Below are 72089 nucleotides of genomic sequence, written 5' to 3' on the forward strand. Positions count from 1 at the left end.
ATTTACTTAAATGATCTTCATTGCTATTTATTATTATTTAATGTTATCTCTTTCCTTTTGGGATCATTAAATATTGCTAGTGTTATCATCATTTATTGCTATCTAGATAATGTACGTATAATCTTAGGACAAAATCGATTAAAATATCTCTTGGATATGAATAATGGCTAAGATTAACTCTATTTTATCAAATTTAATTATTTAAATCAGATCTAAATTTTTGGTCAAACATAACCTTGCATCACTTCAATTAGCATTTTGGTGACCTTGCATCACTTCGATGTAACTAAGTTCTAACCTAACTAATTTTTCTTTATATTAATTTGTCACTTAACAATATCAAGGGAAGAAACAATTGGTAAACCGAAGAAGTTTTGTGCGAGTTTTGGAAGTTTTCCAAATTGAAAGGGCAGCGCAGGCGTACACAAATAATCTTAAAATTTTGCAGTACTTGACGTCGGTTACTGCTTTGGAGTTTCACAGAGAGAACGCAAGAAGCGTGCGGGCATAAGATTCTTCCAAATTTTACTCAGTATTTGTCCGCTATTTTCTCAGATAGGAACACACCGCGCGTGACGGCATAAGTAACTAATAAAGCGATTTCAGCCAAAAAAAAAAAAATACTCACTCACGGTCATGGACATTAACAGTGCCGGCGCAACCGCCGGCGATGCTTGCTCGTCTACTCCAACCACTGGTTTTACACAATTGACAGCATCTGCTTCCCAGTCGTTCCAGCACTTCCTGGATAAAATGACGCCGCATTTACTCTACCGTTGGATCGCGTTCGTCTTTATCGCTATCTTGTATGTAGTGCGTGTGTACCTATTGCAAGGATTCTATGTTGTCTCCTACGGCCTAGGCATCTACATCCTTAACCTCCTCATCGGCTTCCTTTCGCCGCAGGTTGACCCGGAGGTCCAAGATTTATCCGATGGCCCAACTTTGCCGACCCGAGAAACTGACGAATTCCGCCCTTTTGTTCGTCGCCTCCCTGAGTTAAAATTCTGGTGTGTTTTCTGTCAATTCCTATGCTTCATATATTTCGCAACTTTTATATCTTGATTAATAAGTTTTATGGGGGTGATCGGAGATTAACACTTGAGTTATGTTTATGCACTTTGTTACCTTCTGTTTGTTTTTGCAAAAATATACCATTTTTTGCAGAGGGATGGGGAAATTGAAAGTAGTCAATTAGGATTTGGGCTCCTATTTAACTAGATTATAATAAATAAGTAAATAAAAACTACTAGTAGATGATGATAAAAATTGTAGACAATCTGTTAATCTTTCTCTTAATTGCATCCTTATTATTTTTAAGTTCGAGTTAAAAATCCTAATTACTTATTCTTTAGCTATTCAGGGGCAAGTGCTACAGTTTCCCATTGTTTTTTTGCACTGCACTTAACTTAAATCTGCAATGGCTTAGCTAGATTAGTGAGGATTTGAGATTTTTAGGGTTAACATGTGATGTTTAAGCAAATGCATGCTTTGATTACTGCATTAAAAGCTGTCAGAGGAAATGGTATAAATAACTACTTATTGCATTATAAACTTTACCCCAAAAAGAACTGATCTTGATCAATACACTTCATTGATGTTGATATTAGTGTTGAAGGTGGCGGGCTGTTGTTTGTGTTTTTGTTAGTGAAAGATTTGATGTTGTATGTGATATTGCCGATTTCCTGTTACTTACCTTTCAGTTTTATAATTTCATCATCTTTTCTTATCATTAGTTATATATCTGGTGATTTTGAAGTGAGCATTGTGATATGGTTATATTCTGGACTAGTGTATCTTTATCGCCGTCAGTGTTGCTTAATACCTGGGAGTTGATACTTGTTATAGAATGAATCTAGACACTTATTATAGGATGAATTTAGACACTTATTATAGAATGAATGTAGACTCTTTCTTGTACATAAATAGCAGATTTGTAGGAATCTCTTTTATTTCTTTCTTTAGTTAGCATCTGATGTACATGTATTTATATTGCTCACCTCTTGGAATGATAACACAAGTTATTCTTTCTATTTTGTTCACATGGTATCAGAGCGGGTTCTCCGGCTTTACCGGAGTTAGATAGAGAACTTACCGGAACTGTCAGTTAGGGTCAGAATACTTTTGAAGGGTTTGGAATTTGAAGTTTAACCATCTCTCCGACATCGACTTTACATTTTCGTCCAGCTTATGGTGTTTGTTTGTTCAAGAAACCTCGGCTGGGAAAATCTCTGACTGTCCCAGGTTTGGTTCATAGTGTCAAGGTTTTGTCACCTTTTCTCTATTGTGTTCAAATTTTGTTTCCTTCTGTGATTGCCTGATCCTTAGTAGTGAACCAACTTTGTGTGCAGAACTTTGGCCCTTTTTTTTATAGCTTTGAGATTAATCTGTTGGTTAGTGATTCTTGGTTACTGATTCTTGCACTATTAGCCGGACTTTTGATTGGTTATTGCCCATTATATTGGCTCTATTGGAGTTCTGTTTCTTTGTTTCATTGGGTGTCTTTCCTTCGCTATTTCGTTGGATAGTGTTATTCTGGTGGAGAACTTTTGAGCTTTATTGGCTTTTCTGACATTTATATTGATACTTTGGGGATTTTTGGAAAGATGACCATAAATGGTAAGCAAGGAGGAAATAGTGATACAACTTCTAGTCCAACAATCCTAGTTTCGGATGAGTTTCTTGAGTTCCTTCAATATCATAAATCAATTAAGGAATCTTCTTCAATTACTTCTTTTGCCGGGCCAGATAAGACATGTCTTATCACCTCTTCAAATAAATGGGTGATTGACTCAGGTGCCACAAATCACATGACAGATAATCCAAATATTTTTTCTAGCTTTCGATCACACAAAGCACCCTCTTCACTTACTGTAGCTGATGGAACAACATGTAGCAGTGTTGGATCTGGAACTGTTAAACCGACTTCCTCTATTACCCTGTTATCTGTATTAAGTCTACCAAACTTGGCCTTTAATTTGATTTCTGTTAGTAAAATCACCAGAGACCTTAATTACTGTGTAGCGTTCTTTCCCAATCATTGTTTGTTTCTTCATCTTACGACGAAACAAATTATTGGTAAAGGGTATTTATGTGGTGATCTCTATATCCTTGATGAATGGGAGCCACAGTCTATTGCTCTAGTATTGTGTCTCCTTTTGAAGCACATTGTCGATTGGGGCATCCCTCTTTGCCTTTGTTGAAGAAGCTCTGTCCTTAGTTTCAGAATATTTCTTCATTGGATTGTGAGTCATGTCGATTTGCAAAACATCATCGCATCTCGTTAGGTCCAAGGGTTAACAAGCGAGCTGAGTCATCTTTTGAGTTAGTTCATTCTGATGTTTGGGGACCATGTCCTGTTGTTTCTAAAACTGGACATAAGTATTTTGTCACTTTTGTAGATGATTTTTCCCGAATGACTTGGATTTGCTTTATGAAGAGTCGCTCTGAAGTGTTTACTCACTTTTCTGCCTTTTGTGCTGAAGTCAAAACTCAATTCAATGCTTCGGTGCGTATTCTAAGGAGTGATAATGCTAAAGAATACATGTCAGAGTTATTTCAGTCATACATGAGACAACATGGTGTACTACATCAGTCTTCATGTGTTGATACACCCTCTCAAAACAGAGTTGCTGAAAGGAAGAATAGGCATCTACTTGAGACAGTTCGGGCACTTCTGTTCCAAATAAAAGTTCCTAAACAGTTCTGGGCTGATGCGGTCTCCATGACTTGTTTTTTGATTAATCGCATGCCATCTATTGTGCTTGGAGGTAATATGCCTTACAGTATTCTTTTTCCAAATAAGTCATTATTTCCTGTGGAACCTAAGGTGTTTGGAAGCACATGTTATGTTCGAGATGTTTGACCATCTGTTACCAAGTTGGATCCCAAGGCATTGAAGTGTGTTTTTCTTGGTTATTCTCGCCTTCAGAAGGGGTATCGGTGTTATTCTACTGAACTTGGCAAATATCTGGTGTCAATTGATGTGGTGTTTTCAGAGACTATACCATTCTTCTATGCACCTCCCATCTCTACAAGTCAGGGGGAGGAAGATGAGTGGCTAGTATATCAGGTTACCCGTACTTTGACAGGGCAATCAGATGATGTTCCTTCATCTCCTAGCTCTTCTATAGAGCACGAATCGACTATTGTGCCTTCAACACATGCTCCAACTATGTTAGCAAGACCACCAATTGTTCAAGTTTACTCGCGCAGGCGAGAGACAAATGATACGTCTCCTGCACCAGTTCCTTTGTCATCTGTTCCTCTTCTGCCTGATCCTCCAGAATACCTTGACCTTCCCATTGCTTTACGCAAAGGTACACGTACTTGCAAATCCACATATTCTATTGCTAATTTTGTTTCCTACGACCACTTATCCCCCGCGTCTAGATCTTTGATTGCATCTCTAGACTCCATATCTATACCCAAAACGGTGAAAGAGGCTTTGAATCATCCTGGATGGTCTGAAGCAATGCTTGAGGAAATACATGCCTTAGATGAAAACCATACTTGGGATTTAATGAATTTACCTAGTGGAAAGAAAACAGTGGGATGCAAATGGGCCTTCACGGTCAAAGTTAATCCAGATGACTCTGTGGCAAGACTTAAGGTCAGACTTGTGGCCAAAGGGTATGCTCAGACTTATGGATTGGATTATTCAGACACATTCTCTCCGGTTGCCAAACTTACTTCTGTCCGCTTGTTCATTTCTCTAGCAGCTTCTGAGAGTTGGCCTTTTCATCAATTGGATATTAAGAATGCATTTCTTCATGATGATCTTTATGAAGAGGTGTATATGGAGCAACCACCTGGCTTTGTTGCTCAGGGGGAGTATGGAAAGGTCTGTCATTTAAAGAAGTCCTTATATGGCTTGAAGCAGAGTCCCCGGGCTTGGTTTGGTAAATTTAGTGAGGTAGTTCAAGAATTTGGGCTAAAAAGAGCAAATGTGATCATTCAGTCTTCTACGAGCAATCAACAACTAGATCTATTTTCCTTGTTATATATGTTGATGACATTGTGATTACAGGAAGTGACTATGCAGGAATCTCTTCTCTCAAGTCTTTCTTGCACACTAAGTTTCATACAAAAGACTTGGGACAATTGAAATATTTCTTGGGAGTAGAAGTAACTAGAAGCAAGAAGGGAATTTTTCTATCTCAGCGAAAGTATCCGGCAGAAACTGGTAAGTTGGCTGCCAAGCCTTGCAGTACTCCAGTGGTTCCTAATTTGCATCTTATGAAAGATGATGGCGAGTCATTTAATGATCCGGATAGATACAGGAGGTTAGTTGGGAGATTAAACTATCTCACTATGACTCGTCCAGATATTGCTTTTGCAGTAAGTATGGTTGGCCAATTCATGTCCGCGCCCACAATCAAACATTGGGAGGCTTTGGAGCAGATCCTATGTTACTTAAAAGGAGCTCCTGGACTTGGCATATTATATAGCAACCACGGGCATTCCTGCATTGATTGTTTTGCAGATGCAGATTGGGCTGGATCCAAGATTGACAGAAGATCTACTACTGGTTACTGTGTATTTGTTGGTGGAAACTTGATATCATGGAGAAGTAAGTAACAGAATGTTGTATCTCGGTCCAGTGCAGAATCAGAGTATAGAGCTATGGCACAATCAACATGTGAGATAATGTGGATATACCATCTTTTAACTGAAATGGGGTTGAAGCATCCTACTCCATCAAAGCTCTGGTGTGACAATCAAGCTGCGCTCCATATTGCCTCAAATCCAGTGTATCATGAAAGAATCAAGCATATTGAAGTTGACTGTCATTTTATTCGTGAGAAAATTCAAGAGAACTTGATTTCCACTGCCTACGTGAAGACAAGAGAGCAACTAGCTGATTTGTTCACTAAAGCATTGAATGGTACTCGAATTAGTTACCTTCGTAACAAGCTGGGCATGATCAACATATATGCTCCAGCTTGAGGGGGAGTATTATAGAATGAATCTAGACACTTATTATAGGATGAATCTAGACACTTATTATAGAATGAATGTAGACTCTTTCTTGTACATAAATAGCAGATTTGTAGGAATCTCTTTTATTTCTTTCCTTGGTTAGCATCTGATGTACATGAATTTATATTGCTCACCTCTTGGAATGATAACACAAGTTATTCTTTCTATTTTGTTCACAATACTCATATGGCGGTGCAGTACTTTTATGACGTGGACCTTTTAAGTAGGAAATGCTCCTTGATAGTAAGTTTCAGTTGCAAAAATTGTTCTTTCCAACTGTAGATGGTTATGTCTCTTGAGCTAGATATAGGCAGCAAAAATTGTGTAGGAAATGCTCCTCGATAGTAAGTTTCAGTTGCAAAAATTGTTCTTTCCAACTGTAGATGGTTGTCTCTTGAACTAGATATAGGCTGCAAGATTAGTATGGTTATGAATAACAGTTTGCAAAAAATTGCGAGACATATGATGTGAAATTTTTTGTCTCAGGTCATGAAAATAGTTAAAACCTTATTTTGAGATTCTTTATCAAGAGTCGGGACTACTGATGTTGGAGCTAGCAGAAGTAATCCTCGCTCTCTCTCTTCAACACGTACATAGGTGTGGCTAAGTTACAATTTTATTTTATTTTTGTCTAAGTGATAATTGGAATCAAATTAGAACCCCCTCCCTTCTCCCCTTCTCTCTCTCGACGCATACAACAAAATAAAGCTATGTTACATTTTATGCGTGCATGACGTAATAAATCTGCATGTGTAGTGCAGGATCATCGTTAAAACTGAAAGCTCCAACCAGAGAAATGGAGCAGCCGTCCATTGCTCTGATATTTATATAGTCAGTGATGGTATATATTTGGGAACCATGGTCTTGTCTCTCTATCTATTATGTATAAACCAGATAAATTTGCAAGCATTTATTAGTATTTCACATATTTCTTGTGTCTGGCCATACTCCATAGGTTATATGGAACCTGATGTACATATGCGAGTTTACATAGAATGGGATAGACCTGCCCAATTTTGACTGGAGTCGCTGAATGATTGTTATTTATCACTGTCGTACTTGCAACAGGTGTCGTACTGTTGACCTGAACCTTTCACTGACTTTTGTAGTTTGTATGGTCCATCAAAGTGGGAGATTGTACAGAAATAGTGTGTATCTATGTCTCAATGAGTATTTTCGTGTTTCATTGCTGCAGAAATCAATAAATACAGTCCCTTTGTTCGACATTTTGTTCTTTTTCCCTGCCGCTGATCTATGCTAATTTGAGAATTGCAATATTCAGTCAGGCATGTCCATTGTCATCCATGTCAAAATAAATTTTATATACCATAGCCTGTATAAGCAGCACATAAAGCATCTGTTAGCGGAAACGTAAAAGAAAGAACACAAGATTTAACGTGGTTCGGATCAAAATAATCCTACGTCCACCAGAGAACAATTGTCCTTTTAATATTAACAAAGGAAGGGGAGATTTCCCAATTACACTTAAGAGAATTTCTCTCTTAACTCTCTACTCACTACAATGTATTGTATTATTTTGGGATGATTTCTACAAGTGAAGGAGTGCATCTATTTATAGAGGTAAAGACCTCCTCTTGATGTCATTGCTGACATCAAACTACCTCCTCTTGATGTCATGGGTGACATCAAAGGAGGAAGCTTCCTCCTAGCATCCACACCAACTCTTTCCACCAACTCTTCCAATTGGCATGCCATTGTTGACTAAACATAAACCAACATTTTCAGCATGCCATTGTTAACTAAACATAAACCAACATTTTCAATCTCCACCTTGGTTTGCGTTTCGAGCGTGTGAACAACTCTGGCCAAAACTTCTAAGCTTACTGGGCAACCCCGTTGTAAGAAACAAGAAGAATCAAACCATTGTTGAACATACCACCTCCACCTAGCAACTGTTCTCTTCGGAGTTGCATCAGTTGATGCACACCCCCGCCAAGTCCTTGCAGTGTGCAAACTTAGCGAGCGGGACTATCTTGGTCAACATGTCTGCAGCATTATCATCTGTGATAACCTTCACGACCTTGATAGTTCCCTCATCAATAACATCTCGAATAAAATGAAATCTGACATCAATGTGTTTAGTGCGCTCATGAAATCTCTGATTTTTCATTAGATGAATAGCACTCTGACTATCACATCTAAGAGTTGATTCCAGCTGAACCAAACTCAATTCCGCTACTAAACTTTTCAACCAGATAGCTTCCTTTACCGCCTCCGCTGCTGCCATGTATTCTGCTTCTGTCGTAGACAAAGCGACAATCGACTGCAAAGTCGACTTCCAACTGACGGCACTGCCAACGAGGGTAAAGATGTATCCAGTTGTGGACCTTCTTCTGTCAAGATCTCCTGCATAGTCAGAATCCACATAACCGAGAATTGAAATACCTGTACCACTTTTTCGAAAGGTAAGACCAACACCAGAAGCTCCTTTGAAATATCTCAATATCCACTTGACAGCTTCCCAATGCCTCTTTCCTGGGTTGGACATGTATCTACTTACCACACTTACAGATTGAGCAATATCTGGACGTGTGCATACCATAGCATACATAATACTACCAACTGCACTGGCATAAGGAATCTTTGACATATGCTCCACCTCATCCTCGGACTGAGGCATTTGTGACTCTGAAAGTTTAAAATGAGGAGCTAATGGTGTACTTACAGGCTTGCACGTTTGCATATTGAATCTCTCGAGAACCCTTTCAATATACCTCTTCTGAGAAAGATGTACAACATCGTCTTCTCTTGAAATCTCCATACCAAGGATTTTCTTTGCAGCTCCTAAATCCTTCATGTCAAATTCCTTACTCAATAGTTTCTTCAAAGCATTTATCTCTGTAATGTTGTTAGCAGCAATAAGCATATCATCAACATACAACAGTAAATAAATCATTGAGTTACCAGACATCTTCTTGTGATACACACAACTATCAAATGCACTCCTTGAGAATTCATGTGTAGTCATGAATGCATCAAACCTCTTGTACCACTGTCTAGGGGATTGCTTCAAACCATACAAAGACTTCTTTAGTTGGCATACGTGATCTTCTTTTCCCTCAGCTAGGAAACCTTCAGGTTGATCCATATAGATTGTCTCTTCTAGATCACCGTGTAAGAAAGCAGTTTTGACATCAAGCTGTTGAAGCTCCAAGTCAAATTGTGCAACCAATGCTAGTAGCACGCGAATTGAGCTATGCTTCACGACCGGAGAGAAAATCTCATTGTAGTCAATTCCCTCCTTTTGGCTGAAACCTTTTGCAACCAATCTCGCCTTGAACCTAACATCTTCCACTTCAGAAATTCCCTCTTTCTTTCGGTAGACCCACTTGCATCCAACTGTCCTCTTCCCCTTTTGTCTTTTCACTAAGACCCATGTCTGATTCTTGTGAAGAGACTCCATCTCTTCAGTCATGGCTAACCGCCATTGTGCGGCATCCTTGCAAGAAGTTGCTTCAATATACGAGGAGGGCTCCAGATCTTTAATCTCTTCTTGTGCAGCTACGAACGCATATGCAATCAAGTTTGCTTGATTTATAAGGCGTTCCGGTTCTCGTGTCTGCCTCTTCTCCCTCCCCTTCGCAATTGTGTATGGTTCATTGACAGCAAGTTCTTCAACGCCTACATCTTCTGACTCATCTTTAACCTGAGTCTCTTGATCCTTTTCCTTGGCAAGCTCCACCGGAAGCTCCACCTGCTCGTTGTTCTTGTTTCCTGAAAACTCCACGGAAACTTTACGGGGATCAAGTATAGAGGATTCATCGAAGGTGACATCTCTACTAACTATAAATTTGAGTAAAGACAAACACCAAAGTTTGTACCCTTTTACTCCATCCACATACCCTACGAATATGGCCTTCTTAGCCCTTGGTTCAAGCTTTCCTTCATTAACGTGATAATAAGCTGGACACCCAAATACTCGTAAGTATGAATAGTTAGAGGGTTCACCTGACCATACCTCATTCGGAGTCTTAAAGTCAATTGCCGATGCTGGAGATCGATTGACAATATGAGCAGCAGTGTGAACTGCTTCAGCCCAAAATACTTTGGACATTTTGGCTTGTAAGAGCATACAACGAGCCTTTTCAAGAAGAGTTCTGTTCATTCTCTCGGCAACTCCATTCTGCTGTGGGGTATGCCTGACAGTCCTATGTCTTGAGATCCCATGAACCTTGCAGAATTCATTAAACTCTTCATTGCAAAACTCCAAGCCATTGTCTGTGCGAAGATACTTGATTTTCCGCTCCATTTGATTTTCAATCAAAATCTTCCACTCTTTAAATGCTTCAAAAGCATCACTTTTTGCCTTCAAAAAATACACCCAAACCTTTCGTGAGAAATCATCAATAAAAATGAGAAGATACCTCTTTCCGCCCTTCGATGGAAGTTTAGAAGGACCCCATAAATCTGAATGGATGTAGTCTAGCACTCCTCTTGTCTTGTGTTTGCCAGTGCTGAAGCTGACCTTCTTCTGCTTCCCTAGAACGCAGTGCTCACAGAAGTCAAGCGTGCTGATCTTCTCACCTTCCAAAAGTTTACGATTGCTCAACATCTCCAGTCCACGTGCGCTCATATGACCCAGTCTCATGTGCCATAGTCTTGCCTTGTCATCATTAGATAACTGCACTGTAGATGCATTTGCAGAGCCAACAATGGTGCTTCCGGCCAATGTGTAAAGGCCATTCTCCAGCTTGCCTTTCAGCATGACTAAAGAACCTTTAGTCACCTTCATAGTTCCTGCTTCGCTCATGTACCTGTAGCCTTGTTCATCCAGAGTACCCAAGGAGATCAAATTCTTCTTCAGATCAGGAACATGACGGACTTGTGTAATAGTCCTCACGATTCCATCATGGCAGCGAACCCGAACTGAGCCAATGCCAACTATTGCACAAGTTGCATTATTGCCCATTACTACGGTTCCTCCACTTTTCTCGTAGCTGCTAAACCAGTCTTTTCGGAACGTCATATGCAGAGTACAAGCAGAGTCTAACACCCATTTGTTTTCATAACTACTATTATTATTACACGATGTTGTTAGTACATAATCATTATCAAAATTATGTACCTGTTCAACTGTAGATGCACTCGCCTTTTCCTTGGACTTTGACATTGGGCAATCTCGTTCAAAGTGCCCCTTCTTGCCACAACCCCAACACTCTGTATTCTTCTTGTTCACACGAGACTTTGATCTGTGCTTTGATTTGGTCTTTCCCTGTTGGCTAGTCCGGCCTCTTACAAAGAGGCCACTTGCCTGGTCATCTCTATCTCCTTCAATGTGCCTCCGCACATCACTAGAGTTAAGTGCCTGCCGCACTTGCTCAAGCTTGATAGGCTCCTTGCTATACATCATTGAATTCTCAATATCACGATATCCTGAAGTCAATGAAAATAGCAAAGCACATGCAAGCGTCTCCTCCTCCCTTTTAATTCCTGCAATCTGTAAGTCCATGACAAGTTTATTAAACGCATCTAAATGATCTTGTAACGAAGTACCTGGCCCCATCTTAAATGTGTGAAGACGCCGTTGTAACAACATTCTTGTTGTCACTGATCGGTCTTGGTATAGCCCTTCTAGCTTTTCCCACAACTGTTTGGCCGTCTCTTCGGTACCCGTACTCACTTCACAAAGCACGTTAGGTGCAAGGGATAGTTGGATTGCACTCAATGCATCCCCTTCAATCTTCTCCTTGTCGGGAGCTGATATATCCGTAGGATACTTTCTGTCAATAGCATGGATTGAACCTTCCCTCCGCAGTAACGCCATCATCTGGATCTTCCAGATATTGAAGTTGTTGCGTCCATTGAATCTATCAATTTCAAACTTCATGGAACTCATATTTGCTTGTTCTTCCTCCTTGGATCGTTAAAGGATCCTGTCGCTCTGATACCAATTGTTAGCGGAAACGTAAAAGAAAGAACACAAGATTTAACGTGGTTCGGATCAAAATAATCCTACGTCCACCAGAGAACAATTGTCCTTTTAATATTAACAAAGGAAGGGGAGATTTCCCAATTACACTTAAGAGAATTTCTCTCTTAACTCTCTACTCACTACAATGTATTGTATTATTTTGGGATGATTTCTACAAGTGAAGGAGTGCATCTATTTATAGAGGTAAAGACCTCCTCTTGATGTCATTGCTGACATCAAACTACCTCCTCTTGATGTCATGGGTGACATCAAAGGAGGAAGCTTCCTCCTAGCATCCACACCAACTCTTTCCACCAACTCTTCCAATTGGCATGCCATTGTTGACTAAACATAAACCAACATTTTCAGCATGCCATTGTTAACTAAACATAAACCAACATTTTCAGCATCTCTAATTTCTCAATGATTTTTGTGGGCATTGATTTTTCTGTTTCCTGCGTGAAGGTACTCAATTACCAAGGCTTTCGGCGTTGCCTTCGTGTTAACATTCTTCAGTGCATTTGATGTGCCTGTCTTTTGGCCAATTCTCCTTTTCTATTGGATCGTGCTGTTCACACTTACAATGAGAAGACAAATACGACACATGATAAAATATAAATATGTGCCGTTCTCTTTTGGGAAGCAGGTTAAACCTTTCATATCTAAGTAAATTTCTCTTGATTTCGTCTTTGTTTTCATAATTATCCTTAGTGACTGAGAATTATGTTTTCATCCCTGTTCCCTCCACCCTTTCAGCGGTATGATGTGAAGACAGCAGTTTCATCAGAAAGTGAAAATCTTCTCCCTTAGACTGAAACATACAGGTCCTCAGCAGCTGCTTATTCTATGGAATGCATCATGCAGCTGCCGGTTATCTTTCTTTTCTGCTTCAATAGCCAAAGATTTTCTAGGATATTTACTGGAAGTGGAAGAAACTGTTAGGGAATTAGCGTCGAGGCGACGGTCGTTGCTTTGCTTCTGGGCATTGTTCCTATGTATTGAAATCTTAAATTTCCATGTGTGTAGCTTTCTGCAAATTATGCTTTACAAGGACCAATGTCATACAGTACCTTTGCTCTGCTTTTTTTAGTTGTGTGCAGGCTTCTTCTGTGCCAGAAGCTTCTCTTTGAAGCAAATAAACATTTAACTGTAGTTAGTAAACAGTGAATCATTAAGATCGACAATGTTCCAGATGTAAGTTTCTAAGTATGGCAGAAACCATTTGAATCTTCACAATTACAAGTGCACACCAATTTGTATTTAGAGCACGGTCTGCCAAAGACCGTGGCACGCCAAAAAAAAAAAGGAGAGAAAACGAGAACTTTTCTGGTTTTCCATCGACCAGTTAAGTGTTTAAACACCAAAAAAGGAAATAATAATCCAAATAGCGGCGGAGCAAGGCGGTTGGGTTGTGGCCAGCGTATTGGCATATACAATTTATATTAGCTATTGTCCATTAATAGCAAAAATCAGTTTGAAGAATTGAGCGAGAACTACTGAGGTGGTCTGTAGTAGCCATAGACTCCATAAAACGTTTGTGCAAAGGTGAACATTATCAAAATAACAGCAGCAATGAAGGAGATAATTGCCCATGGGTTGTTGAAATACTTGTGCCTTAAAGTAGCACGCCAAGCATTCCACCTATGGTCATAGTACCTGTTAATTTGGTCAGATAACTGTGAAAGGTAACTGTCATTGATGTCGAAAACAACCTCTTGACAAAGCCGATTGAAGAGGTCAGCAACTTCCGCGTCATTACCAAGCCAATGCTCAATTATTCCACAATAATGGAGGTAACTAACATCCTCTGGGGAATCAATCAAATTGTCCAAGAAGATTACGTACGAAGTTATGTCATTGGTGCAGTCAAGATGGCATTGTTCAAAAGCAATCAGGTTGAGGAAAAGTGACTTTGTACCATCATGGATTAAAAGCCTAGGCATTTTGAGGATTCCATTCTGAAATTTCACATCCCAGAACCGATCAGTCTTCCTTTTCTTGAACTTAACCCCAGCGTCTTTTAGCTCCGAAACACAATGAATCAATTGCTGCCTGCGTTTGTCTGCAACCCGATTCGAATGTGACCAACGCTTGATCCACGTCCTAGGTGTTGGCTTAGGCCCTGTCTGCAAAAGGCTCCTCCTGAAAATAGAGGTGTCAAAATCAGCTCATTGTTCCAGCCCAATCGGTTCAAGTTTAAACCGGTGGTTATGACCTGTGTGTTGACCTAAAGGGATTGAACCCGAAATAACCATCATCAAAATATTGGGTAGTAACGGGTCAAATAGTGTAATGCAACGGGTCAAAATGTAATACAATCCAAAACTTACAAATCAAATTTGGAGATTGAAAATTATGTAATTTTTGAAAAACTTGAGCTAATCACTTGAGAAAAATATGTTTGTTCTTATACCTTTTTTTTTTTTTCCAAAAAGGAAAAAAGGAAAGAGGGGGGTTGGACGGAAGTTGGATTATGATCCGTTATTTGACCCAACCGGCACATTTGTAACCTTTACCTGAAAACATCAAGGCAATGAAGTCCACCAAGGTCTCCCAACGGATCAAAGGAAGTAGAACGTCCCATGGAAGACTTGAATTTGTTCAAGTCACTCTGCGTCAATGGCTCATCAGTTGGCATCAATGGATCAAAGAACCTTAAAGCTAACCTTGCTACAATACCTTTCTCATCAGGCATTTCAGATTGAATCCCATACAACCGATCAAGTATAAATAGTGGAATTTGATTCTCAATCATAATCATATCTCTCTGAATAGAATGCATCGATCCTCGCATCGCGAAAATCGGATCATTCCTCGCATAACCAAAATGCGTGAATCCACCAGCAACTCCACGAAACAGCTCAAGAACAAAACAACTGTCAAGAACCATCATTTCAACAAACTCATTGCTGCTCATTGTAATATTCCCTTCATAACAAGCGCGTGCTTTCTCTTCAAGCTCTCTTACTGCATCAAAATACAGTTTAATTTCTTGATTCGTCCGCTTGAGGATATGGTAAACGGCTCGCCATTTATGGCGATCCATATTGCGTAGGCGTCTTTTACCATGGTGATAAGGACCAAGAGAAACAATTTGAGGAATATAAGCTTTATCATCATCTTTACGCAAGCTTAAGGGGACTCTGTATATTGAGAGTTTAGCCCATGATCCAGCATCATTATCCTGTTTAGCTTGCTCTAATTTCTCCTTAATGCTAATTACCCATTCCGATTCTGGTGATTTAGGGCCCTCTTCTATAATAGGAGCATTTTCCTCAATTGTAACTTTCAAAGAATCAGATGGCTGATGTTGTTCTTTATGCAACAGGGGCAGTTGCTGTTGTTGTTGTAAGGGCACTTCTGGAAATTCAATGGATCTGCTGGTGGTAGGAGTAGGAGCATTTTGTAGACCAGCATCAACTGTTTCTTTGAGCTTGAGGGTAATGAGGTACCAACTCAAAAGATCTTTGTTGAATACTGCAACCATTTTTGGCTTGCTTTCTTCAAAAGATAGGAGTTTGGATCATTCTATTAAAGCAAGAAGAATGCTTTGTTGGATTGTTTATTACTTTTAAGGCAACTTTAGCTTGTAAGTAACATGTCGTTTTCCTTATAATGTGAATAGAAAGTGATGATTGTAGGATGTTGAAGTTGACCTAATCTAACTGGGGAAAATGCTGCCTAATGGCCCATTCTTCACTATTTTAAATGAACTGTTGTTCACGTTTTTTGCCTAAAAAATTAATATGATCTTCAACACTCTGTTATCAGCTCTATAGTTTGTAATTTTTTTTTTTTTGGAATCCCAAGAAAATTACAGACGCTACAGCCTCTGTCATTCGGGTGAGCACTTTGTGGTGAGCACTTTGTGCGCACTGGGTAAATCCCTCATTGTGTAATAGCTTGCAAACCACACAGAAGATGTAAACCGCACTAGGCAAGCCCTGTGTGACAGGCTTAGACCCAGAAGGCATTGAGAGTGAATCGATCTCAGGTCATCACTATGGATTAGTAATTATTTTCCTGATGTCAAAGGTCATATTATTAATTGAAAGAATTACAAGAAAATATATATGACTTCACACCATAATAAAAAATAGCCCATATTTTTAAGTTTTACCCCACCTAGCCCACATTGTACATATTTTGAAAGTACTTGCAAATTCAAAATCTTCATTCTTACAGCCATTGCTTCTAAAAGCTATGGAGTTAATTCTTTGTTCTCACAACCATTGCTTTCGCTCTCTCTTCTTCTCACATCTTTTACATATGCTTCAAGGGCCGTGTATTTTCTGTTTCTCCTCTTATGTCACCTGCTTGCAATGTAAGAAAATTGAAGAGTAGAAGTCCACCATTGAAGACCATTCAAAGCTTTGCTTTTGAAAATGTTTTTTTTTTTTGAATTTGTTAGTTGTTTGGATTGGGTGTTGTTCCAATTGATTGAAAATATCAAAAGAAGTACAAAATTTAAATTTGAAGTGATTTGGAGTAGATTTGAGCAAGATTTGAGTTAAATTTCAGAAAAGGAATAAGGAAGAAGACAAAGTCAGTATTTTGTATAATTATGTATAATCTTGTATAATAGTGTATATGAGTGTAGAAACACACCTTATATGCTATTATACACTTTTATACACTTTTATACAAGCGTCTGTAGACGAACTTCTTCCATGATTTTCAGTTGCAATTCTCGTTCAAAACCAGTCCAAATTTCCATTAAATGACTTCAAATTTTATATACAACCTCCTTATACCATTTCTAACAAATCTAAATAACACCCACTCCAAATTTCTCACAAAATCAAATTCAAAATTTAAACCCACATATTTAAACTTGTTAAAAATCTAATTTTCACCACCCAAATGAATTTGGTTTGTTGAACTAATATTTGAGTTACAGTTACTGATTCGAAAATTAATTTAAAAGCTTGAGGAATCTTTTTTAAAAATTAAATAGTAATTTTGAGAACCTATTTGAATTGGATGTTGAATCTTAGCCTATTATTTTTGGACTAGTTAGTTGTAAATTGAAATATGAGTTATAAAATTTAAAAAATATGGAGCTCAATTATTCTTATGTGAAATTTTCCCTTATTAATTTGGTGATGCTGCAAACGTACACCAAAAAACTACAAATTTTTAGGTAGATATTAATCTTTTAGCAAAAAGTAAACAAGAAAGAAATTAGTATTAAACTACAAGGGTCACATCTGCCTTAATCTATTTGACCCACCAATTATGGTGTGAAAGAAGAAAAATGAATTAGCACATGATGCAATTTTGAGAAAAAAATGCAGTGGCCAGTATTTGCTAAAACCAGCTGTTGACAGTTCAGATATACGACCCATTTAGCCTTAGTTATATCATTTTCATCCAACCTGATCACCTCTTGATCAAGAGAAAATGTCTGAGAAATTTCTCTTTTTATAATTTTCCATATTCGATCACGTTCTAATTTGTCAACAGACAAAATCAAGGATATATAATTGGAGTTTTGGTTACATCTGAACATGATGTTTTAAATACTTCACTATTGAAACTATAATTGAAAGGAATTTGTGAAATCCAATTAAATTGTACTTGGACAACTGTAGTTTTTGAATTCTTTTAGCAAAAATTTTAAGATTCACTCACTATAAAGATGCAGATAGCGACTTAAAAAGAAAGGTTGAGCTTGAGGGAAAAATAATTCCACAAACAAACGCCTACCATAAAAAGCAACCAACAAGCTTACAGTAAAACTAGGAGCATAATCCTGTAGAAAGGACTGACATAGCTTTTAGATTCTCTTGACAAGCAATGAGCAACTAAATTTGCTTGCCTCTAAATCCAAACCAGAGAAATATTAGCATTTCTCTTTAACAAGAAACGACAGTCCGCTCTAAAAACACTTCAAAATAGAATCTTCACTCTTCACTCTTCACTTAATAAGTTACAAAAAGCACAAATTCCTAGGCATCACATTCAAGAATACCTAGGCCATCAAAATGTTGAACCAACTAGGTGAGAGCAAAACTTAAACTCATAATTTCAGTAATATTTAACGTTGACACAATCTCAAAAAACTGAAGAAGCTGCAGCTACAAACTTACCAGCTGAATCACGCACAATAACCACTACTCTATCACACCCCCAAGTAAGAAAGATAATTGCATCTACATCACATTTTTAATCCCATGTGTAGGTGTAACGATTTGACCGGTCGTTTTGAGCATTTCCACCTTGCTCGGTAGTTTGAGGGCATGAGCAGCTTCGTATGATGTATTATGACTTGTGTGTATCATCGATTTTGGTTTTCAGGCGTTTCGGAATTAGTTTGGAAGAATGAATTTCAAGATTGAAGCTTTAAGTTGGAAGAGTTGACCAAGTTTGACTTTTTAGTATTTGACCTCGGGTCGGAGTTTTGATGATTCCATTAGGAACGGATGATAATTTTGTACTTGGGTGTATACCCGGAATTTCATTTGGATATTTCTAGAAGGTTTCGGCACTAACTGGCGAAAGTTGGAAATTTGAAGGTTTGGAATGTTCATAACTTTGACTGGGAGTTGACTTTGATGATATCAGGTTCAGATTGTGGTTTTGGAATTGGAATAGCTTCGTTATTCCATTTGGGACTTGTGTGCAAAAATTGAGTTAATTCCGAGTTGATTTGATAAGGTTCAGCACGAGTTTTGGAAGTTAAAAGATTCAAAGTTCATTAAGTTCGATTTGAGGTGCGATTCGTGGTTTTGATATTGTTATGCATGAGTTGAGGCCTCGGGTAAGTCCGTGTTATGTTATGGGACTTGTTGGTATGTTCGGACGGGGTCCCGAAGGGCTCGAGTGAGTTTCGGATAAGTTTGGGTTGTGTTGCGTTGGTTTTTTTGATGTTTCGACGTCGTTTCTTCATGCATAAATGGTACCACATTAAGCAAATGAGCTTCAATTTCTATTTTGATTGAAGCATTAGATCCGTATCACAATTTTGGAACCATAGCAACTAGAATCATCAAGTTTCGACATCGTATGAGGAATTTATGGTCATTTTACTAAGAATTGAGTTGCCAGATATTTTCAGATTAATTACGAATTTGCCGTTGATTTCGTATTTAAAAATCTGCACTATTTCTACATATTAAAACCAACATATCTCCTTCAATATAGGGTCAAATGGAGTGATTCAAGAGCCTAACTTGACTGAAATTTCACAAGGAATCCATTGGAGATATCAAAAGTGAGTATTGGGATTATTTGGCACAAGAAACAAGGCAGAACAATATTAAAATGAGAGTTTTGCTCATTTAACATATTTTGAGTTGGGGAGCTCGGATTTGAGTGATTTTGGAGGCAATATTCATCACAAGGGTCGGGATAAGTGTTCTATATTCAGTTGTGATTGTATTTCATGAATCTATCTTCGTTTTTAACATTTGATTGATGATTTCAAGAGAGAAATTGAGGGTTTTTGTTTAAAATTTCATAGAGTGAATTTTTAGGTTTTGAACATCGATTCAGAGTCGAATTTGAATGGAACTTGTATGGTTGAACTCGTAATTAAATAGGTTGTCAAATTTTGTGAGTTTTGTCGGGTTCCGAGGTGCGGGCCCATGTTTGACCTTTTGGTTGATTTTGGGCTTTTGATTAAAGATTCGATCTTTATTAATTAGGCTTGTTTTCTTTGCATTATTTGGTGTCCTTGGGTTACTTTTGGCTAGTTTCGAGCCATTCAGAGGTCGATACGCACGGGATGGTAGTTTTGGAACATCGTTTGGCTTGCTCGGTATTGGATTCAGTTTGTTCAAGGTAAGTAACACTTCTAAACTTGTTGTTGAGGGTATGAAACCACGAACTATGTATTATGTGATTGATGTTGAGGTGATGCGCTTGCTAGGTGACGGGTGTCTAGGCGTGCACTGTAGTAACTGTGATTTAGTCGATTCCATGGAACTGTGTAGCTATCTTATCTGAACATTTTTACTATATTCTATGTGTAGAGCACTTGATCTCTGATCCATGTTAGAAAATCATGTCTAAGCTACATGCTTATCCTGTTGGGACCCACTGAGATCATTTTTAGTGTTGAGTTATCTGCTTACATTGCAATTGTATACTCAGTCATATGCATTCATATGCATATCATATCTCAGTCTCTGTTACCATTTATTGATACATCACATCATTATTGTTGGCCGATTTCATGACATTATGAGCCCGAGAGACTGGAGAGATTGATGACTAAGCGAGGTCGAGGGCCTGATTGTGAGAATATTGATTTATGATAAAAGTGGGTTGTACGCCGCAACAGATGTTATTGATTTACTCCATGATTGGCTTATTATAGCGCTTGGGCTGAAGGAGCCCCTTCGGAGTCTGTACACACTCCTAGTAAGCGCAGGTACCTACTGAATACGAGTGCTGACTACGAGTGCGAGTGCGAGTGCTGCGAGATTGAGAGGACTAAGTGAATGTGAGGACTGAGTGACTGGGATGACTGAGTGAATTGATACTCTGAGAGTATGCATATGATTTTATCACTAAGTGCATTGCATTCGACATACACACTTGACATGTAGGCATAGAGATGTATTTTCCTCATGCCATTTGAATATGAAACATTTACCTGTTCAAAGTTTTAGGAAAGATCACAGTTTTACAAACTTACTCATATTTTGGTGATTTTGGTAACAAATTTGAGTTTTCACTGATATACTTGAAAAGCATACCTATTTTTCATAACCGTGAGCGAGCTGAGCATTTTATATTTGAGTTACTTCTTTTATCACTTTTATTATGTTGTCATGAACTGTTATTGGCTATTGGTGTTGGACTCCGACCTTCGTTCCAACTCATCACTACTGTCAACCTAAGATTAGGTTTATTACTTATTGAGTACATATGGGCGGTTGTACTCATACTATACTTCTGCACATTGCATGCAGATGTTGGATGCTGATGTTGCTATGTACAACAGGAGCTGGATATGAAGATGTACTTACGTTTTGGTCATATCTGTCTCTTAATCTTGGTAGCTTTAGAATTTAATCTATTCATATATATATATATATATATTTCAAACAAATGATGTACTTTATTTCATACCCATTTTGTAAATTCTAAATCTTAGGATCTCATGATTTGTACTGTAAAGACCCGACCGGTGATTTTGAGCTCTAGCACGTCATTTGGTAGTTTGAGGCCATGAGTAGCTTCACTTCAGGCATTATGACTTGCACGCATGGTCGGAATTGAATTCCGTGAAGTTCAAAGTTGATTTCGAAAGAAAATTCTCATTTTAGAAGCTTTAAGTTGAAAGAATTGATTAATGTTTGGTTTTTGAGTAACCAACCTCGGAATCAGGATTTAAAGGTTCTAATAGATTCGTATGATGATTTTTGACTTGAGCGTGTGTCCGGATCGGGTTATGGATGACCTAAGAGCGTTTCAGTGCCTATTGTAGAAGTTGGCATATTGGAAGAATTTCATAAATTTGGATTGCAGTGCATTTTAATATTATCGATGTACGTTTGGGATTTCGAGTCTAGAAATAGCTCCGTATGGTGATTCTGGTATTGGGAGCGCGTTCGGAAGTGGATTCGGAGGTCCGTAGGTTATTTTGGGGTCATTTGGTGAAAGTTAGAAATTTGAAGGTTTTTGAGAAGTTTGACCGGAAGTGGACTTTTTGATATCGGGGTCGGATTCCGATTCCGGAAGTTGGAGTAGATCCATAATGTTGAATGTGACTTGTATGCAAAATTTGAGGTCAATCAGACGTGATTTGATAGGTTTCGGCATCGAATGTAGAAGTTTGAAGTTCTAAAGTTCATTAAGCTTGAATTGGGGTGCGATTCATGATTTCGATGTTGTTTTATGTGATTTGAGGCCTCGAACAAGTTCGTGTCATGTTTTGGGACAGGTTGGTGTGATTGGACGGGGTCCCGCGGGCCTCGGGTGTGTTTCGGATCATTTTAGGCTACTTTGGATGCTGATTTACTGATGTATGGTGTTGTTTTTCGCATTGGCGAGGATCCTCTTGCGCTCGCGACAAAGGATTTGGCTTCTGGGATTTTGCGTTCGCAAAGAGAATCTCGCGTTCGCGAAGAAGAAAATCTCTGTTGCACAGGTCTGACTTTGGAGGCTCATATCTTGCAATCTATAAGGAATTTAGAGATGATCCAAAAATAAAAGTTGCAATCTTTTGTGTCTAGTTTTCACAAAAATAAACCATTTAGCATTTGAATTTATGTACTAAAATTTATGGCTGGTAAACTATAGGCTATCCGGGAAGAAGAAGAAGAAATTTGGGTTGCATGGGGCTGACTTTGGTAGCCTATATCTCGAAATCTCTAAGGAACTAGGAGATGACAAAAACATGTAAGTTGTAGATCTTGGTATCTATTTTTCAAAAAGTTAAACTATTTGTCATTTGGAGTTCTGTACAAAAAGTTATGACCATTATATTAGAGGTTGTCTGAGAAGAATTTGGAAATGGCTTTTGAGAATTTTGTTCATCGAACGTGATGAGAGGCCCGCGAACGCGAAGAAGGGTTTGTGGGAAGTGTATAAGTTTGCAAAGATGCATTTGGCTTAATTCATTCATTTCCTCTATGGGAGACGCACTAGGAACAATTTTGGAGCTCCATCTTCATCATCTATGTCAAGGTAAGTAATTCCCACCTATTGCAAGTTAAAACTTGGATTATATATAGATTTTAACATGGAAATTCATGGAAAATTAGTGAAAATTTAGGGGTTTTGGTAGCAAACCTAAAAACTGGTATTGTTAGATTTTGACCACGAATTTGGGATAGAATTGAGAATATATTATATATTTGAGTTCGTGTTATTATGGGTAATGTTTATATTCAAAATTTTTTGGAATCCGGGCACGTGGGTCCGAGGGTGATTTTATCAACTTTTCGAGCGGAGTTGGGAAATTCTTTAAATCGAATTGTTGTGAGTATTAGAGTATATTTTTATAGGTTTACACATTTATTGACTAGTTTTGGAGTATTGAGAATCGATTTGAATTGTTGAAAAAGCTTGAGAGCCGGTTATGGAACTTCAGAGGGAAGTTAGTCTCCTTTCTAACCTTGTAAGAGGGAATTAACCCCATAGGTAAAATAATTCAATATGTGCTTATATTTGTGGGGGCTATGCGCGCACGAGGTGACGCGAGTCCGTGCGTAGCTACTATTATGCTTAAGTCCGGGTAGTCTAGGACCCAAAAGCATGCTATACTTACGATATTTGTAACCTTATTGTCAATTTAAATTACTTAAATTATATCGAACTTGGTAAATGGATTTCTAAAAGGTTAAACTTCATTCTCTTGACTAGAAAAAGGGGATAATTTCCTTGGATAATTGCTCCTTGATGAATCCTTGATTTGGTTGTTTGAATGTGTTTTCCTTTTGTAAAACGGGTAAATAGATGCATCTATGGTTCGCGCCGTTCGACCCTTTGGCAGTGCACAGTTTAAATATTATGTTGGATCGGACCGTACGACCTCGACATGATTTGCACACGACTTAATTGATTGTTTTGGAATTTTTGATAATTGATGTGGCCTCCTGGGCCGGAGATATAAATTGTTAAAAGATGAAAATAAATTTGGAAATCTCCTATTAACAAAAGAATTGTTTAGCTGGTTCATGTTATTGAGTTTACAGCTGCCTTATAAAATCCATAATTTATCATATTATTGGTATATTATTATTGGCCATAGTAAGTGTCGGAGTTGTCCTCTCGTCACTACTTATTCGAGATTAGACTGGATACTTACTGGGTACGCTATTTTTTCGTACTCATACTACATTTGCTGTACATTTTGTTGTACATACACATGTATGTCTAGTGGCCTTGTGGGCGCATCGGCGTGGTTGCTATAGGGACTTAGGTGAGCTGCATCTTATGAGACAATCCGCAACCAGCAGAGTCTCCTTTAGAATACTTGTATTTTATTTTTTGTCCAAATTTATATTCTGGACAGTTATTGTATTTTATTTTATTTCCTAGTAAATGCTCATGCACTTGTGACACCGGGTTTTGGGATTATTATATGATATTCAGTATTGAAATTGGAAAACATTCTTATTATTCTGTAAAGTTCATCTTTTACCAGTTAAGTTGAAGGAAATTTATGATTTCAAAAATATTAAAATGAGAATTTAATTAACTATTTAGTGTTGACTTTCCTGACAGTGGTGTCCGGTGCCATCACGACCTTTAACGGATTTTGGGTCGTGACAACATGGTATCAGAGCACTAGGTTCACTTAGGTCTCACGAATCATGAGCAAGTCTAGTAGAGTCTTGCGGATCGGTACGAAGACATCTGTACTTATTTTCGAGAGGTTACAGGGCTGTTAGGAGCACTTCCCTTCTTGATTCCTCATCGTTCAATTTGATTCCTTTGAGGCTTATGCCTTTGTTTCTTTCCTATTCGATCTTATGCGATGCGAAGAGCATGTTATAAATCAGGAATTGAGGAATTGTAAGGGTACTACTGATGTGGTGCAGGATGTTTCTCCCTGCGTATCTGATTGGGCTATTGTCGTCGTCTTGCGGAAGGTCGTTCTATCGTTTCAGCTTAGTATCAATATTACCTAAGGTTTTGAGATTTGGCATCGATGGTTATGATGATTCGTGCATTACTATTGCACCGTGTTTGTGTAATGGTAGGATGCTTGCCTATGCGTCGAAGCAGTGAATAACTTGGAATAAGGTTTACTTGATGTATGATTCAGAGATTTGGTATTTTAATTCCAGCAAAGGAAGGGAAATCAGTCTATGTTGATGGAGTAACAAGACTTGGTATTTCGAGCGTGGTGGAATTTTCATCTATGATGTGGCGTCGCCATCTTTGCTGAATGTGTTAAGTTATCCGGTGTTATAGTCTTCATCAATTTGCCTTCAGGGTAGGGTATTGTGAAATAGTACCGGGGAAGCGGCTGTCAGAGATCACAGTATGTGGTGGTTCAGGATTGAATCGGTGTTCCGGGTATTGAGGGCTCAAGGAATATGATCTTCGGGGAGGTTTAAAGTTGGTGGCAATCTATTGGTTCAAATTCTACAGAGATAGATATTGATTTAAGTTAACAACTGGGCAACGAAGTATAAGAAAGGACATGTGGGAGGTGTCTTGCGGTGGTTAAACTTCTAGAAGGCCAAGTGTGAGAAACAGGAGTCGAGCAGTTGCTCAAAGGAGTGAGTTTGACCAAAGTGGGAGAGTGGCAAGGTAGCATATGGGTTCTGTGGTAGGATGACTACACGCCTTGAGAAAAGTTTAGAGTGATTTGGGATTCATGGTGGACAATGACTAGGTCTACGGACTTAATTTGGAATATTGGCTATTATATGGGGGAGATTGGATACGACAGAAAAGAGTTTCTTGATACGAAGAGGGGTACAACATGACTTTGGATTGGAATGTACTGTCGCACCTTTTAGTTTATGTCCATGAGGAGTGAGCAGACTTGTACGGCTGGTGAATGAGCACGAACTCAGGAAGGGTTACTGATTTGGTAGTAATTGTACCCAGTGCACCAACATTGGAAGATGTCAGCATGTAATTTCCATAGGTGGGTTATCTCCTGTAAGTAGGTCAGCGGTCGCATGGTTGACGAAGCTTTTACAAAGAATTCTACTGGCTATCTGGTGAGAGGTTGAATATGTAATGGCTAGTGATTCAGAGTGTCCATGAAATGGTTAACATGAAGATTTCGAGGAAATTGGCGGGTTGATTGTGCAAGATCATGTCAATAGGGGACAATGAGTCTTGGTGGATTCTAGAATTATGCAATGGTAGCTTCAAGCTAAGTGGGAGATCCCCACCACCTGCGATAGGATTGTATGGTTGTCTACTTGTGAGATTTCTGGTTATCGGCATATTGGTGGATTATTACGACTAAGGAAAGAGGACATCAGTGGTGATTTGAGCGAAAGATTTGAGGAATGTGTGCTATAATTGGCCTTATCAATTCATGTCCAGGCTTTGGGAAGATTTAGGATTTATGCTTCGGGTAGAGGTGATTTACAACGAAAGTGATTTAGCCGGGTGCTTCTTTGAGAAGGTGTTCATGTGCTAGCAGAGCCTTAGAGTTTTAGTATATTTGGGACCAAGCCAGAGTGGGTGACTCTCAACAATGGTCCTAGTGGATTCAAAAGTTAAAAATGTGGTGCCTAAAGATTTCGAGTCCGTAGTATGGCTAAGCACCGAGCTTTTACAGCAGATTATGAAAAGGGGCTTGGAGTGTTCTTTGTTATCTTTGGTCTGTGGTGTAGTATGAGAGGAATGGAAGGAAATAACATTGGATTCATAGAAGAGTTATCAGAATGGGTGTACCAGTTGAAGATGCGAATGTGCGCACAAGGAGGGTATGAAATGGTTCGTGGGTTTTGAGACAATGTGGTCTCGTGAAATGGGGTCAATCAGGACGAGTGCGGATTGAGTTCGCTATGTTTTGAATGGAGCTCTTATTATTCCTAAGGCAAGTCCAAGGTAAATTAGGATAAGTCAGATCGGTTAACAGTGGTTGAATCGGCATAATGATGGCAATGATCATCTCCTTCAGTGTGTTGAGGTACTCATGTGATTTGCGATGGTTGACGGTCGCCGTAATTGATTTTATTTGGAGGCTTTCGAGTACTATGGCTTGTTATATGCAGATGGATTTCGGAAGAGTTATGATGGTTTAACCACTACTTGAGGTTGGTACTTTCTGCGGATATGAGAATTCAGTCACGTATTGCAATAGTTCTCTTGAGATGAGTTAAGTAAAAGGTTCCTATATGATGAAGTGCTTAATCTATTAGTAGTTCAGTGGTTATGATAAAATTCTTGTACAATTTCATATTGGCATGATTAGGTGCAGTGGGCAACATGAAAATTTGAAAGTTGAGGATCAAGGTTGCCGTTTGGTTTTGGCAGGAATGTCACGAGCTCATATGGTTAGAGTCAGCTTTTTTGGCATCACCTGAGATCGATGTCTGGTATGAGAGGCTTTGCATACTGATTGTGGATTCTTGAATTAATTTACAGCATTCGTGTGGCCAGTAGTATGGATGTGCAGACTCGTTGTCTGGTAGGGGAAGGTCGGGGGAGCGTGTCCCACGGAAAGATTGTATAGGTGTGACAGATAGTCACTTAAATGATTAAAGATTGAAACCAAGTATGGAGATTGTGGTACTATCATTGATGTGAGAATTTATGCCTGAAGGGCGCTCAGTTAATTTAGTTATGGATTGTGGGTTTGTTCCGGATATGATGGTTGTTCTTGTGTGTTATGGAAAAAGGGTTATTATGGACCCTTGAAAGGTTATTAGCCTAGTACAGTGCGATCAGAATCGGCTTGAGGTCCATGGATAGATCTAAATATGAATAGACAAAATTACAGAATAATGCACTCCATAAGTTGACCTTGCACTATTTTAGCTCAATTACAAGTTTGCAATTATGTAGCCAAATATCAATAAGATCTTTTCTTTTCTCATTCCCTCTAATTATAACAACCTCATTTATTCCTACCTACACCTATTGTAGCTCTCTCCTCATTTTTCACCCATAAATATTTAATTTAATTAATGAAAAAGAATCATATGCAAACAAAACTGAAAAGAAAAATCAGTTCATCATTCAGTCAACACTCATTCGTGACTTCTTCCATAACCATTTTTTTTATTTTTTTTGTATATCTTCAGGTTTATACATACCTATCACAACTGCAAAACGCAAAAACAAACGCGAGAAACCTAAAATCTCATCTCCTTTAATGCTAATCTTGTTAAATTTTGATTATGATTTTGTGAGAAATTTGGAGTGGGTATTGTTTGAACTTATTATATATAAACTAAGTAGGTTGTATACAAAGTTTGAAGTTATTTGCTGGAGATTTGGACGTTTTATACAAGAATTGCAAGTGAAAATCGTACAAAACATTCGTCAGTGATGCTTATACACTTTTATACAATGTTATACACTTTTATACAAAGAGGTACAGTATGTATATAGTTTTATAAAAGTGTATAAAGATGTATAATCACAGAGTGAAAATATTCTTGATACACTATGTATATAGATGTATAAGAAGAATGAGAAGAAGAAGAAGAAGAAGAAGAAGAAGAAGAAGAAGAAGGAAGAAGAAGAAAATGCGAGAAATTCACCAAATACCTGTAAATAATATATCAACCTTGGATATAATAGTGTATAAGTTGTGTTTATACACTATTATATACTATTTATACAATATTATACAAATGAATCCTATCAATGGAGCTTCACATGTTCTTCTTCTTCTTCCTTGGGCATCCTCTGAAATTTAACTCAAATATAGCCTAAATCTACTCCAAATAACTTGAAATTTAAGTTTTGAACTCATCTTGATAATTTCAATCAATTGAGACAACACCCATTCCAAACAACTAACAAATCGGAAAACTCAATTTCTGAAATTTAAGTCAAATATAGCCTAAATCTACTCCAAATCACTTGAAATTTAAGTTTGAACTCATCTTGATGATTCCAATCAATTGAGACAACACCCATTCCAAACAACTAACAAATCGGAAAACTCAATTTCTGAAATCGAATCTTCGAACCATTTGTAATGGTGACTTTTATTTTTCAAATCTTTAGTTAACCAATGAAATCCGAAAAAGAATTGAAGGAGAATAAAAATAGTAGAGAAATTTTGTGGTGCAAATGCTGACATGGGAAGGAGAAGAAGAACGAAGAGAAAAGGGGGAACGAAGAGAAAAATGGTGGGCTAACTGGTGAAAATTAATTTTCAGATTACGTACAACCTGGGTTATACTGGGTAATGACTTCAAACATGAGCCATTTTCTGATGGGTTGTTGGGCCAAGTGACAAGGGATGTAATTCTCCCATATGAATATAGGCTCTATATCAGGCCGGATGCGTTCATTTCAGCATAACGCTCCCTATGGAGGGGTATTCGGACGCTGGATGATACTTCATCGTTGTCTATTTTGTGTAATACTATATTATGCTATGTAGGTTGTGAAACGGCTTGATCAATTACATATGTGTTGAAGTTCCGCGTAGCGATGGTGTTATATGAGCAAGATGGCTCTCGATATGCAGATCATATATCGCACCTTAGTTGTGCTTGAGTTTTGTAGCGTATGGCGCTATCCGTCTCCCCAGGGATGGTATTATGCAGTTGGCGTGCTTGTGGTCGATATTAAGATATTTCGTAGTTATGAGCATTTTAGCTTGGTCAAGTATTTCCTTATAGGGTATTATGTGTGGATCGGGTTGCGCGCCGCAACAGTGTGATGTTGAGTACAGTTTCCCATATCTATTCTTGTGTGTTTTTCTTATCATTTATGAGGAATGTTCATAACATCTTTTCGCTTATTAAATTATTACTTGGGTTGAGAAGTTCTTTCCAGAGCTCATTTCTCCTTATGCATCGCATTCAAGGTTGTGGCTTATTAGCACTCTATGGCGTCATATGAGACTTTTTGCAGTGTCTGAGGTGGCTTATCGCCTGAGCAGCTTGTACTTGGTGAGGCAAGATTATTAGACCTGGGATCAGTACGATCAGATTTATATGAGGCACATTAAAGAGTAAACATCGATATTCAAACAAGTATGAGGTAATGGTTCTTGTCGGGAGAAGAGACTCTATGAATTGTGATTCGGCAGTTGGTTATGAGTTTTTACACATCTGTTCTATCGTAGCAGTATTGCGAGAGTTGAAACAAGATTATATGCTTCATGAGGTGTGTTGAGGGCATCAGATTCGTAGAATTTTGACAATTGGCTTCAGAGAATGATATTATGGTCACGTGAATTATGCGGTGCATGGTGTGAATTCGGCAAGGGCGTGCAATCATGTGTTTGGTACAGTGTGTAGTGACTGATATGGTGTTCGTATGTTGAAAGTGGGGCTGGTGGAAAATTTCGAATGTTGGAATTTGGCTCTAAGGTTAATTTGCCTAAACAAAAGGGGAATCTTCAGATTTGCTCGAGAAAATGTGCTCAACTGAGTTGTGGTAGCACGGGTAGGTGCACGAGGTGTTAAATAGTGATTTCAGACAACTCCAGCGCAGTTCTTAGCACATTCGAGGACGAACATATGTTTAAGTGGGAGAGAATGTAACGACCCGACCGGTCATTTTGAGCTATAGAGCGCGGTTCGGTAGTTTGAGGCCATGAGTAGCTTCACTTCAGGCATTATGACTTGCACACATGGTCGAAATTGAATTTCGGGAAGTTTAGAGTTAATTTGGAAAGAAAATTCTCATTTCGGAAGCTTTAAGTTGAAAGAATTAACTAATGTTTGATTTTTGACTAAACGACCTCGGAATCGGGGTTTGAAGGTTCCAATAGGTTCGTATGATGATTTTGCACTTGGGTGTATGTCCGGATCGGGTTTTGGATGACCCGGGAGCATTTCAGCGCCTATTATGGAAGTTTACATTTTGGAAGAATTTCATAAATTTGGGTTCTAGTGCATTTCAATGTTATCGATGTCCGTTTGGGATTTTGAGTATGGGAATAGCTCCGTATGGTGATTCTGGTATTGGAAGCACGTCCGGAAGTGGATTCGGAGGTCCGTAGGTCATTTTGGGGTCATTTGGCGAAAGTTAGAAATTTGAAGGTTTTTGAGTGGACTTTTTGATATTGGGGTTGGATTCCAATTCCGGAAGTTGGAGTAGATTCGTAATGTCGAATGTGACTAGTGTGCAAAAATTGAGGTCAATCAGACGTGATTTGATGGGTCTCGGCATCGAATGTAGAAGTTTGAAGTTCTAAAGTTCATTAAGCTTGAATTGGGGTGCGATTCATGATTTCGATATTGTTTGATGTGATTTGAGGCATCGAACAAGTTCGTGCCATGTTTTGGGACATGTTGGTGTGATTGGACGGGGTCCTTGGGGCCTTCGAAGTGTTTCGGGTGTGTTTCGGATCATTTCGAGCTACTTTGGATGCAGATTTACTGATGTCTGGTGTTGTTCTTCGCGTTCGCGAGGATCCTCTCGCGTTCGCAAAGAAGGATTTGGCTTCTGGGATTTTGTTCATCGCATTCGCGAAGAGACTCTCGCGTTCGTGAAGAAAGAAATCTCTATTGCACAAGTCTTCGGATGCTCATATCTCTCAATCTATAAGAAATTTGGAGATGATCCAAAAGTGAAAGTTGCAGTCATTTGTGTCTAGTTTTCAAAAAAGTAAACCATTTAGCATTTAAGTTTGTGTACAAAAATTTATGGCTGGTACACTACAGGCTGTCCGAAAAGATGATGAAGAAATTTGTGTTGCACAGGGATGACTTTGGCAGCTTATATCTCGAAATCTATAAGGAACTTGGAGATTACCAAAATACGAAAGTTGTAGATCTTGGTTCTAGTTTTCAAAAAATTAAACCATTTGTCATTTGGAGTTTTGTACAAAAAGTTAAGACCATTATACTAGAGGTTGTCTGAGAAGAATTTGGAAATGGCTTTTGAGAATTATGTTCACCGCGAATGCGATGGGAGGCCCGTGAACGCGAAGAGGGGTTCCTGGCAGTGTATAAGTTTGCAAAAATGGGTGTGGCTCATTTCATCTCATTTCCTCCATGGGAGACGATATATGAGTGATTTTGGAGCTCCATCTTCATCATCTATGTCAAGGTAAGTGATTCCCACCTATTGCAAGTTAAATACTTGGATTATATATAGATTTTAACATGAAAATTCATGAAAAATTAATGAAAATTTGGGGTTTTGGTAGAAAACCTAAAAATTGGTATTTTTAGATTTTGACCACGAATTTGAACATGGAATTGAGAATAAATTATATATCTGAGTTTTTGATGTTATAGGTAATGTTTATATTCAAAAAATTTCGAAATCCGGGCACGTGGGCTCGATGGTGATTTTATCAACTTTTCGAGCGGAGTTGGAAAAAATATTTAAATCGAATTGTTGTGAGTATTAGAGTATATTTTTATGTGGTTGCACATTTATTAGTTTTGGAGCGTTGAGCATCGATTTGAATTGTTGGAAAGGCTTGGGAGCCGATTATGGAACTTTAGAGCAAAGTAAGTCTCCTTCCTAACCTTGTAAGAGGGAATTAACCCAATAGGTGAAATAGTTCAATATGTGCTTCTATTTGTGGGGGCTATGTGTGCACAAGGTGACGAAAGTCCGTGCGTAACTACTATTATACTTAAGTCCGGGTAGTCTAAGACCCAAAAACATGTTATACTTGCGATATCTGTAACTTTATTGTCAATTTAAGTTGCTTAAATCATACCGAACTTGGTAAATGAATTTCTAAAAGGTTAAACTTCGTTTTATTGACCGGAAAAAGGGGATTTACATTTTCTTGGATAATTTCTCCTTGATGAATCCTTGATTTGGTTGTTTGAATGTGTTTTCCTTTTGTGGAACGGGCCGAACGCCTCAACAGATTAAATAGATGCATCTATGGTTCACGCCGTTCGACCCTCCGACAGTGCACAGTTTAAATATTATATTGGATCAGACCGATGACCTCGACATGATTTGCGCATAACTTAATTGATTATTTTGGATTTTTTGATAATCGATGTGACCTCCTGGGCCGGAGATATAAATTGTTAAAAGATAAAATTAAATTTGGAAATCTCCTATTAATAAAAGAATTATTTACTTGCTTCATGTTATTGAGTTTATAGTCGCCTTATAAAATCCATAATTTATCATATTATCGGTATATTATTGTTGGCCATAGTAAGTGTCGGAGTCGACCTATCATCACCACTTCTTCGAGATTAGACTGGATACTTACTGGGTACGCGTTGTTTTCGTGCTCATACTACACTTGTTGTACATTTTATTGTACATGCACATGTATGTCTAGTGGCCTTGTGGGCGCAGCGGAGTGGTTGATACAGGGTCTTAGGTGAGCTGCATCTTATGAGACGATCCGTAGCCAGCAGAGTCTCCTTCAGAGTACTTGTATTTTCTTTTCTATCCAAATTTATATTCCGGACAGTTATTGTATTTTATTTTATTCCTAGTAAATGCTTATACACTTGTGATACCGGGTTCTGGGATGATTATGGGATATTCAGTATTGAAATTGGAAAATATTATTATTATTCTGTAAAGTTCATCTTTTACTAGTTAAGTTGAAGGAAATTTATGATTTAAAAAATATTAAAATGAGAACTTAGTTTACTATTTAGTGTTGGTTTGCCTGACAGTGGTGTCCGTGCCATCATGACCTTTAACGGATTTTGGGTCGTAATATATACTACCAGTCCTTGAGAAATGTATAAAGATTCCGTTACTTTATCATTCATTTGTCTCAATAAATTTTATTAAATTGGATAATTGTTAAGTGCTTACCTAACGAATTAGGTTAGGTGCCATCACGATTAGCTGAATTTTGGATAGTGATAGCAGACTTAGACCGAGACGAGGCTACCAGCCGAGTGGAAGCACTCATTAGACCTCCCAACCTCCTTTCCGTCACGGCAAGCCCTCCATTCACTTAAGAATTTCATAGTTCAAAGTACCAGAATTCAACAACTCAAGTTTGGATTTCAGGTTGGATTAAACAATGAAATCTTCAAATTAATTATAGTACCTTAATAAGTCATCTTCCAGATATAGTACCTTAATAAGTCATCTTCTAGATATCTATACTGCATAATGCAAGTTAACATAATAAAAACAAGGAATTTTACCTCGCAAAGGTTACCATCTTATTTATTTTAAATAAATACCATTTAAAAAAATTATATTCTATAGATATCTTTTAATGTTTATAGCAAAATATCTAATTTTGGTTATCTCCTAATCATAAGCCACTAAATACACTATTCAGTTACACTATTTTTTTCTCTCTCTACTTTGATACATGCCATTCTCTTCCCCCATTCCTGAAAACACGATGCTCAATCTCAAAATTTCTCTCACCCACATCACCTACGTTCTTTCCGATCCCAATTACTATTTAGAGTGGTTAATGATTAAAGTTTTCCTTCTCCAGTTCATGCCGATGCACTCCTCAAGGGTACAAATGTAGAAGGTGTCGACGTTTGTGACTCCCAAAATAATAATGTTGCTGCTGAGCATATTTCCTTTAGGGAACTGGTATCCGGAGGTGTTTCCCCATTGGATCTGATGGCTGTTACATTATGCGAGGAGAATGCAATACTTGGTCTGTATTTTCTATGCTGCCGGAAAGTAGGCTTTCTTCTCTTCTATCCAATCTCAAAGTTTGGTGGATCCTGTTTTACAAGCCCAGTTCTTGATTTTCTATCGCGAATTATCTCTAACTTTCTTCATTTCTCTATTGGGAATTTTTCTGGGCTGATTGTTGTTTCTGAAGTTGGTGTGGAACTGAGGAAATTGGGGTCTGAAGAGTCGGGTGTGGGATTGTATTTGCATGTATTTTATTGTATTTATTGTCTTTTTTTTATTGTATTTCAATGTATCTCGTTGTATTCCTTGTATTTCGTTGTATTCACTGTCTCGTTGTATTTCATGAATGTATTCATATATTTTTTTTAATTAATATAATTTATGTATTCAGATGTATTATATAATTTCTCTGAAGATTGCTATGTTTTTGTTTGTTTTTCGGCTAAGAATCTTTTTTATAACTGAAAATACAAAATTGTGTATTATAATTGAGTTTGTTGAGTTATATTAGGAGTCTATTATGTTAATTGATTCACTTTCCATTTAAAAATAGTGTAATCCCCTGTTTCATGTCGTGAATACAGTGGAATACAATAATATGTCCAGCTGTAATCCCATGTTTCACGCCATGAATACAGTCGAATACACTCGAATATAACAACTGATTAGCTGGACTTCCCTGATTCACGCCTATTTTTTGCTATTGTATTCATGAATACAGTAACTTAAATACATCTAATACATCTTATAACAACAGAAAACGTATCTACAATCCGTAATATAGCAAATGACATCTATAAATAGCTAATTACCACTAAAAGATAGTGCTTTATGAAAAATTCTCTAAAAACAATAGTAGAACTAATTAATAACTTTCCGGGTCGTTTGGTTATATTTTATGCCCAAAGAGTCTATATCTAAAAAAAACAGAAATGAAAGAAAAAGAAGAAAAAAAACTAAATACGCAACAAAATGGGGAGGTCAAATGTAATATACTAATTTCCCTCCTTATATACTTCAAAGTCATACGGTTACTCTCAAGAATCGTCTCTAGTTCTTTGTGCTTTTTCAGTTACTCCTTTCAATTCCTCAATTCAACGACATCGTTCTGTAATTATTCAACGCATTCTAGCGGGCACCACGTCCACGTCCTTTGGCAAGAGCAGCAGTTTCTTCTCGGACTTCTTTTAATACTTTAGCTCTGTTCGCTTGTTCCCAGTTGGGTACTTGGGCCCAACATACCTGTATCCAACGCATAATGTGCAACGCTTCTCAAAAGGTTCACTCCCGCTCCTTAAGAGAACTAATATTCCTATTACAACTCGAGGAATATCTAAACAATTACTAGGAGGAGGAGTATCCAAGTTCTGTTATAAATAGAATTGTATTTAAGGTGAATATTTATATTTTAGAGAAATTTTACGGTTTGTTATTTGGAGGCTAAATCACTTTTTTCCTATAAATAGAAGAGTACTATTTCATTATAAATCATCCCAAATCAATAAGAATTCTCACTCTACTTTTCTCTGCAATACTCTTCTTCTTTTATTGTTTCATAACACGTTATCAACACGAGACTCCAATCAATTGAGTAGAAGCTTTGGGATACGTGCATGCTGCTCAACTTATACATAATATTGAGCATAATGATTGTCAATTATTTCATGAACTTCTCTCAAGAATAAATTCTGAATTTAAGGTAAGTATTTTATTTTTCTCTTTTAAATTCTTGAAATTATATAATTTGATTTTAAATACAAGCAAAGATAATAAATTTTGTTTATAACTCTAATAGAGTTTGTAAGAAATTATAACCACCAGAAGTAGTAAAATTTTTATGTCTTGTCATGATCAAATTCATGTATGATTGAGAGTATAATAAGTGAAAACCCGTTCTATTGAATTTGTTTCATTCTCGTTCCCTTAAGAGAATGTGGTAGCAATATGTAAAGTCTGAAAGAAAATAAAATTATTACCATGAAGGTATTAATGGACAATAGACGAAATTACAATCGTCATCATTGTGATAATGAGAATAATAAGGATTCTCAAAATAATCTTTCACTCTGTAAAAGTAATGTTTGCCATCGATTTGACATGAGATTTTGTAAAACACATATAGATGATTATGGTCCATTCATGATGTCAATATGACAACACGTGATTTATGAGTATATATTCATTCTTGGAAGAATATGAAAGTGATAATGGTAGTGAATATGCCATACTCACCCATAGAAAGAGGTTTGAGATGAAATAAGAAAATAAATTTCATTATTATAGCATGATTGATCATTGGTCACGTACCTATTGTGATTATGCAAAAATATCATGGCAATGTGATTATTACAGGGTAAAAGTAATGAAAGCATCATATCTTGTCTATAATAATTTTGACCATCCATAATAGTATAATTTTCTTCGTGAAAGAGATATTCACCATATGAATACTAATAAATATGTGGTAATATAAAATTAATTGAGAGCTTTGAAAGAGCCAATTATACTATTTTGGAGAAATAAAATTGATTATCAATAAGGTATTGTGTCGTAGAAAGTTTTAAAGAAATTTATTGAGTTTCTAAAGTATTCACGAAGCGGTTGGTTATATTGAGACTATAAATAAAGGAAAGATTAATTTTTTCTACTCCTACAACTTGTAGTGGGGTAATATGTATGTGAAAAGTTACCCGCTTTATTCTCCAGTTTGTACTACACAACTAAAAGAATGCCACAATAAATTAGAAGTTTATTGATATAAAAACCTATATCATAATAAACTTGGAGTTTATTGATAATTGCACACATTATGGTGTAAACCTGAAATTTATTAATATTGATAATTTATTCACTTGACATAATTAGTTTAGCCATATCAATTTAAATATGATGTGTAAAAATACAAGATAATTCACATGGGTAAATATTAAAGAACTAGAAAGTTCTTTACGAATTCTCTTATGTTGCTTGTTCTCATTAATTAATAGACCAACTAAAATTGGGATTGTGTGATGACCTTCTTGATTTACAAGTCAATTCTGTGTTCCGAGGCCTGAAAAACCTCCTTTTATCTCATCTCAATTTGCATGCGCGGTGCGGGCGTATATCCAGAATGCTTTTATGTAAAAATTTAATAAAAATACTAATTTTGCCTTTAAAGTTGAATATAAGTTGACTTCGGTCAATATTTTAGGTAAACGGACCCGGATCCGTGATTTAACAGTCCCGAAAGGTCCGTAGAAAAATATGGGACTTGGTCGTATGCCCGGAATTGAATTCCGAGGTCCCAAGCTCGAGAAATGAATTTTTGAAGAAAATTGTTTAACTGAAATTATAAAAGTTTTTGGAAATTTAAATGTGTTTGAATTTGATGGTATCGGGCCCGTATTCTGATTCTGGAGCCCGGTACAGGTCTTATATGGTATTTAAGTTGTTCCTGTAAAATTTGGTAAGAAACGGACTTCATATGACTTGAATCGGACCCTCGGTTGTGAAATTTGAAACTTAAGAGTTCTTGAGATTTTTCTTTGATTTTGATGCTAAACTTGAAGTTCTAGGTGTTATTTTGGCGATTAGATCGCACGAGTAAGTTCGTATGATGTTTTTAGGGTTGTGTGCATATTTGATTTGGAGCCCCGAGGGCTCGGGTGAGTTTCGGATAGGCCACGAGATGTTTTTTACACTTAGAATAGTTGCAGGTTTTGCTGCTTCAGGTGCACAGATATTTTGTGCTTTGCGGTCGCGAAACCATTCTCCCGATCGCGAAAGGGAAACAGGGCTGGGGAGGATTTTACCCTACGCGAACGCGAGACCCAGGTCGCGAACACGGAGCATTGGGGGGTTTGCTCTAAGCGAATGCGACCGGTCAATCGCGAACGGGTAGCATTAGGATGGGCTGGTTAGGGAATCTAGGGAGAACTACGCGAACGCGACCCATCTATCGCGAACGCGAAGGCAAGGCTGGGCTAAGCCTTCGCAAACACGAAGCTTCTCCCGCGATCGCGTAAGTCCACTACTGGTAGCTCTTCGCGAACGCGATGAATACTGTCGCCCAGCCCTTAAAACAGTAGAAAAGTCGGGATTTAGCCCACATTTTCATATTTTCAAAACTAGAGAGCATTGAAGCGATTTCCAAGGAGCAACTTCTTCCCCAAAGTATTGGTATATGATTCTAAACCTTTTTCTTTCAATTTCCCATTGCATTTCATCAATCTTCATACAAAAATCTAGTGGTTTTATGGTGGAAATTGGGAATTTGGGTAGATTTAGGGCTATTTGAGTAATTGGAATTCAGACCTTATTTTGGGGTCGGATGTCAAAAATAATTGCATATTCAGGCTCGTAGATGAATGGGTGATCGAATTTTGGTCCGAACCTTGAGTTTTGACCAAGCGGACCGGGGGTCGATTTTTGACTTTTTGGGAAAAATGATAGAAAACCTATAATTAAGCATTGTGTATGAATTCTTTAGCATTTATTGATGTTGTTAAATTAATTTGGGTTAGATACAAGTAAATGGAGGCGAATTCTAAAGGAAAAGGGGTGTTTGAGGCTTGAGTTGGCCGTGAAAGTTCGAGGTAAGTGTTTGGTCTAGCCTTAGCTTGAGGGAATAGATATTGTGCTTTATTTGCTATGTGCTAGTGCAGTGTACGACGTATAGGTGTGGTGAAGAGTATCTATACGTTCATGTCAAGCATTCTTGTGAGTCTTAATTGTGATCATTGTGTTGTCTTAATAAGTACTATAATTGCCCAAATTGTTGATTATCCATATTGAGCAAGACGTATGATTATCTTCTCGGTATTGGTTTATTATTGAGCATTGGCTCCAGTTGAGGTTCATTTGTGAAGTTAATTATTGGTACAAGTTTGGTTATAGCTTATTCCCTTACCGGGACGTATTTACTTCTTACTGTTGATTCCCTTTCCGGGATGTGTTTATTCTTGTTGTTGATTCCCTTGCCGGGATGTTGTTGTTGCTATTGTTTGGGTGAGGAAAGAGAGGTAAAGCAGGAAAGGTGATGCCGTGCACATTCATATTTATGCATATGGTGAGGAAAAAATGATAAAGCACGAAGGGTGATGCCATGTATATTTTCATTGATATTGATGCATATGGTGAGGAAGAGAGATAAAACACGAAGGGTGATGTCGTGTATATTTATAATATTTACATGGTGAGGAAGAGAGATAAAGCACGAAGGGTGATGCCGTGCACATTTTCATTACTTGATTGCATTGGTGAGGATTGAGAGTATAAGCATGAAGGGTGATACCGTGCACTTACTGCCTGTTTGATATGATTTCTTGTTGCTTTCGGTTCAATTATCTTAATTGTCTTATTCTATTATTACTGTGATTCTTTACGTTGGTATTTTCCCCATAGCATGTTACCCCTCCCCCGTTACTTTTGAATTATTTCTATTACTATTATTCTGCTAGATACTTATAACGACCCAGCCGGTCGTTTTAAGAATTAATGCCCCGATCCCCTGTTAACTACATTCCCCATATTTGTTTCTGCTATTGTGAGTTGTCGGGAAGGTTTATTTGGACTTTCGGAGAGTTTTGGGACACTTAATCCCTACATGAGAGTTTAAGTCTTAGAATTTGGACCGTAGTCGGAGCAGTGTGAAGACGGCCTCGGAATGGAATTTCGTTGGTTCCATTAGCTCCGTTGGGTGATTTCGGGCTTAGGGGCGTGTTCTGATTGTGTTTTGGAGGTCCGTAGCTTATTTAGGCTTGACATGCCAAAAGTTAAATTTTTGAAGTTTCCGGTTCGATAGTGAGATTTTGATCTAAGGGTCGGAATGGAATTCTGAAAGTTGGAATAGCTCCGTAGTGTAGAATGTGACCTGTGTGCGAAATTTCAGGTCATTCGGACAAGGTTTGATAGACTTTTTGATCGAAAGCGTAATTTGAGAGTTTTTGGAGTTCTTAGGCTTGAATCTATGATTAATTCGATGTTTCGATGTTATTTTAGGTGTTTTGAGGATTGGTATAAGTTTTGATAGTGGTATATGACTTGTTCGTGCTTTTGGTTGAGGTCTCGGGGGCCTCGAGATGATTTCGGATGATTAACGGGGAGTTTGCGAGATTGTTGGAGCAGCTTCAGCTGCTGATCCTACTGTGATAACCGCACCTGCGGTTAGGGAGCCGCAGGTGCGATGCCACAGAAGCGAGATCCAACCGCAGATGTGGCCAAGTGCGAAGGAGATGGAAGCCGCAGATGCGGAGCCTGGGGCGCAGGTGCAGATAAGGAGGATTAATGAAAAACTGCAGAAGCGGTTGATTATGCGCAGGAGCGGTCCCGCAGGTGCGGGCATTGAACCGCAGATGCGGTATTGCTGGCCAGAACATATAAATAGATGCCTTCACGAATTTGAGTTATTTTTCATCACTTTTCAAACGGGAAGAAGCTTTGGGAATCATTTTCAAGGGAGATTTTTATAGGGATTCATTGAGGTAATGTCCCTAGTTCCTAAGCTCGTTATTATGGTGATTATTATCATTGTAAGCATGAAATTTGAAGGAAAATCAGTGGTAAATTGGGTGTTAGGGCTTGGTTAATTAGAGAGATTTAAGTGGTGATTTGAGGGACCATTTGAGGTCAGATTTTGGTACTTTTGGTATGAATGAACTTGTGAGAGTATGAGGATTCTGAAAATGTAAATTTTATCCGATTCTAAGACGTGGGCCCGGGGTGGGGCATTTTGGTCATTTTTCCTAATTTCGCGTATTAGCTTAGAATTAATTAGTGGAATCAGTTACTTGAAGTTATATTTACATTATGCAGTTGATTGGAATAGATTTGGGCCATTTGGAGTCGAGCACTCGTGGCAAGAGCGTGGTTTCAGGTTGATTTTGAGCCGGTTCGAGGTAAGTGTCATGCCTAACCTTGTGTGGAGTAAAATCCCCTTAGGATTTGGTATTGTTGATATTTAAAATGTCTTGTACATGAGGTGACGAGTGCGTACTTGCGCTAATTGTTGAAAATTCTATTTTCATTAATTAACTATAATTGTGCTTCTTTTCCTGTCTATACTACTTGCAATTTAAGCTTACTGTTAGTTTAAGGAAGCATGTCTAATTGACTTAATTACTTTATTTGCTCCAACTGCCTTATTTGGATTCTGTGCAGCATGCTAGGCTAGAAATACCTGTTTTACCTTGGTATGAAATTTGAATTGAATTGAGTGTTCTTCGTGTTGCTGCTGTGTGTTTACTTTGGGACTACAGGACGGTATCCCGAGAGATCCCCCTGCATATTTACTTTTGGACTAAGGATTTCTATTCTGGGAGATACCCCTGCACTTTTATATTGGAACTACAGGACTGTTCCTGATAGATTCTCCCAGTACTGGATATTTACATTTGGGACTACGGATCGGTATCTGGGAGATCCCCTTACATTATGAGTTGGACTACGGGACGACACCCGGTAAATCCACCGTATATTTATATTTGGGACTACAGGACGGTATCCTGTGAGATCCCTAATTGTTATCTCTGTGTTGAGCTGTATTCTTTTCTATGATTATTTTGTCTCTGTTGTAGTTTTTGTTCTTTCTATCCCGTGTTACTTCTTACTGTTGCACTTAATTATACTGTCTTATTCTATACTGTTATACCTTGTTTTTTATTTAAACTCAGTAGGGCCCTGACCTTCCTCGTCACTACTTGACCGAGGTTAGGCTTGGCACTTAGTGAGTACCACTGTGGTGTAATCATACCCTTTCTGCACATGTTTTTTATGTGCAGATCTAGGTACTTCGACTCAGCCCTACTACCCTTAAGGTGAGGCGATTCTCCAGAGACTTCGAGGTATATCTGCCGCGTCTATAGACCGAAGAGTCACTTTCTATTCTCCCTTATAGTATCAATTGTTACAACCTATATCCACACGCGTTAGTTCATGCTATATATTAGTTAACATAAATTCAAGAAGGAATTACTTTTGAGATGATAAGAAGTTAATCCTATTGGTCTTAAGTAATACAAGGGTGTATAAGGGTGATTAACAAGTATTAGAAGTTAAACGAATCAAGGATGTGGTAACTCGTATTTTCAGGTAAACCTAGAGGATCTTAATACACTTAAGGTCATGTATTAAGGTGTTTGAATCATATAATATCCGTATAATAAGTCTTGAAGTCAAACGAGTTATGACACAAAAGTCGACAAACGTTGTCGCAACTTAGGTTCATAATTTTACTTAAACATTAGGTTAAATGTTTCTAGGCTTTTCTCCTAATTTACAAGAAATTACGGGGTGATCTACCCACCAAATTAAAGATCTACGAGTCTAGTTTCCAACGCATTAAACCATTTGTCAATACGATCTTGGAGTATAGAGATATTCATATTTTCGCAAGCCTGCGCAGATTGGTAGATGACAAGTAGGTGCATCACCTACTTGCCAAAATGATAGGACAAAATTAAAAGACCTAAGTCGGCCAAGAGAGGACTTTTAAGGGGTTATGAACTCAGTTATTTCATCCATATTTCAGACCCTCAAAACCAAAGTTAACCCCTGCAACTCCTCCCCAAAAATCCCACACAAACCCTAATCGATTTTCCCTCTCTTTCAAGTTCTATTTGAAGGTAAAACCTAGAGTTTGAAGAACCAAGGGAAGGGCTGAGTTATCCAACAAGTAAGGTAAGTTACTGCCATCTTTCATACACTTTTCTCTGCTGTGAATTCATGGTAATTCGTTCTATACATGTAAGAACTCACGAGACGGTGATCGGAAGTCGTGAGTTCGAGTTATTCACTTGTAGCAGACTGTTTTGTGGACTGTTTTATGTTGCTATTAGGCTGCGTGTTTTACTACTATTTTGTGGAGTTTTGGAGGTGGAAGGGTGTGGAGTAACACCATATATATGTAGGGTTGTGGGCTGATAGTGATTCGTAACATTTCCGGGTCGTTTGACACGACTACGGTGGTCGTCGTATGTATGATGTAATAAGGTTGTGCGTGGACTGTTTTGGGAGGCTCAATATGTTTATTATTGATGTTGTTTGGGCTGTTTGGTGATTTTTTGGAATGGTGTGAAGTCATATATATAGGGGAGGTGCTGTCCGTTTCAACGTAAAATAAGTTGTGGTCGATACATAATAGTTATGACGCTTAAATGATAACGATAGTGTCGTTTCTCTTATTGTAGACTAAGGAGTTGTGACAATTGCATAGCTTGTGATTGGGGCAGTATATACAAGGTATGTGAGGCTATCCCTTTTCTTCTTTTGCACGACTCCGATTGTACATAATGTAATGAACGAGCTTCCAAAGATACTCTACTCTTAGAAGCTAGCAGTACTTACATTGCTTTCCCTCTTATGGAACGATTGATGTTAATGTTGCTTCTCTTATTCTTATGTTATCAATGTTGTTGGTACTTCCTGATTCTTATAAGGTTCGTAATGAAGAGTTGGTCCTAATAACGTGTACAGAGGATACCGACCTTACGTCACTCCGAAAGGTTTAGAATGTGATTCCATGAGTCGAGCATGCATTATATATATGTATCTATTTTACTCTACCGAGCCGCGCTATAGTCGGCCGGGTACGACACCTATTGTGCAACCACTGATCAGTTGGGTTTTACCGAGCTCCACATGGCCGGTTACGATTCTACCGAGCCTTATGATGGCCGGGTATGTTTTTACCGAGCCTATTATGGTCGGGTACGATATGATGATGATGATGCCCACAGAGGTGTATGTTTTAAAAGTTTATGTATACATACATATGTATCATGCATTGCATATCAGTAGCCCTCAGAGGTACTCAAATTTTCCAGGGTGTATATTCTCTATCCCTGCTTACATTACTATTAGTATTTATGGTTCCCTGCCTTACATACTCAGTACTTTATTCGTACTGACGTCCTTTTGTTTGTGGACACTGCATGTCGTGCTGCAGGTCCTGATAGATAGGCAGGTGCAGCTCCCCCACTATAGTAGGCTGTCCAGTTCAGTGGTGATTGGTGAGATCCCTTCTCTGGACTTGCCGTGGTCTTGGTATGTATTTCTGTTATAGACATTATGGGTATGTTGGGGCCCTATTCCGGCTATGTTGCAGCACTTATGTTCATTTAGAGGCTCATAGACAAGTGTCGACTCATGTATAGTTTGGTATGCCTTGTCGGCTGGTTTTTGTTGTATAGTCTTTCATGGTAGCGTGGTAGCTCATACCTTATATGTAGTTTCTTGATTGTCTGGTCATCCCCTGCTATGTATGTTCATGCCGTCATATTTTATTGCTGGTTGTCCATGATCCAGGTCTACCATTTATATTGATCTCGTCAGCCCTAAAAGATAATAATGAAGGTTAGATGAAATGTACGTTGGTGCTCGGCAAGTGTGGTCGGGTGCTAGTCATGGCCCTCCAGTTTGGGTCGTGAAATCAACCCTTCTGTATTTACTTTTGTTTAGACATTCTGGAGTTAGACACTTGTAGTTATCCAATAGCTTGTGATTTCATGAGATTCCGGGTTTTGGGAAATATTGTTTCAGTTTGAGAGTTTGTATTGTATATGCTGAGCGGCATCTTAAACGCCTCATTATGTTATTTATGCAGTTTATGACTAGTTTTTTTCTATTATTTTCTGTTTTCCGCAATTCGTTAGGCTTACCTAGTCGTAGAGACTAGGTGCCATCACGATAGTTCACGGAGGGCGAACTGGTGTCGTGACAATACTGTTTAACTGCAGGTTATTTGTTTGTTGTGTCCTAACCTCGTCACTTACTCAGTACATATGGCCGGTTGTACTGATACTACACTCTGCACTCTTTTGTGCAGATCTTGGTACTGGAGCATACAAACCTTAGCTAGGGGTTGCTGCCTTCAGTCCATCGGAGGCCCGAGGTAGTCCTGCAGGCATCTTCAGGCCTTGGCATCCCCTTCCTATCTAGTTTCTTTCTGTTCTTTTCTATTTCAGAGACAGACATGTACTTTGTTGTTCAGACCCTATTTGTAGTTTTTCTTAGATAGTCCGTGAGATTGTGACACCAGTTCTGGGTGCTTTATGTTTATGGATTCGTATTGGTATTAGCTTAATTGTTAAATTTTGTTCTTCCGCATTATTATTTCCGCTGCTTATAGTATGTTAATTTGAAATTGTTAAGAAGTTAAAAATGAAAATGGTAAATTAATCGGAACAATTGGCTTGCCTAGCTTTCACTAGTAGGCGCCATCACGACTCCCAAGGGTGAAAAATTCGAGTCGTGACTGATTGAATCCCATGAATACTGGAAATATCAAAGGTGAATATGGGCCCATTCACCTGCCATGTATACCACATAAGATGCATATATGAGATGGTTAAATGTGCGATTATTACTAATCTACAACCTGGTATTTGCGAGGTAACTTGCTCAATAATTTAATTTAAAACATAATTTCCATATTTCTATTCAAGACAATTCATCTTGATAAGTTAGTTTACATCACAGTTGGTTTAACAAAATAATTTGAGTGTCTCCACTTAATAGTTAAACTATTACTTATGAGAACAAAGTTATCTATATCAATTTGATATATATTATATACGAAAATTATTACATTCTCCCCTTACAAGTGGTTCAGAGTCAGGAACCAAATAATTTCATCTTATTATTATTGATGTACGGTATATATTTTAATTAACACCATAACACACAAAGGTGGATTTCCAAAGTTGAGGAAGCAAGTTCGTTTTTCTAACATGAGGGGAGACATGATAAACAATTAAGAAAAAGTTACAAAATTAATTATCATTTGTACATCTAGATTTTCGAATAAGATAATATGAACTTGAAGTTCATAAAAAGATAACTCATCTGCACTATATTGCAAATCATGTCAGACGCATTTGCTGACCCAAAGAAAGTAACTATATTCTCGATGTAAATGTTCCTATTGGAATACGTCCTAGAAGGAAAAAGTCTATGGTACACTTAAAGTGTATAGACAAATCAGTTTCAAATAAAATTCTTGATAAAGAAGATAAGCAAATGATCAAAATGATCATAATAAGGAGGCAAGTGATCTAGAAGACCACATGACATAACACTTCATAAAATCTCAGTAGAGGTTCAAGTACCTGAAAATATAAATGAAGAGATCTCTATGTTATGTATTTATGAAAAAAAAATGTTGGAACCGGTATAAAACGTTCGTCGACGACATCTATGATAGCGCTAAAGTATAGATGAGGATCTTAAGTCTGTCGATACAGAGACAAAAATATTGGCCAAACATGAAAACTTGATATGCATCTAAAGTCAATTTGTATGGCTTATTTTGACTATACTTATATAGCAATCCATGAACGATTTAAAATGCTTATAGCATATACAATTCTTGGAGATTATTTTTTGTCATGAATTACCACATCCTAAGTGCAATTTATGCACATATATATCTTGCTATAACTATAAGTATGATAATATGATAACAAAAGTCTTTACCCCTATGTGAGGATATTGAAATGACGATTCCAACAAGATCATATGAAGACAATACATCTCTATCAACAATTATGATTTCAAGGTGCAATATATTTATTCAAGTTAATATGGCTGATTTGTTCATCAAATCTCTACCAATGATCTTTTGAAGATGGTGTATAAGATTTGGATGCGAAGGCTCAAGGATAGGATTGATGCTCTCGTTAGGGGGAGTTAATACGCGTTGTATTTGTTTTCCTTACAAAGTTTTGTCCCACTAGGATTTCCTTGCAAGATTTTTAACGAAGCATTAAAAAAGCATATTGTTAGATATATGTACTCTTTTTCCTTCTCTAGAATTTTTTCCCACTGGATTTTATTTTAGTTAAGATTTTAATGAGGCACATTGTCTATTGAATATACATTCAAGGGGGAGTATTATAAATTGAATTTTATTTAAGGTGAATGTCTATATTTTAGAGAGATTTTAGGATTTGTTACCTGGTGGCTAAGTCACTTTTTTTTATATAAATAGAGGGGTTCTACTCCATTGTAAATCATCCTAAATCAATAATAATTCTCTCTCTATAATACTCTTCTTCTTCTTTTATTATTTCATAACAAGTTCACATTTTCTTAATCATACAGGCACTTTACAGAAGGGATTGATATATTTGTTGGTATTATTTATCTTTAGGCGTTATACTCTAATTTGATAATGCAAAAAATAAAGAACACTTCTAATCCACAATTTATCTGTGGTTAATTCTCATACATCTCCACTATTAATTTTTGTAACATTTTTAGATTGTATGTATATGCAGAGTGGGAGAATGAAGTTACTACTTCATAAATGATTCACATTCATTCATATGATGATTTCTTAATTTTTGTGACTTCGTTTGTGAAAAGATATTAGCTTTTCAGAAGGTTTGGAGTTACCGTCTTGATGACAATTTTGTCATTAAACCAAGAATAATGCTACATAACATTAACTCCTATTTGACTTTTTACGTTTTTCTGAGGGAAGAGAACGTAGATGATTTGCCTATATAAGCATGATAATTTGTGAACCAAATTACCACCAAAATATTTATTCTCTCATTCTCTCAAAAGACTATTCTTCTTCCTAATTTTTCTGGGCAATTCTTTTTTGCAAACTTCAAACTTCCAGTCATGGGTGCACATGTTTGGGAGTACTGTAGAACCTTGGAGAGCGACCGGTCTTAAAGATTGCACCCAGTTGGACTGAAATCACTTTCAAGCCAGTGGCTTGCCACGACACAGTATTTATTCGATAAATTATTTTTATTCTCTTGTTATTCTTGGTCAATATTATTAACTATTTTTCTAACAATTGAATGCGACTTCACATATCATATTGATCAGTGGCTATCACTTTCAAGAAAACTCTTCCCCATTTGTCAAAGCTTGAGCCTTTGGATGGAAACAATTATAAGAGTTGGTCCCAGAATCTTCTGATTTTCTTCGAACAATTAGAAGTTGATTATGTTTTGTTCAATGAACCTTCTGCTAATGTTGTTTCTAATACTATTGTTGTTGTTGATGATTTTAATACTATTGCTGGTATTGCTGTTAATGATGCTACTAAACAAATTTGAAAAAGATAATAAAACTATTCGAGAGCATTTGCTTAACCATATAACTAACCCTCTATTCGGTTTATTTATTATAAATATGCTAAAGTCATATGGGCATCTTGGAGAAGAAATATGGTGCAGATGATGCGGGAAAAAAGAAGTATGTGGTTGGAAAGTGGATCAAGTTTCAAATGGTTGATGATAAGCCAATTATGGAGCAAGTTCACGAGTACGAGAACTTGACTGCTGATGTTCTTAATAAAGGCATGAAGATGTGTGAGATTCTTCAAGCTAATGTTCTGCTTGAAAAGTTCCATCCTTCTTGGAGTTATTGCAAGAACCAACTCAAGCACAAGAAGAAGAACTTAACTCTCCAATAACTGATTAGTCACATGAGGACTAAGGAAGCAAACCGTCTCAAAGATGAAGAGGCAGAATGTCTAAACGATAAGACGAATTTTCTTTCTCTCAATTCTTCTAAAGCTAACCTTGTGGAATCTGCTAGTGCTTTTGTAAAAGACATGTTTAAAGGCAAACAGAAGAAATACCGGAAGACAGGATACATGAAGAAGCAGAATTACTTTAATAAACCGGAGGGCCAAATCCAAAAGTCGAAAGGACCTTGCTATTTCTGCGAAAAAATTGGTCACAAGGCTTTCCAGTGCAACCAAAAAACAAGGACAAAGCTCGAAGTATAAAGGGAAAGCTCCAGTCCAAGCTAACCTTACTACAAAATAGTGATATGATTGTTGTTATGGCCGTTGAGGCAAATATGATGGCTGACATGACTGATTGAATACTGGACACAGGCGCTTCAAGGCACCTCTATGCCAACACGGAATTGTTCCATGACTTTGAAGAATCTACTAATGGCGAATGTGTCCACATGGGTAACTACACTACTACTGGAGTTATAGGTAAATGAAAAGTTCTTCTTAAGTTAACTTCTATAAGCACTTTAGCCTTAAACAATGTTCTATACGTTCCCCCCCCCATTCGTAGAAACTTAGTTTCTGGTGCTATTCTCAATAAAGCAGGATTTAAACTTATTTTTGAATCCGATAAAATTGTTATTTCTCGTGGATGAGATTTTTGTTTGGAAGGGTTACCTCAATGGAGGTTTATTTGTACTGAACATTATTCAAGAGATTACTAGTAATGCAAACACTTCTAATTCTGCTTACATTGCTGAGTCTATTGATTTGTGGCATGGTAGACTAGGTCATATTTATTGCTTCTATAAAAAGATTTAGAAAAATAAAATTAATTCCTGCAGTTAATATTGATAATTTTTTTAAGTGTCCTATTTGTGTAGAAGCAAAATATACCAAAAAGCCTTTAAACATGTAACTTAGAATTGCTTGAACTAGTGCATTCAGACTTAGCTAATTTCAAGAGCATTGTTAGTAAGGGTGTAAAAAAAATACTACATCACTTTTTAGATGACTTTCCGAGACACACTAAGGTATATCTTCTTAAGTCTAAGGATGAGGCTGAAAGCATATTTTTAAAATACAAAGCAGAAGCAGAAAATCAATTAGACAGAAAAATCAAGAGGCTTAGGTCTGATGGGGATGATGAATATAGTACTAATATTCTAGAAGCTTTTTGTGAGAAAAATAGTATTATACATGAGGTTAGTGCTCCCTATATTCCCCAACAAAATGGTGTAGTCGAATCGAACCCTTAAAGAAATAATGCATTCTATGCTTTTGAGTTCAGGTTTATCTGATAAGATGTGGGGGGAAGATGTCTTATTTGCATGTTATATTCTTAATAGAGCCCCTCAAAAGAAGTTAGTTAAAACTCCTTATGAGTTATGAAAATGATTTGCCCCTAACTTGAAATTTCTAAATGTGTGGGGTCTTTGGCTAAGGTTGGTCTACCCGATTTTAAAAAAGTAACTGTAGGACCCCAAAGACTTTTGATGTTGTTTTTATTGATTATAGATTTCTATCTTTGAATGATCTTTCTATTTGTGAATCTAGAGATGCAGAATTTTTTGAGCACATTTTTTCATTGAAAGATAATGTTCCTATTAATGTGCCTAATAATACTTCTATATCTGTTTCTGTTAATTTTCATATTGTGTCTTCTTCTAGTATTACTATTGATGATCATAAAAATGAACTTAGAAGGAGTAAGAGACGTAGAATTGAAGCTAGCTTTGGTCCTAAATTTATCATTATTTTCTTGACTGGAAATATCGATTTTGATCTTTTGAATTATGAATTAGTGTCTGCCTATTTAATAGAAGAAGACCCTAAAACTTATGATGAATCAATGAGGTTAATAGATGCTAATTTCTAGAAAGAGGCCACTAAAAGTGAATTAGACTATATAGTTTTTAATCACATTTGGGACTTGTCTGATTTGCCAAAAGGTTGTAAACCCATAAGTAGCAAATGCATATTTAAGAAGAAATTGGGATTTGATGGTACAATTGGAAAATATAAGACTGAACTTGTTATTAGGGGTTTTAACCAAAAGAAAGGCATTGAGAATTTTGATACTTACTCTCCCTAGCAACTATTAGAACCGTTGTTGCCTTAGCCATTATCCATAATTTAGCGATACATCAAATGGATGTTAAAACGACTTTTCTAAATAAGTGATTTAGAGGAAGAGGTCTATATGACTCAACGTGGGGGTTTTGTGATCCAAGGATATGAGAATAAAGTATACAAAATGAGAAAGTCTCTATATGGTCTTAAATAGACACTTAAGCAATGGTATAAAAAGTTTAATTGAACAATAGTAGATAATGTTTTTGTTGTTAATGCATCTGTTACATGTGTTTGTTCCAAGATGGTAGGATCAGATTGTGTGATTATATGTTTGTATGTGGATGACATATTAATATTTGGCACTAATATGGATATTGTAAATAAGAATAAGAATTTGTTGTCTTCTAAATTTGAAATAAAAGATCTTAGAAAAGCAGATGTGATTTTAGGGATTAAAATAAAAAGAACTGTTAATAATTTTTGATTGTCTCAGTCTCATTATATTGAGAAAATATTGAAAAGATTTGATTGTTTTGATATAGCTCATGTGAGGACACTTTATGATCCTAGCATACACTTGAGAAAGAATAAAGAATCATGTTTCTCAAACTAAATATGCTAAGATAATAGGTAGTGCAATGTTTTTCATAAATTATACACGTCCTGATATTGCCTATGATGTTAGTAAATTGAGTAGATATACTCATAACCCCAATAGTGAACACTGGAATGCTCTTTATTGTTTGCTAAGGTATTTGAGAGGTACTATGGATTGGTGTTTGCATTTTAATAAATTTCCTGTTGTTTTAGAGGCTTTTGTGACGCAAACTAGGTTACTAACAATGATAAAATTAGTTCCACTAGTGGCTATGTGTTTACTTTGGGTACAGGTGCTATTTCAAAGAAGTCTATAAAACAGACTTGTATAGCACGTTTGACCATGGAATATAAATTTATTGCTCTTGATTTAGCAGGGCAAGAAGCTGAATGACTGAGAAACTTATTGGCAGACATGCCTTTGCGGGGAAGTGTCACGACCCCAAAACCGACCCGATCGTGAACCTATCGTGAAATTAGGCCAGCCAGCACATTTCCAAACAAACCACATTTTTATTTAAAAGTTACGGAAAATATTATTTTTCAACAGAAATCCGATGAGGATATAAAATCAAGTTTAACAAAGCGAAAAAATACAAGCCCGACCTCGGGTGTCACTAAGTCATGGGCAAAATATTAAAATTGTTCAACAATAAACAAGACAAACATAGTCGGAGAATATCCAACAATATACTAAGAGGAAGATAAGGAAGGAAAAGGCAGAACTGTGATCGCCAGGTAGCTACCTCGCTATCTACAAGGAAAGTCTGCAACAGATATGATTAGCAACTGCTACCGTAACCTGAGATACTTGGATCTGCACACAAAGTGCGTGGGGTAACGTGAGTACACCAACTCAGTAAGTAACAAGTCCAAACTAATGACTGACAGGTAGTGACGAACCAAACCTCAGCAAGTAATACAATTAAACTGTGCAGAAAAGTAGACATGCTCGCAGCAAAATAAAAACTCAACAGTAAATAATACAGACTAAACATGACGGAGTATAAAGCTCAGGAATCTCTATGTACCAATGCACAAATAGCATGATCAATGTTCTATACACCTCCACTCATAAGTACTCAACCACTCGGTACTGTATATGGCCATCCAACCCAGGGAAGATCCATCCCGGAATATACACACATTACTGATCGTAGTCATCCAGTACTGAGGAAGGCCATTCCACCCCTATGGAAAAGATCCATCTCCAGGTATTAATACTTCGGACAAGATCCATGTCCAGGGAATATCTATCCCTCAATATCATCAACTGCGCTCACTGGGGGTATAAAGACTCTGGAGGGGCTTCTCTTAGCCCAAGCGCTATAACAAGCCAACGAAGGCATGTTAATATCTCGCTGTGGCGTGCAACCCGATCCCATACTATCACTCAATATCAGGCTCTCGGCCTCACTCAGTCATTACTCTCCAGTCTCACACACACTGGCTCAAAATATCGTGATACTAGACCAAACAATGATATGATGTGTCAAATAACAATAATCGAGACCGAGGTATGATATAAAATGCATGAACAAGACTGAGTACAGGTTATCAATGAAGCTAATGATATGACAGCAAGAAATGCCCTCTCGGGTCTTAACATTATTGGCGTGAGGCCCTAACATGATAATTAGAATGATTTACAGCTCATTAACTTAATCACATGATTACAACACATATATCAGCAAGAAAGAGTCACTAAGCAGTGCCATGGAATGATCCAGGCCACGATTCTCGCGGTGCACGCCCACACGCCCGTCACTTGGCATTTGCATCACCTCAATAGTAATTATAGAACACATAGTTCGGGGTTTCGAACCCTCAGAACCAAGTTTGGAAGCGTTACTTACCTCAAATCAAGCCAAACTCTAGCCCGCGATGCCCTTACCTCTCGATTCGGCCTCCAAATGCCCCAAATCTAACCAAAATCAGAACCATAACATCAATATATGCTAAGGGAACAAAGCCCATGCAAAAATAATCAAATTACATCAAGAATCCCGAAATTGGCCAACCCGACCCCGGGACCACGTCTCGATTTCCGATAAAAATCTCAAAACTAGAATCCTTACACTCTCACGAGTTCATACATACCAAATACATCAAAATCTGACCACAAACGACCCCTCAAATCCCTAAATCAAAGTCTCCAATTTCAAACCCTAAACCCCCAATTTTAACCACTTATTTCCATAAATTCCATGTCTAAACAGTAAAATATCGCCATAAAAACGAGTTTTAGTTCCAAGAATCTTACCTCCACAAAATTCCCTTGATTTCCCCTTTCAAATTGCTCCCACAAGCTCCAACCCGAATGAGAAATTGATGAAATAAGCTAAAAATTCGCGAAGGCATCTATTTATATGTTCTGCCCAGCGATACCCGCACATGTGGCCTTTTTACTCGCATTTGTGGACCGCTTCTGCGGTCAAAGTAATCGCTTCTGCGGTCAAAGTAACCGCAACTGCAGTATTCACTTAAGGGCCCAACTCCGCATCTGCGACTAAAACTCGCACCTGCGGCCTCGCAGGAGCGATAGAAGCTCTGCACCTACGGTCAAGCTCCGACTGACCCCGGACCGCTTTTGCGACCCCCTCAGCGCATCTGCGACATCGCACCTGCGGTCCCCAATCCGCCGGTGCAGAAATGACAGAAGCAGGAAATCTGCAGCACAACTCCAAAAACTCAAACTCTCTGTCAACCATCCAAATCCATCCCGAGGCCTTCGGGACCTCAACCAAACATGCTAACAAGTCATATACCACTATTCAAACTTGTTCCAAACTTTGGATCACTCAAAACAGCATCAAAACATCAAAACACCCTCGGATTCAAGCTTAAGGATTCTAAAACTTCCGAATTCCGCAAACGATCAAAAAGTCTATCCAACCTCATTTGAATGACCTGAAATTTTGCACACAATCCCAAACGGCACAACAGACCTACTTCAATTTCCGGAATTCCATTCCAACTCCGATATCAAAATTTTTACTACCATCCGGAAAACGTCAAAATTCCAGTTCCTCCAATTCAAGCCTAAATCTACCACGGACCTCCAAAATACATTCTGATAACGCACTTAAGTCTCAAATCGCCTAACGAAGCTATCCGAACCATAAAAACCAATTTTCGAGACTATTTACTCACAAGCCAACTTTCGGTTGACTTTTCCAACTAAATGGTCAACTTAAGAGACTAAGTGTCTCATAACACTCAAAATAACTCCAAACTCGAACCAACCAACATGATACAACGAAATATAGTTGAACAACACATAAGAAAGTAGAAACGGGGGAAACGGAGCAGTAACTCATGAAACGACCGGCCGGGTCATTACATCCTCCCCCTATTAAACAAACGTTCGTCCTCAAATGAGTCAAGTAACATACCTGAAGCCTCAAATAGGTGAGGATATCTGCTCCGCATCTCCCGCTCAGTCTCCCAAGTAGCCTCCTCCACGGGCCGACCTCTCCACTGCACTTTCACTGAAGCTATATCCTTTGATATTAACTTTCAAACCTAACACTCCAAAATAACCACTAGCTCTACATCATAAGTCAAATCACCGTCTAACTGAATGATGCTAAAATCCAAAACATGAGACGGATCGCCAATATACTTCCGAAGCATAGAAACATGAAATACCGGATGCACACTCGACAAGCTGGTTTGCAAAACAAGCTCATAAGCCACCTCCCCAATCCTCCGAAGCACCTCAAAATGCCCAACAAACCGAGGACTCAATTTACCCTTCTTCCCAAATCTCATAATACCCTTCCTGGGTGAAACCTTCAATAGAACCTTCTCCCTAACCATGTAGAACACATCACGAACCTTCCTGTCAGCATAACTCTTTTGTTTCGACTGTGTTGTACGAAGCCACTCCTGAATCACCTTCACTTTGTCTAAAGTATCTTGCACCAAGTCTATACCCAAAAGCCTAGCTTCGCCGGGCTCAAACCAACCAACTGGAGATCTACATTGTCTCCCATATAAAGCCTCATATAGAGCCATTTGAATACTCGACTGATAACTGTTGTTATATGCAAACTCTGCGAGCGGTCGAAACTGATCCCATGATCCCTCAAAATCAATGATACAAGCATGCAACATGTCCTCCAATATCTGAATAGTGCGCTCGGACTGCCCGTCTGTCTGAGGGTGAAAAGCTGTGCTCAACTCAACCTGAGTACCCAACTCTTGCTGCACGGCCCGCCAAAACTGCAAAGTAAACTGAGTACCTCTATCTAAAATAATGGAAATGGGACACCATGCAAGCGGACAATCTCTCAGATATAAATCTCTGATAACCGCTCTGAAGAATAGGTAGTACACACAGGAATGATGTGCACGAACTTGGTCAGCCGATCCATAATCACCCAAATAGCATTGAACTTCTTCAAAGTCTGTGGGAGTCCAACTACAAAATCCATGGTGATCCGCTCCCACTTCCACTCTAGAATATCTAACCGCTGAAGTAAGCCACCCGGTCTAAGCCACCCGGTCTCTGATGCTCATATTTCACCTACTGACAGTTGAGACACCGAGCTAAAAATCTCACAATATCCTTCTTCATTCTTCTCCACCAATAATGCTGCCTCAAATCCTGATACATCTTCGCGACACCCGGATGGATGGAATACCGCGAGCTATGGGACTCCTCTAAAATCAACTCCCGAATCCCATATACATTAGGAAACATATCCGGCCCTGCATCCTCAATACCCTATCATCATTAATAGTCACATCTCTGGCATCATCATGCTGAACTCTATCCTTGATGACAAGCAAATAAGGATCATCATACTGGCGCTCTCTAGTGCGATCGAATAAGGAAGACCGCGAAACCATGAAAGCCAAGACCTGACTGGGCTCTGAAATATCTAACCTTACAAATTGATTGGCCAAGGCCTGAACATCAACTGCAAGAGGTCTCTCCCTAACAAGAATATATGCCAAACTGCCATACTCACCGCCTTCCTACTCAAGGCATCTTCCACTACATTGGCCTTTCCCGGATGGTACAAGATAGTGATATCATAGCCCTTTAATAGCTCCAATCATCTCCGCTACCTCAAATTGAGATCCTTCTACTTAAACAAGTGCTGGAGGCTGCGATGATCAGTAAACACCTCACATGACACACCATACAGATAATGCCTCCAAATCATCAATGCGTGAACAATGGCAGCCAACTCTAGATCATGAACAGGGTAGTTCTTCTCATGGGGCTTCAACTTACGAGAAACATAAGAAATAACTCTACCTTCCTACATCAACACACACCCAATACCCACTCTCGAAGCATCATAATACACTGTATATGAACTTGAAGCTAATGGTAAAACTAACACTAGAGCTGTGGTCAAGGCAGTCTTGAGCTTTTGAAAGCTCGCCTCACACTCATCCGACCAAGTGAATGGAGTACCCTTTTGAGTCAATTTGGTCAAGGGTGATGCTATAGATGAAAATCCCTGAACGAACCGACGGTAATAACACGCCAAACCAAGAAAGCTACGAATCTTTGTGGTTGAGGACGATCTGGGCCAACTTTGAACTGCCTTTATCTTTTTCGGATCAACCTGAATACCCTTAATGGACACCCCGTGTACCAACAAAAGCCACTGAACTGAGCCAAAACTCACATTTGGAGAACTTTGCATAAAACTACTCCTCCCTCAATCTCTGCAATACAACTCTCAAATGCTCTGCGTGCTCCACCTGACTATACAAGTATACCAGAATATCATCAATGAATATAATAATAAACGAGTCAAGATAAGGCCGAAACACAATGTTCATCAAATGCATGAACGTTGCTGGGGCATTGCTCAGCCCAAAAGACATCACAAGGAACTCATAATGACCATATTGGGTCCTGAAAGCTGTCTTAAGAATGTCCGAGTCCCTGATCTTCAATTGGTGATACCCTAAATGGAGATCAATCTTGGATAACACTCTCGCTCCCTGAAGCTGGTCAAATAAATCATCGATACGAGGCAAAGGATACTTGTTCTTGATTGTAACTTTGTTCAATTGCCTGTAATCAATGAACATCCTCATCGTGCCATTCTTCTTTTTCATAAATAGGATAGGAGCACCCCAAGGCAACATACTAGGTCAAATTAATCCCTTATTAAGGAGTTCCTAAAGCTGCTCCTTCAACTCTTTCAACTCTACCGGTACCATACGATACGGTGGAATATAAATGGGTTAAGTACCCTGCACTAAATCAATACCAAAGTCAATATCCCTATCCGACGTCATGCCCGATAGGTCTGTAGGAAACACATCCGGAAAGTCCCTCACTACTGGAACTGAATCAATGGAAGGAGCCTTTGCACTAACATCCCTTACGAAGGCTAGATAAGAAAGACAACCCTTCCCAACCATCCACTGGGCCTTCAAATGAAATCACTCTACTAGGAACATAATCCATCGAACCTCGCCACTCAATCCATGGCACCCCGACATATCGTAGCATGACAGTCCAAAATAGCATGACACGTAGATAACCAATCCATGCCCAATATCACATCAAAATCAACCATACTAAGCAGCAAGAGATCCACTCGGGTATCTAAACCCCCAATAGTCACCACACACAACCGATATACACGATCCACAACAATAATATTGCCCACCAGAATAGATACATGAACAGATGAAATAAGAGACTCGCGGGGCGTATCCAAATAATGAGCAAAATATGATAACACATATGAAAAAGTAGAACCGGGGTTAAATAATACAAAGGCATCTCTGCGGCATACGGAGACAATACCTGTAATCACAGTATCTGAAGCAATAACATCTGGTCTTGCTGGAAGTGCATAGAAATAGGCCTGACCAACACCTAATCGATATCTCCCTCTAGGGTGACCCCTAGCTGACTGACCTCCTCCCCGAGCTAGCTGGACGGGTGGGGAAGTAACTGGTTCTGAAGCCGAAAGCTGACTCCTCTACTGAGATGAACCTCCCGTAGGACGGGGAAAAAACCTCTTGATATGACCCAAATCTCCACACTCGAAGTAACCCCTCACAGTAAATGGCGGTGGGGACTGAAGGGAGCCCCGAGCATCGGGATAACCACTAGAAGAACCCGGCATAGATGAGCCTCAAACTGATGGTGCCTAAGTCTAACTATGAGCTAGAAGGGCATTGATAAATGAGTGACCCTAATGTGAACAGTGTGAACCATGGCCAGATGATCCACCACAGTGACCCGAACGGGCTAGCTGAGCATGTCTGAATGGACGGCCTTTGCTGTGCTGAAACTGACCTCCCGAAATAACACCACCAAAGCTACCAGATCCTCTAAACCTCTTGGCCTCCCTCTCATCTCGCTCCTGGCGGCGAACTAACTCTATCTCTCTAGCAATGTCAACCACCTCGTCAAAGGAGTGCCAGATACTCTCTCTCTAGTCAGAAAAATTCGTAGCTAATAGTTGAGGACATCAACGAAACTCATGATCCTCTCCCTATCCGTAGGAACTAGACAAATAGCATGACGGGCCAACTCGGAGAATCTCGTCTCATATTGTGACACGGTCATATCCTCTTGACGCAGCTGCTCTAACTGCCTACGCAGCTCCTCTCTACGAGAATGCGGTACATACTTCTCTAGGAAGAGAATGGAGAACTGATGCCAGGTAAGGGGCACTACACCAACAGGCCTACGCCTCTCATAAGCCTTCCACCAAGCGAAGGCAGCTCCAGAAAACTGAAAAGTAATAAATGAGACCCTAGTAGTCTCCAGAATACCTGTTGTACGTAATATCCTTTGACACTTATCCAAGAAACCCTGGGCATCCTTGCCCTCTACACCACTAAAGGTTGGAGGCTGTAGTCTACCAAATCTCTCCAATTGACGTTGCTCGTCATCGGGCATAACTAGAACCACAAAATTCTGAGCAGGTGCAACCGACTGGGCTGGTGGTGCCTCCGGTGTCTGTAGTCCCTGAACAACCTGCTCGGGTGTATGGGAGGCGAGAGTCTGAGCACCTCCCCTGGCCTGAGAAGTAGCTGCTGTGGTAGAAACTGTGACCGCCTGAGCAAGGCTAGTGCATACGGTCAAGATTTGAGCCAAGGTCTTATAAAGACCCGGAATAACAATAGGTACAGCTGGTTCCTGAGTTGGTACTGCTGGAGCTTCCCCCGCTGGAGCCTGATCATGAACTGGGGCGGCTAGTGGATCTGCAGGTACTGCCCTAGCTGCTGTGCGGGCTACACATATGCCCCTACCACGGCCTCGACTGCAACCTCAGCCTCTAGTAGCCCTAATTGGTGGTACTGGTGGTCGTCCGTCATGACCAGTAGCACATGTCCTCACCATCTGTGAGAGAATAAAATAACAGAAGTTTAATACCAGAATTAACAGATCCGCACAAAAAGAATTCAAGAATGTGAAGTTTTTCCTAAAGGTTTTGCAGCCTCCCGAAGATAAGTACAAACATCTCCGTACTGATGCGCGAGACTCTACTAAACCTGCTCATGACCCGTGATACCTATATAACCTAGGTTCTTATACCAACTTGTCATGACCCCAAAACCGACCCGGTCATAATGGCGTCTATCATGAAATTAGGCCAGCCAAGTCATTTCCAAACAAACCATATTTTCATTTAAAAATTAAGGAAAACATCATTGAGAAATCCGGTGAGGATATAAAATCAAGTTTAACAAAGCGGAAAAATACAAGCCCGACCTCGGGTGTCACTAAGTCATGAGAAAAAATATTAAAATTGTTCAAAATAAACAAGACCAACATAGTCGGAGAATATCAAACAATATACTAAGAGGAAGATAAGGAAGGAGAAGGCGGAACTGTGATCGCCAGGTAGCTACCTCGCTATCTACAAGGAAAGTCCGTAACAGATATGATCATCAACCGCTACCGTGACCCGAGATACTTGGATCTGCACACAAGGTGCAGGGGGTAACGTGAGTATACCAACTCAGTAAGTAACAAGTCCAAACTGTGGACTGACAGGTAGTGACAAACCAAACCTCAACAAGTAATACAATTAAATTGTGTAGAAAAGTAGACATGCTCGCAGTTCAAGTAAAAACTCAACAGTAAATAATACAGACTGAACAGTACGGAGTATAAAGCTCAGGAATCTCTATGTACAAATGCACAGATAGCATGATCAATGTTCTGTACACCTCCACTCACAAGTACTCAACCACTCAGTACTGTATATGGCCATCCGGCCTAGGGAAGTTCCATCCCAGAATATACAAACATCACTGACCGTAGTCATCCAGTACCGAGGAAGGCTATTCCAGCCTTATGGAGAAGATCCATCTCCATATATCAATACTTCAGACAAGATCCATGTCTAGGGTAGATCCATCCCTCAATATCATCAACTGCGCTCACTAGGGGTGTAAAGACTCCGGAGGGGCTTCTCTTAGCCCAAGCACTATAACAAGCCAACGAAGGCATGTTCAATATCTCGTTATGGCGTGCAGCCTGATCCCATACTATCACTCAATATCAGGCTCTCAGACTCACTCAGTCATTACTCTCCAGTCTCACACACACGGGCTCAAAATGTCGTGATACTAGCCCGAACAATGATATGATATGTCAAATAACAATAATCAAGACTGAGGCATGATATAATATGCATGAACAGGACTGAGTACATGATATCAATGAAGCTAATGATATGACAGCAAGAAACGACCTCTCGGGTCTCAACAGTATTGTCGTGAAGCCCTAACATGATAATTAGCATGATATATAGCTCATTAACTTAATCACATGATTACAACACAAATATCAGCAAGAAAGAGTCACTAAGTAGTGCCATAGAATGATCCAGTGACGACCCGGCCAGTCGTCTCATGGGTTACCGCACTGTTTCTCCCATTTCTGCTTCTTTATGCTTTGTTTATCTATGTTATGTGGTATTGGGTTGGTCAGATCAAATCCAAAATGATTTTGGTATGGTTTGAGACACTTAGTCTCTTTTGAGGAAGCTTGAGTTGAAAAAGTCAACCAGATATTGACTTATGTGTTAGAGAGCTCAAATGTGAGTTCCGATGGTTCGGATAGCTTTGGGAGCTTATTTGGGACTTAGGAGCATGATCGGAATGAGTTTTGGAGGTTCGGAGTAGATTTAGGCTTGAATTGGCGAAGTTGATATTTTGGCGATTTCCGGTTGGTAGGCGAGATTTTGGTATAGGGGTCAGAACGGAATTCCGAGAGTTGTAGTAGTTCCGTTATGTCATTTGGGATGTGTGTGCAAAATTTCAAGTTAATCGGATGTGGTTGGGTTGGGTTTTTTTATCAAAAGCGGAATTTAGAAGATTTACTTAGGCTTGAATCCAGTGTGTTTTGGTTGATTTGATGTTGTTTGAGGTGTTTTAAAGATTGGTACAAGTTTGAATAAGGTTTTAGGATATATTGGTACTTTTGGTTGGGGTCCCGGGGGCCTCGGGGTGATTTCGGATGGTCGATGGGGAGTTTGAGGAATTGTTGCAGCTACAGATTGTGTTGCTTCTGGTATTTCTGCACCTGTAGATTGGGGACTGCAGGTGCGACGCCGCATATGCGGGAAAAAGGTCGCAAAAGCGAAAAGGGTCTTGAAGAGCAGGGACCACAGAAGCGGTTAGGAGGACCGCATCTGCGAAGTCGCAGATGCGGGTATGGGACCGAAGATGCAAACAATGGGGAGTTAAGTGATTTCCGCAGAAGCAGATGAATAACCGAAAATGCGGTATCGCAAAAGCGGTAAATAGGGTGGCAAATGCGAAAATGCTTGGGCAGAAGTATAAATTGTGTCCTTTGTGATTTTGATCTATTTTCACCATTTCTAATTCGGCTTGGGAGCTTTTTGGACGATTTTGAAGAGGGATTTCAAGGGAACTTCATTGAGGTAAGGAATTTGGACCTAAAACTTGTTTCTATGCTATTATTTCACGGATTAGAGCTATAATTAATGGAATTTAAGGGCTAAAATTGGGGTAACTAGGGCTTGGAAACTTAGACTTTTGCTTGAGAATTTTAAGGACCATTTGAGGCCGGATTTCAGAACTTTTGATATGTATGAACTCGTGGGGAGATAAGGAATCTACTGATGTAAAAATTATTGAATTCCGAGATATGGGCCCGGGGGTCGGGTTTTGGTAATTTCGGGATTTATGTTGTAAATTGATTATTTTTGCTTGTGCTTCGTTCCCTTAGTATATTTTGATGTTGTGATTCTGATTTTGGATAGATTCGACGCGAGTGGAGGTCGATTCAAGGGGCAAGGGCATCGCGAGCTAGAGATTTGACCGGATTGAGGTTAGTAATGATTGTAAATGATGTTCTGAGGGTATGAAATGCCGGACTTGCACATCGTTGTGCTATATTAAGGTGACTCACATGCTTGATGACGAGCGTAGGGTCATGCACTGTTGGGGATTGTGACTTAGTCCGTCCCCCAGTGAGCACGGGTACCCATTATGATTTGAGATATAGCACGAGGGGTTGGTATTGTTTTGAGATATTGCCCGAGGGGCGGATTTGTTGATACTGTGCTTGAGGGGCAAACCTTTATGTATTTATTTTCCTTAATTGCCTGTCATTTACCTGCCTAAATTGTTTAAAAAGGTTTTCGTGAAGTTTAATTTGAGTTAAATGACTTTCACATATCTTTCACTTGTTTTACTACTTCATTATAGTCTGCAAATGTGCTTTACGTGATTTTCTGCTTTCAGTCTTTATTTATGATTATTACTCATTGAGTTGGACTGCTCACTTTACTCCCTGCATCCCGTGTGCAGATTCAAGCACATCTGGTCCCGCTCCCGATTGTTGATCAGTTCCAGCTCAGGCGGATCCGAGGAGTCTCTAGGTAGCTGTTGGCGTTCGCAGCCCGGAGCTCTTCCATATTTTATTTCTTTATGTTATTAGTTTCTGTATTAAACCTTGTAGTTTCCTCTAAGTATTTCAGACTGTTTAGATGCTCATGACTAGTGACACCTCGGTATCGAGCTGTGTTGGGTTGTTCTTCCGCATATTTATACTGTTGACTGCTTAAAGCTTGGGTTATTTATCATGCTTTAGATTTGAATCTTATTGTTTAATTGCTTAAAAATCGAAATGGGAAGTGTCAGCTGGCCTTGTCTTCACGAGAGACGCCATCACGACCGGGTTTGGGTTTAGGGTCATGACAAGTTGGTATCAGAGTCTAGGTTACATAAGTCTCATGAGTCATGAGCAGGTTTAGTAGAGACTCGTGGATCAGTACGGAGACGTCTGTATTTATCCTCGAGAGGCTGCAGAATCTTTAGGAAAAACTCCATATTCTTGAAATTCTTGTCGTGCGAATTTGTTGATCCGTGTACTAAACTTCTGCCATTCTATTCTCTCACAGATGGTGAGGACATGTGCTACTAGTCAGGATGGACGACCACCAGTGCCACCAACTGTGGCCACTAGAGGCCGAGGACGCGGTCGTGGTCGCGGTAAGGGCAGAGGTGTGGCCCGTATAGAAGCTAGGGCAGAGCAGCTAGGGCAACACCTGCAGATCTACCAGCTACCCCAATTCAGGATCAGGTCCTAGTTATGGATGCTCCAGCAGCACCAGCTAAGGCATCAATTGTGCCCATTGTGATTCCGGGTCTTCAGGAGGCCTTGGCTCAGATCTTACCAGTTTGCAGTGGCCTAGCTCAGGCGGTTTTAGCCACAACAACCGCAGCTACTTCTCAGGCCGGGAGAGGCAATCAAACTCCCCCGCTCGCACACCTGAGCAGGTCGTGCAGGGACTTCAGACGCCGGTGGCACATCCAGCCCATTTGGTTGCAACTGGTCAGGATTATGTAGTTCCTTCCATGCCAGAGGACAAACAACGTAGGTTGGAGGGGTTTGGTAGACTTTAACCTCCGACCTTCAGTAGTGCAGAGGGAGAGGATGCCCAGGGTTTTCTGGATAAGTGTTAGATTATGCTTCATACATCGGGTATTCTAGAGACCAGCGGGTCGCTTTCACTACTTATCAGTTTTCTGGAGCTACCTTCACTTAGTGGGAGGGTTTCGAGAGGCATAAGCCTGTTGGTGCAGCACCCCTTACTTGGTAGTAGTTCTCCGTTCTCTTTCTGGAGAAGTATATGCCACAGTCCCACAGAGAGGAGCTGCGTAGGGAGTTTGAGTGGTTGTGTCAGGGAGAGATGACTGTGATGCAATATGAGATGAGGTTCTCCGAGCTAGCTCGTCATGCTATTTGGTTGGTTTTGACAGATAGAGAGAGGATTGAGAGGTTTGTTGATGGCCTCACTAATCAGCTTCGTATTCTCATGACCAGGGAGATGGTGATTAGTGCTACCTTTGAGGAGGTTGTAGACATTGCTCGGGAGATTGAGTCTGTTAGTCGCTAGGAGCGCGATAAGAGGGAGGCCAAGAGGCCTTGAGGATCTGGTAGTTATAGTGGTACTCCTTCGAGAGGTCAATTTCAGCACGACAGAGGCCGTTTATTCAGGCATGCTCAGCCAGATCGCCCAGGTTATCGTGGGGAATCATCGGGTCATGGTTCTCACAGTTCTTATCAGGGCCAGTCATCACATAATGCCCTTCCAACTTATAGCTCGTCCCGTGCTCCATCAGTTCAGGGCTCTTCTATGCCAGGTGCATCTTCTAGTCACTCCGGTGCGAGAGGTTACCTTCAATCCCCTTCTCTAGCACCTGGGAGTTGTTATGAGTGTGGTGAGATGGGTCATATGTAGAGGCAGTGCCTTCGTCGTCTTGCGAGTTCATCTCAGCAGAGGGTTCAGTCATCGGCTTCAGTGCCAGTTACTTCACTACTACCCGCCCAGCCAGCTAGGGGTGAAGGTCAGTCAGCTAGGGGTTGCCCCAGAGGGGGAGGTCAATCAGGTGGCGGTCAGGCCTGTTTCTATGCACTTTCAGGCAGACCTGATGCTATTGATTCAGATGCTATTATTACAAGTATTGTTTCAGTCTGCCGCAGAGATGCCTATATATTATTTGATCCCGGTTCCACCTTTTCTTATGTGTCATCATACTTTGCTCGTTATTTGGGTATGCCTCGTGAGTTTCTTGCTTCACCTGTTCATGTATCTACCCCGGTAGGCAATACTGTTGTTGTAGACCGTGTGTACCGGTCGTGTATGGTGACTATTGGGGGTTTGGAGACCAGTGTGGATCTTTTATTATTATGTATGGTGGATTTCGATGTCATTTTAGGCATGGATTGGCTATCTCCGTGTCGTGCTATTCTGGACTGTCATGCTAAGATAGTCAAATTGGCTATGCCGAGTGTACCACAAATTGAGTGGCGAGGTGTGACTGATTATGTTCCCAGTAGAGTGATCTCATTCTTGAAAGCCCAGCGTATGGTTGGGAAGGGTTGTCTTTTGTATCTAGCCTTTGTGAGGGATGTCGGTGCTGAGACTCCCAGTATTGATTCTGTTCCAGTTGGGAGGGATTTTTCCGATGTGTTTCCTGCAGCCCTGTCAGGCATACCGCCGGACATGGATATTGATTTTGGTATTGACCTGGTGTCGGGCACTCAGCCCATTTCTATTCCACCATATCATATGGCACCAGCGGAGTTGAAGGAATTAAAGGAGCAACTTCAGGAACTCCTTGATAAAGGGTTCATTCGGCCTAGTATGTCACTTTGGGGTGCGCCAGTTCTATTTCTGAAGAAAAAGGATGGCACTATAAGGATGTGCATTGATTATAGATAATTGAACAAGGTAACAATTAAGAACAAGTATCCTTTGCCTCGCATTGATGATTTATTCGACCAGCTTCAGGGAGCGAGAGTGTTCTCCAAGATTGATCTTTGTTCAGGTTATCACCAGTTGAAGACCAGGGACCCAGATATTCTTAAGACAACTTTCAGGACCCGATATGGTCATTATGAGTTCTTGGTAATGTCTTTTGGGCTGACCAATGCCCCAGCAGCGTTCATGCATTTGATGAACAGTGTGTTCCGGCCTTATCTCGACTCGTTTGTCACAGTATTCATTGATGATATTTTGGTATATTCGCGTAGTTAGGAGGAGCACGTAGAGCATTTGATAGTTGTGTTGCAGAGATTGAGGTAGGAGAAGCTTTATGCAAAATTCTCCAAGTGTGAGTTTTGGCTCAGTTCAGTGGCTTTCTTGGGGCACGTGGTATGCAGCTAGGGTATTCAGGTTGATCCGAAGAAGATTGAGGCAGTTCAGAGTTGGCCTAGACCGTCCTCAGCCACAAAGATTCGTAGCTTTCTTGGTTTGGTAGGTTATTATCGCCGTTTTGTTCAGGGATTCTCATCTATCGTATCGTCCTTGACCAAGTTGTCTTAGAAGGGTGCTTCATTTGTATGGTCGGACAAGTGTGAGGAGAGCTTTTAGAAGCTCAAGATAGTTTTGACCACAGCTCCAGTGTTAGTTTTGTCATCAGCTTCAGGTTCATATACCGTGTATTGTGATGCTTCGAGAGTTGATATTGGTTGTGTATTGATAAAGGGTAGAGTTATTGCTTATGCTTCTCGTCAGTTGAATCCCCATGAGGAGAACTACCCCGTTCATGATTTGGAGTTGGCTGCCATAGTTCATGCGTTGAAGATTTGGAGACATTACTTGTATGGTCTGTCTTGTGAGGTGTTTACTGATCATCATAGCCTCCAACACTTGTTCAAATAGAAGGATCTCAATTTGAGGTAGCGAAGGTGGTTGGAGTTGCTTAAGGATTATGACATCACTATATTATACCATCTATGAAAGGCCAATGTCGTGGCCGATTCCTTGAGCCGAAAGGCGGTGAGTATGGGAGTTTGGCATATATTCCAGTTGGGGAGAGACCTCTTGTAGTTGATGTTCAGGCCTTGGCCAATCGGTTCGTGAGGTTAGATATTTCGGAACCCAGTCGGGTATTGTTTCGGTCTTCCTTATATGATCATATCAGAGAGCGCCAGTATGATGACCCGCATTTGCTTGTCCTTAATGACAGAGTTCAGCACGATGATGCTAGATATGTGAACATTGGTGATGATGGGGTGTTGAGGATGCAGGGCCGGATTTGTGTACCCAATGTGGATGCGCTTCGGGAGTTGATTCTAGAGGAGGCCCATGGCTCGCGGTATTCCATTCATCCGGGTGCCGCGAAGATGTATCAGGATTTTAGGCAGCACTATTGGTGGAGGAAAATGAAGAAAGACATTGTGGGATTTGTAGCTTGGTGTCTCAATTGTCAGCAGGTGAAATATGAGTATCAGAGACCGGGTGGCTTGCTTCAGCAGATGGATATTCCAGAGTGGAAGTGGGAGAGGATCATTATGTACTTTGTAGTTGGACTTCCACGAACTTTGAAGAAGTTCGATGCTATTTGGGTGATTGTGGATTGGCTGACCAAGTCCGCGAACTTCATTCCTGTGTGTACTACCTATTCTTCAGAGCGGTTGACAGAGATCTATATTCGGATGATTGTTTGTTTGCATGGTGTCCCAGTTTCCATCATTTCAGATAGGAGCATTCAGTTTACTTTGCAGTTTAGGAGGTCTCTGCAGCGAGAGTTGGGTACTCAGGTTGAGTTGAGCACAACTTTTCACCCTCAGACGGACGGGCAGTCCGAGCGCACTATTCAGATATTGGAGGACATGTTGCGTGCTTGTGTCATTGATTTCGGAGGGTCATGGGATCAGTTTCTACCGCTTGTAGAGTTTTCTTATAACAACAACTACCAATCGAGTATTCAGATGACTCCATATGAGGCTTTGTACAAGAGGCAGTGTAGATCTTTAGTTGGTTGGTTCGAGCCGGGTGAGGCTAGTCTATTGGGGACAGACTTGGTGCAGGATGCTTTAGAAAAGGTGAAGGTGATTCAGGAGAGGCTTCGTACAGCACAGTCGAGATAAAAGAGCTATGCTGATAGGAAGGTTTGGGATGTGTCATACATGGTTGGCAAGAAGGTTTTGTTGAAGGTTTCACCCATGAAAGGTGTTATGAGATTTGGGAAGAAAGGGATATTGAGTCCTCGGTTCATTGGGCCTTTTGAGGTGCTTCGAAGGATTGGGGAGGTGGCTTATGAGCTTGCTTTTCCACCCAGCTTGTCGAGTGTGCATTTGGTATTTCATGTTTCTATGCTCCGGAAGTATATTGGAGATCCGTCTCATGTTTTGGATTTCAGCACGGTTCAGTTGGATGATGATTTGACATATGATGTGGAGCCAATAACTATTTTGGGTCGTCAGGTTCGAAAGTTGAGGTCAAAGGATATAGCTTCAGTGAAATGCAGTGGAGAGGTCGGCCCATGGAAGAGGCTACCTGGTATACCGAGCGGGAGATACGGAGTAGATATCCTCACCTATTTGAGGCTTCAGGTATGTTTCTTGACTCGTTCGAGGACGAACGTTTGTTTAAGTTGGAGAGGATGTGATGACCCGACCAGTCGTCTCATGAGTTACCGCTCTGTTTCCCCTATTTCTGCTTCTTTATGATTTGTTTATCCGTATTATGTGGTATCGGGTTGGTTGAATCGAATCCGGAATGATTTTGGTAAGGTTTGAGACACTTAGTCTCTTTTGAGGAAGCTTGAGTTGGAAAAGTCAACCGGATGTTGACTTATGTGTTAAAGGGCTCGGATGTGAGTTCCGATGGTTCGGATAGCTTCAGAAGGTGATTTGGGACTTAGGAGCATGATCGAAATGAGTTTTGGAGGTTCGGAGTAGATTTAGGCTTGAATTGGCGAAGTTGATATTTTGGCAATTTCCGGTTGGTAGGCGAGATTTTGGTATATGGGTCGGAATGGAATTCTGAGAGTTGCAGTAGTTCTGTTGTGTCATTTGGGATGTGTGTGCAAAATTTCAGGTTAATCGGATGTGGTTTGGTTGGGTTTTTATCAAAAGCGAAATTTAGAAGATTTTGGGAACTTAGGCTTGAATCTGGTGTGTTTTGGTTGATTTGATGTTGTTTGAGATGTTTTGAAGATTGGTACAAGTTTGAATAAGGTTTTGGGATATGTTGGTACTTTTGGTTGAGGTCCCGGGGGCCTCGGGGTGATTTCGGATGGTTAACGGGGAGTTTGAGGAATTGTTACAGCTGTAGATTGTGTTGTTTCTGGTATTTCCGCACCTGCGGATTGGGAACCGCAGGTGCGACACCGCATATGCGGGAAAAAGGTCGCAGAAGCGAAAAGGGGCTTGAAGAGCAGGGACAAAAGAAGCGGTTAAGAGGACCGCATCTACAAAGTCGCAAATGCGGGTATGGGACCGCAGATGCGGACAATGAGGAGTTAAGTGATTTTCGTAGAAGCGGATGAAGAACCGCAAATGCGGTACCGCAGAACCAGTAAATAGGGCTACAGATGCGAAAATGCCTAGGCAAAAGGTATAAATTGTGTCCTTCGCGATTTTGAGCTATTTTCACCATTTCTAATTCGGCTTGGGAGCTTTTTGGACGATTTTGAAGAGGGATTTCAAGGGAACTTCATTGAGGTAAGGAATTTGGACCTAAAACTCGTTCCTACGCTATTATTTCACGGATTAGAGCTATAATTAATGGAATTTAAGGGCTAAAATTGGGGAAACTAGGGCTTGGAAACTTAGACCTTTGCTTGAGGATTTGAAGGACCATTTGAGGTCGGATTTCAAAACTTTTGATATGTTTTGGTAATTTCTGGATTTATGTTGTAAATTGATTATTTTCGCTTGGGCTTCGTTCCCTTAGCATATTTTGATGCCTTGATTCTGATTTTGGAGAGATTCGATGCGAGTGGAGGCCGATTCGAGGGGCAAGGGCGTCGCGAGCTAGAGATTTGACCGGATTGAGGTGAATAATGATTTTAAATGATGTTCTGAGGGTATGAAATGCCGGACTTGCACATCGTTGTGCTATATTGAGGTTACGCACACGCTTGATGACGAGCGTGGGGTCATGCACTGTTGGGGATTGTGACTTAGTCCGTCTCGGATGACTATTTTACTGCGTATTTGACTGAAATCTATTTGCTATCATCATGATTTGGGCTAAATGCCATATTTGGGCCTTGTGCCAACTATTTGATCCCTTCGGGGATTTTATTGATATTTCCTTACTGTTTTGACTTTATACTTGAACTTAGTCGTGATATATTTCACTGTTTTCATACTCAGCCATGTTTACTATGTTTTAACATTTAAATGATCTTTTAAATGATATTTTGGGCTGAGAATCGTGTTTTACTATTTCCCAAGTGGCTTGTGAGGATTTTGACTGAGTAAGGCCGAGGGCCTATGTTGTGAGGTAACATTTGATACTGATTATGAGGTTGAGGGCCTGAGATACATACGCCACGAGGTGGCTTGATTGATATGAGGCCGATGGCCTAGTGACGATACCACGAGATGGCTTGATGTTGCGCTTGGGCCGTAAGGGGCCCCTCCAGGAGTCTGCACACCCCCAGTGAGCGCGGGTACCCATTGTGATGTGAGATATAGCCCGAGGGGCTAGTATTGTTTTGAGGTATTGCCCGAGGGGCGGATTTGTTGATATTGTGCCCAAGGGGCGAACCTTTATGTGTTTATTTTCCTTAATTGCCTGTCATTTACCTGCCTAAATTGTTGGATAAGGTTTTCGTGAAGTTCAATTTGAGTTAAATGACTTTCACATATCTTTCACTTGTTTTACTGCTTCATTATAGTCTGCAAATGTGCTTTACGTGATTTCCTGCTTTCAGTCTTTATTTATGATTATTACTCACTGAGTTGGAGTATTCACTTTACTTACTGCACCCCGTGTACAGATTCAGGCACATCTGGTCCCGCTACCAATTGATGTTCAGTTCCAGCTCAGGCGGATCCGAGAAGTCTCTAGGTAGCTGTCGGCGTTCGCAGCCCGGAGCTCTTCCCTATCTTATTTCTTTATGCTCTTAGTGTCTATATTAAACCTTGTAGTTTCCTCTGAGTATTCCGAATTGTTTAGATGTTCATGACTAGTGACACCCCGGTATCGGGCTGTGTTGGGTAGTTCTTCCGCATATTTATATTGTTGACTGCTTAAACCTTGGGTTATTTATCATGCTTTAGACTTGAATCTTATTGTTTAATTGCTTAAAAATCAAAATGGAAAGTGTCGGCTGGCCTTGTTTTCATGAGAGGCGCCATCATGACCGAGTTTGGGTTTAGGGTCGTGACAGATCCAGGCCGCGATTCTCACGGTGCACGCCCACACGCCCTTCACTTTGCATTTGCGTCACCTCAATAGTAATCATAGAACACATAGTTCGGGGTTTCGAACCCTTAGAACAAAGTTTGGAAGCATTACTTACCTCAAATCAAGCCAAACTCTAGCCCGTGATGCCCTTGTCTCTCGATTCGGCTTCCAAATGTCCTAAATCTAACCAAAATCAGAACCATAACGTCAATATATGCTAAGAGAACAAAGCTCATTCGAAAATAATCAAATTACATCAAGAATCCCAAAATTGGCCAAACCCGACCCCCAGGCCCACGTTTCGGATTCCGATAAAAATCACAAAACTAGAATTCTTACACTCTCATAAGTTCATACATATCAAATACATCAAAATCCAACCACAAACAACCCCTCAAATCCCTAAATCAAAGTCTCTAATTTCAAACCCTAAACCCCCAATTTTAACCACTAATTTCCATAAATTACATGTCTAAACAGTAAAATATCACCATAGAAACGAGTTTTAGTTCCAAGAATCTTAGCTCCACGAAATTCCCTTGAATTCCCTCTTCAAATTGCTCCCACAAGCTCCAACCCAAATGGGAAATTGATGAAATAAGCCAAAAATTCGTGAAGACATCTATTTATATGTTCTGCCCAGCGATACCGCACCTGCGGCCTTTTTCCTTGCATCTGCAAACCGCTTCTGCGGTCAAAGTAACCGCACCTGCGGTTTTCACTTAAAGGCCCAACTCTGCATCTGCAGCCTCACAGGAGCAGTAGAAGCTCCACACCA

The 72089-nt window shown here is 39.4% G+C and overlaps 2 protein-coding genes across 4 annotated transcripts; one reads left to right on the forward strand and one right to left on the reverse strand.

Annotated features, from left to right (window-relative positions):
- The first annotated feature begins 317 nt into the window (after positions 1-317).
- Positions 318-12992, forward strand: LOC138886530 (protein RER1A-like). 3 transcript variants are annotated; one of them, XR_011405464.1, is made up of 5 exons: positions 669-806; positions 907-1010; positions 2054-2244; positions 6469-6579; positions 6739-7206. XR_011405464.1 is itself a non-coding variant. In XM_070168127.1 (3 exons), exons 1-3 carry the CDS (start codon positions 637-639, stop codon positions 12722-12724), a joined length of 609 nt encoding a protein of 202 aa, XP_070024228.1. In that variant the 5' UTR covers positions 318-636; the 3' UTR covers positions 12725-12992. The 3 variants fall into 3 exon arrangements, 1 of the variants encoding a protein (XP_070024228.1); XR_011405465.1 differs by having other exon boundaries at positions 6744-7206; XM_070168127.1 differs by lacking the exons at positions 2054-2244; positions 6469-6579; positions 6739-7206 and adding exons at positions 12380-12560; positions 12671-12992 and having other exon boundaries at positions 318-1010.
- Positions 12993-13100: 108 nt separating this feature from the next.
- Positions 13101-15583, reverse strand: LOC104233636 (UPF0481 protein At3g47200-like). Its single transcript, XM_009787063.2, has 2 exons — positions 14431-15583; positions 13101-14056 (listed from the first exon to the last, which is right to left on the reverse strand). The coding sequence occupies exons 1-2, from the start codon at positions 15399-15401 to the stop codon at positions 13408-13410; spliced, it is 1620 nt and encodes a 539-aa protein (XP_009785365.1). The 5' UTR covers positions 15402-15583; the 3' UTR covers positions 13101-13407.
- Between the last annotated feature and the right edge of the window lie 56506 nt (positions 15584-72089).

The sequence above is a fragment of the Nicotiana sylvestris genome, chromosome 2 (genome assembly GCF_000393655.2).
Source record: "Nicotiana sylvestris chromosome 2, ASM39365v2, whole genome shotgun sequence".
Lineage (NCBI taxonomy): Eukaryota > Viridiplantae > Streptophyta > Magnoliopsida > Solanales > Solanaceae > Nicotiana > Nicotiana sylvestris.

What these genes read in the sequence shown, in the direction of transcription:
- LOC138886530 (XM_070168127.1), top strand. Translation starts at nt 637, where the DNA reads ATGGACATTAACAGTGCCGGCGCAACCGCCGGCGATGCTTGCTCGTCT. An exon ending in CTCCCTGAGTTAAAATTCTG is followed by an intron (nt 1,011 to 12,379) that starts GTGTGTTTTCTG and finishes TCCTGCGTGAAG; the next exon opens with GTACTCAATTACCAAGGCTT. An exon ending in CGTTCTCTTTTGGGAAGCAG is followed by an intron (nt 12,561 to 12,670) that starts GTTAAACCTTTC and finishes CCACCCTTTCAG; the next exon opens with CGGTATGATGTGAAGACAGC.
- LOC104233636 (XM_009787063.2), bottom strand. Translation starts at nt 15,401, where the DNA reads ATGGTTGCAGTATTCAACAAAGATCTTTTGAGTTGGTACCTCATTACC. An exon ending in CATTGCCTTGATGTTTTCAG is followed by an intron (nt 14,057 to 14,430) that starts GTAAAGGTTACA and finishes CTCTATTTTCAG; the next exon opens with GAGGAGCCTTTTGCAGACAG.